Here is a 72,089-nt window from a genome sequence, read left to right as displayed (position 1 = left end):
TATATACACACACACACACACACACACACACACACACATATATATGAGATCTTTCCAGAAAAAGTCCTACAGTTAAAATAACAAGAATGGTTTGGGCAACATCAATGTGACCTGACAGCCAAGAAGAGTGGACTGGAATGCACATGCGTGAACAATGACAACTTTACTGTACTAGTCAGTAGGGGCAGTAGACAATGTTTCATGAGCATGCATACTGTGTGGCCATTGAATTCAATATGACTGAGTAAGTAGAGCAACGAATCTGCATCAACTATCGCATTAAGCTTGAACATTGCTCCGCAGAAACTATTTGATGTTTTAGAAGACTGCAACTGGTAATGGGCAGCTTCATCACGACAATGTGCCTGCTCATACAGAGTTTTTTGGTGAAACATCAAGTCACCCAGTTGACTCAGCCACCCTACAGTCCAGATTTGATGCCCTCGGACTTCTGGCATTTTCCAAAACTAAAATAACCTTTGAAAGGGAAGAGATTTCAAACCTTTGATGAAATTCAGGAAAATACAATGGAGCAGCTGATGGCGACTGGAAGAAGTGTGCAAGGTTGCAACGTGCGTACTTTGAAGGGGATTGAGGCACCACTGTCCTACATACAATGTATCTTGTATCTTCTTGAATAAATGTCTCACCCTGGCTGGTGTGGCGCAGTGAACTGAGTGCCAGCCTGTGAACCAAAGGGTTGCCGGTTCGATCGCCAGGCAGGGCACATGCCTAGGTTGCAGGCCAGGTCCCCAGTTGGGGGCATGTGAGAGACAACCACACATTGATGTTTCTCGCCATCTCTTTCTCACACCCTTCTCCTCTCTCTAAAAACTAACAAATAAAATATTTTTAAAAAATAATAAATGTCTCTATTTTTCTTATTACATGGATGTATACTTTCTGGACAAATCACGTCATATATGCATTTACAGAGGAATCACTATTTTTAGAACTCTGGGTAAAAATAGTATACCCAGGCAAGAATGTTTTTCATTTCATGTTTTCAAATGTACAGAAAAGATAAAAAGACATAAAAGTATATATATCCTATGAAATTTCATGACAAAAATTTGAAAAGCTGTATAAAACCAACATTTTCATATGTAACATACTCCCATGAACACAGCTTACGTTATTGCAATTCTGGTAAATTAAACTTATATCTCAACTCAACAAAGCAAATTTAAATTCAAGGGAGAGAGAATCTTGTTATTATAAGGATAACACTGAATCTAATCTACTACTTTTTTAAAAATAAATCTTTCACAGACATTTGGAACTTATGTTCTTGCTGGTGTAATGATTATTTTACTTGTAGTGTAATCAGTATACCCTTTTCCTAAATGGATCACAAGATCACTAGTTAGCCATTGGCTTCCTCTGATGTCTTTTGCAGCTGAAGGAGAAAGGAAGAAACTTTTGGGGGGGAGAGGAGGAATGAGGGACAGGGAGAGGTTTGCTACTTACTCTTTCCTCACAATATCTGCCTTGCTCTGTGGGTCTCCAGTGCTGATGAAGTGAAGAGTGGAGTTAGAAAATGAAATAGTCAATGGCCAGGTTTATAAACAGAGTTGGAGAAAGATCCACTGCCCCACCTTCCCAGCATGCCAGACCACAGAGAGCCTGAGAAGTACAGGGACCAGCATGAAATCAGGAGGGCCCATTGCTCCTGAAATTATCCTCCAGGGAAGTAGTTTGTTCTAAAGAAACATACATGTAAACCACTGCCCAGAGTATGAAGAGGTGCCCTGGTTCATTAAACATCACAATACATCTATTCATGCTAATGTGGCCAAATGTGGACTTAGAGCTTGAGGAGGTCTGGTACATAGGAATGTGAAAAGTTACTCATGACTCATAAATGTGTTTCACAGCACCAACACCACATGTGGGGAGAAAAGCCAGCATGTCTAGCAGGTCATCCATTAGGGGGAATGGGAAACACCTGAAGAATGAAAGGTCTGAGTATGGCTGCAAACTATTCAATCAGTGTGAGTGCCCCTGTGACAGCCACATACCATTGAAACATGAGCTCCAGGGGCAAAGCCTTTCTTCTGTGCAGTTTGACCCTCACTGCTTAGAACAGTGCCTGGCATGTGGTCGGCATTTAATCAATATTTGTTGAAGCACTAGGAGGGCTTCACAACCAGCACCACCATGGGATGCTAAATGCAACTAACCATCTATAACTGCTTCCTTTTTCAGCATCTTCCTTTGAAACCAGCACAAACTGATCTCTCAAGATAAATTCCATTGCCAAATCATTTTGAAACCAAAATGTATGAGTTACTAGCACAATATCTTAGACACTTATCCTCCCACCCCATGACCCACATTAGGAATATAAAGGCTATAAAGCTAAAATCCCTGAACACATTGGTGGGCTTAGCTCTTTGTGTATAGAATAAATACATAACAGACAGTGTCCACCCTACATAGTCATCCTATTTTTAAAATTAGGAGTGTCTACCACCAAGGAATCAGTACTTGATACATATTCCACTTTCAAAAACCTCAGGGATCATTATAATATTCTAACAAGAGCTGCCCAGCTTCTTCTAAGTAATAAGCAAACCTAGGAATTTGGAGAAATAAAGAAGCACTATCCTGAAGGTGTCGTGGCTGTGACCTGTGGCTGGAAAGCTAGGTGAAAAGAAGGTGAGAGTTTTTGTGGGAAGTTATAAGTGAGGCCAGGATTTGGAGACAGACATAATGAATTCATTGAGCAGAAAGCATAGTGGTGAGAAGAGAGCTGCCTATTAGCTCCAGCTATTAAAATTTCCCTCCCTTCTTCCCCTCTGGCCACTAACTTTGGCATGTGCCCAGGGCCAAAGCACTGTACTTCCCTACAGAACAAAATTATTGATAAGATCTTTACTCTGGCCACTCCTATTAAATAGTATCTATTGTTATCATCTTTGGATAATGCTGTCTAATAATTATAAAGTCCATCAATTTAATAATTAGACCACTATATCCTGGGGAATTGGATGCAAGAAAATAAAATAAAATAAAGACATCTTAAAAGTCTTCTAGGAAGATAAGCTGTACTTTCTATCATGAGTTTGCTTAAAGGATAGGGCAGTCTTTAGAAAACTGGTCATATAAAGAAATGGGACTTATTGAGGAATGAAAGCACCCAAATTTACTAATTCCTCTTTGTCTGTTAAAGTTAGAAGGTTCACTTTGTCTTGTAACAATCTGGTAATTCAATTTTCTACCCCCTGACTCAGGTGCTGTTTTACTAACTTTGCAACTATAAGCTGCCATCTGTCTCCTAAGGCAGCATCCATTGATTAGATGTGAGATAGGAGCATTTCAGAAGCTAGATCTGCTTTTGTGCTGAGGGGTAAGCATTTGCTATTCAAGGCCTACTGGAAGGGAACAAATTCCCTAAGCCCATTCCAGAACAAAGGGATGGTAGCAACCAACCCAACAAAAGTTACAAAGAGGAGTTTAGCAGCACTATTTTCTGAAATACGGTCCTCTAGGGGATTCTTCAGCTAGAGCTAAAATATTAATTTGAAGCCAAGTAGTTTTGAAACATAACATGTTTTCCTGTCTATCTGAAAGCATCAATAAAAAATGCATACATTATAGAACTAGGGAACAATAAATTCATAGGAATTAAATGGAAAGAAGACTTGGTACTAAAGTGAGGTTCACATGAAATACAAGAGCATGTGCCTCTTTGAAGAAAGTCAATACATCCTAAAACAGAGTGGAAAAATAATATTTAAAAAAATACATTAAAAAAAGAAAAAGAAAGGAAAGAAAGAGAAAGCAAAGTAAGAAAAGGAAGAAGAAGAAAAAAGAAAAAAAAGTTCACTCCTGAACCCTGAATTTTCAATGCCATGTGTTTTAGGGGTGTTGAAATTAAATTGGTATATAAAAAGTAGATGGGAAAAACCTACAGAAGAGACATAGAAATAAAAAAATTAAAGAAAGTTATTCAAAAATCATATAAGAAATAGAAATATTTTTCTGTAGAAATGCTGACCTTTTCAAAGAAACAGATTAAATGGAAAATAGGTTCATTTGAATGCCCAGTCTGATAAACAACATCGCTTGTTAATAAATTGCCCACTGTGCAGAGCAAATAGATAGACCAGTCTAAATCATGGGGATGACATCAGTATTTTTCCTGTTCACTCTTCTGTCTATGTGAAACAAGCATCTCAACAGCTTTCATATAAAAACTTAACTTGCTATGAATTTAAATCTATGACAGTCCATGTTTCTGGGTGATTAAACTAAGTTGTTTATAGTATCTGTGGTATGAATTCAACTCAAGAACAATTAAACTATGTATCCCTAGTACAGGGGCTCACTAGCCTGAGAATCTGGCCATTTATCACTTGCCATGCACCTTTTCATTATCATCTCTGCAGCTTCTTGATATGCAGATATTGGCTCCTGCTCTGGAGTGGGATCATTTGTCACTACCATCAGGTGGCATACAGTGAGTGTCAGTTAATTCAAGGTTTTGAACATGCAACCTGTGCTGTAACAATTCATAATAAAAGTCCACACTAAGAATGGCAATGATTTTCTCCACCACCCCCAACTTTTTCCTTTCTACATCTATTTTTCCTAAGCACAGTGTGAGCAAACTATAACCCTCTGAAAAGCAAAATCATAACCCCAGTTTCATTTATGCACTCATTCAAGAACCCTTTCCTAAGCAACATTATAAAACTTGGCACACTGGGTTGTCAAAAATTCAAAGATGAAGCAACCATAGTCTCAAGACTAAAGGGTCTTAGGGTTTTGTTAAGTGAGCCTGGAGATACCCAGAGATGACATCCTGTGATAAGTAGTAGAACAGGGATGTACAAGTGGCAGTTCCCATGGCCCAGTCTGAGGCTGGGTGTTGTGGTGCTTTCCAGATCCACCATATTTATTGGCCTGAGAAATTCACCAGCATCAATGTTTTGCATAGTAATAATAAATATTACTGTATCTTTATTATTAAAATACTACTATTTTGTGTGAGTTTTCCTAGGCTCTCTTACAATGTTGCATACCATAGAAGCTGAGTTAGACATTTCTCTCTCTCACATCTTTATTCCTAACTATTTATATGTTGAACCATTTCTGGCAAAATGATTCAAGGTTGCATATGAAAACTTAAATTGCTGAGCTATAATAGGTATTTTATTTCATTTTTTAAAAAGATGTTATATTATGCTGTTACAGTTGTCCCAATTTCTTTTTCCTTTGTTCCCCTCCACCCAGTGGCATCCCTCCCTCCAGTTGTCCCCCACCCTTAGTTCATGCCCATTGGTTGTGCATATAGTTCTTCTGAACATCTTCATATCTACTCCACTCCCTCCTACTATGCTTAATTCCTGTACCATCTCCCTCTCTTTCCCCTGTTCCTCCTCCCTTCTGACCTCCCTGCATAATTTCCCCGAAACCTATAATTATCTTCCCACTCTCGTTGCCTACTTAGTTTGCCTTTGTTTCAATTCCCTCGATTCTGTTGTTGGTTATTGTGATACAGTTTTCATTTGAATGTTCATAGTTTTGATCCTCCTTCTCTTAAACAAGTCCCTTTAACATTTCATATAACAGTGGTTTGGATCTGATGAACTCCTTCAGTTTTACTTTGTCCCGGAGGCATTTTCTCTGCCCTTCTATTATCACAGCTTTGCTGGATAGAGTAATCGTGGTTGTAGGTTTTTGCTTTTCATGACTTTGAATATTTCTTGCCAGTCCCTTCTTGCCTTCAGAGTTTCTTTTGAGAAATCAGCTGACAGTCTTATTGGAACCCCTTTGCATGTAATTCTCTTCTTCTCTCTTGCTGCTTTTAAGATTCTCTTTTTATCCTTAACTTTTGACATTTTGATTAAAACGTGTCTTGGTGTGGTTCTCCCTGGGTCCAGTTGCTTCGGAACTCTCTGTGCTTCCTGGACCTATAAGTCTATTTCCTTTCTCGAGTTAGGGAAGTTCTGCTTCATTATTTTTTCACACAATTTTTCCATTACTAGTTCTTCTTCTTCACTTTCTGGCAACCCTATGATTTGGATCTTGGCCTGCTTATAGCTGTCCGATATGTTTCTGAGCCTCTCTTCATTTTCCTCACTTCCTGTTCCCTGTTTCTGTACTGGTTGACTGTTTGTTTCTTTCCTATGTTCCGATTTGTTGATTTGATCCCTGGTTTTCTTTCTCTAACCACTAGTTTCATATGTGTTTTTGTTCATTTCAACAGGACTAGCATTTATTCCTTCCCTGTCTTGTTTAAGATCTGCCATTAGGTCTGTAAGTGCTCTTATCACCAAAGATCTGAACTGTGCCTCAGAAAGATTTTCTATCTGTTGCTTCGTTAGATTAGAAATTTGCTGTCTGGTCAACTGCGTCACTGGGATCTCTATCATGATCTGTGCCATCCTGACAGTTTTGTGTTTACCTTTGCTTCCTGGGCAGGACTGTTACACCTCCTATGCTATAGAGGGCAGAGCCTCATGCACTCATCACAACCAGGTGACCCGTCTCACCACGCTGTGGCATTTTCTATGGGGGTGAGGGTCCAAGATGGATTCCTGTCGATCACTCTCCACTGAGAGACTGGGAGCCTCCTCCTCTATCCCCAGCCCCCCTGGGCCTCACAGTCCAAGGCAATGGAGGTCTGCCTTCTCAGATTTTGGAATCACAAGCTGATGGGTCTGGTCTGCAGCCGGGGGTGCTCCCCAGGCGCTTCTTGCCTCCCCCTAAATACAGGTGTCTGTGCTTATCTCTGTCCTGCTGCCATTGCTGCTGCTGCCACAGACAGCTCAGGTTGATGTCTCCTCCCCAGCTTCGCCCCTCCTACCTGTCTGGATGAGCACCACTTCTTTATAACTTCATATGTTGGACTTCTATTTATTTTCTGAAACTTCTGTTTATTGCTGGTTTGTGGTAGTTGTATTCAGTCTTAGTTGTGGAGGGAGATGGAGCTTGTCAGTCTAGGCCTCCATCTTGGCCAGAAGTCTCCTGTGTTTGTTTGCTTCCATGTCCCAGGCAGAGATGTCACTCTTGTTACATTGTAAGGGGTGGGGCCATAGGGATTCTTCAGTAACAGGCGACCTGTTTCACCATGTTGTGGCATTATATGCGGGGGAGGGGTCTGAGGAGGAACAATGCTGCTTGCCCAGCAGTTGCCCCTTTTCCAGGCACTTCTCCCCCTTCCGCACTGGACTTGTGCCCCTCTAGCTGCTGCCCTAGCTGTCATCCCCAGAGTGAGTGGGTCTTCAGACATTCTAGGTCTGTGGGGGCCCTTTAAACAACTGGACTCTGCTGAGAGACTGGCAGTTTCTGCCTCCGTCTCAACCCGCACTGGTTTGCACAGTCAAAAGCAATGAGGCTTGATTTTCCCTGGAGTTGGGACAGTGAGCTGCTCTGGTGAGGAGCTAGGAACGCTCCCCAGGTGTCCCTCCTGACATTTTAAAATGTGTGACTGCACTTTCCACAGGCCTGCTGCTGTTGTCACTGCTGCCACCACCACACCGTGTCCTCTCCGCCGGGGCTCTGCCCCTCCTACCTGTCTGGATGAGTATTTCTTCTTTATATCCATGTTTGCTGGACTTAAATGCACTTTGATTTTCTGGAACTTCTGGTTGTTTCTAGTTTTGAGGTAGTTGTATTCCTTCTTAGTTGTGGAGGGAGATGCAGCATGCCTGTCTATGCCTCCATCTTGGCCAGAAGTTCTATAACAGGTATTTTCTAATGAAAGCTTGACTTTATGTTTTTCCAGAAAGCGTCACGTTAGTATGATTATTAATTTTCTCAAAAAGTAATGTAGCCTGATTTCTGACTGCTTGATTTTGTTTGCACAGAGATATGAGAATTCAGAAATATGATGTCCTATTGATGGCATTACAGAACAACTTCACCTAGATGACGAGTTTATTCCAGAAGGACAAAATTCAGGATCAGCCAGATTGAAAGATGCATAGCGTGCATCATTCTCTCTGAACCTTCAAATGTTCATCAACCCAGAAGCCTCCTAACTTTGCCCTTTGGGTTTTTTGGAGGCTTTATTACATAGGCATGTTGATTAAATCATTGGGTCTTGGTATTGAACTCAGTCAGTCTCAAGCCCCTCTCCCCACTAACTGTTTTTTCTATTTACAGATATTCCCATCATTTATATAGGTTTATTCATATAAAAGATAGATGAATAGATAGATAGATAATTGACAGAATGAAACGGAGATGAAGAACAGAAGGAAGGAAAGAAAAGAGGGAGGGAAAGGAAGAAAGGAAAGGGAGGGAAGGAGAGAATGAAAGAGGAAGAAAGAAAAAAATTAGTTTGAGTTGAGATGCATGACTGATTTTTCTGAAGGCTAAACATTCATAGATCAGCAATTTATTATTTTTGAAGCCAAAAGTACAGATATAAATTTAAATAGTTTACCAGCTGAAAAATCAACCTAAAGTGACTTAGTCCCACTCCAGAACTAAGCACACAAAGAACCCAACCTTTGCCATTGAAATTCTACTTTCTGCCTTTCTCTTCCCTAAGGAGTATTTCCTAAATCTTACTGGTGAGCTTTTTTTCACTAGACTGAGCTCTCATGATTATGGAGTATGTTACGTGCCATAAGCTGTGCTGGAGAGGTTTGATTCCCACAGAGCAAGGTACACTAATGAACATTTGGAAAACCAGGAGCTTGAGAATATGATGGAGTAAGAGAACAATTAAAAGTAACATAGCTAATAAACATGAGAACTGGAGCCTGAGCCCAAAGACTAAGCTTTCTCACTCTATAAGTGGTTTCATACCTGGGAAGCAGCAAACTCACCTGGGAAATAGGTTGCAAATGCAGATACCTGAATCCTGCCCTTGGAATCAGGAAGTTTGTGGAGATGTTGGTAGGAAACCATCCCAAGGGCCAAGGCACAGCTGCCCACAGATTGTCATTTGAGAACCACCATGTTCCCTCATTCCTAATGGTAAAGCTAAATACCTCTGCCACTAATGAGCATTAACTTATTCAATGATCACAATGACCTTATGAAGCACATGTTTGTGTTTTCTCCATTTTATAAATGAGGATTTGGAGGCTAGAATCATTAAGCAATTTGAAAGAGGTTGCACAGCTGGTGAGTAGCCAGCTGAGATTCACGCCCAGGCAGGTTGGCTTGTAACCTCTGCATTACTCAGCTTTTCAGTTCTGCTATCCCAAACCCTACACAGCATAAAGACCCCAGGGGACCCACACCTAGTGGTCTGTGCCAGTGACAAGGGAATGGCTTTTCTAAACATGAATCCACAGCTTTCACTGGCTCCCAATCACATACACTCCAGCAGGTGAATTGGTGGCTTACAGACCAGCTACATGCTCTATTAAAAAATAATTTTAATGTTACAAAATTTAAATTTTCTTACAAAAATGCAGTCACATATATTCACTCCTGGGGGGAAAATATTTATGACAACGCTAGGTCAGTTTTGTTAAACTGGGCACACATTCCCCAGCTCACCACAGACTTCACAGCCCCTGCCTCCAACATTCATGTTTCCACTCGTCCAATAGTACCGTTTCAGTTCCAGAGCCATACAAATGCAAGCTTAGAATACAGCACTGGGGTTAAAGGAGAAAATATGCCCACCCTGCTTGTTACCAAAAGACTTCATTTAAAATATGGGACTAAGCCAACCAACTATATCTGACCTCTGGAACAGCCCTTTCAACTGTCGAACCTATCTGAAATTTCCACTAAATAACATGAAAATAAATGTAAAAGTAATACAGGGAAAAAAGAAATCAAATGTCCTATGTCCAACAGATCAACGCTGCCACAGTGCACTATCTCTGTTTTCTACCTTCCTTTGATTCTCACATCTGGTCACATCAGGGAGAATACCTCCTGCCCCACCCATATGCTCTGGACAGAAATGGAATTTAGAGTTTCATTTAGGACTCAGTCCCAAGACCTACTCAAATGCCCCAACTTTCCTTCTTGCATACTGCATGTCAAGTTCAGTAATGGTAACAAGTATCCCTGTAGTCCGTTCCCCTTCACCCCCACATCTCTCTCCACTCTCACCAACCATTGCAGCACAATTTTACACCAGAATTCTTCTGTTGCTTTTGCCTGGCTAACATATCCCGCCTGGAATTCCACATCTTCTCTAATACTTCCTTAATTATAGCAGGGATTCTTGTTGTCCTAGGAACTTCTTATCAATGTTTTTCCTAAGGCCAAATCCTGTTTTATCTCCTCCACACCATTCAGCAATTATAATATCCCCATCTGGATCTGACTGGGTCCATATTCCACCTCAGATGGAAACTAGCTCAGAAACCTACGCTATGAGCTATAGCATTGGTGCACAGTGCCTAACACCAGGTGCCAACACATGCAAAAGCATGGCTTCTCCTTCCCCTATCCAGAACTCAGCAAGAACACCAGGAAGTTCCTCTAAGTTTTCCAGTTCAAAAAAGCACCAATCTGAATCATAATTCTTTTCATAGTTTACTACCTCAGAAAATTCCATGTAAGAGTCATCTAACACATAAAACAAAATAAAAAATAAGATCTATGTAATCAGGCTATAATTATGAGACAAAACTAGTTATTTTTAGTGTTTTTGTTCCTAAGTCCAAAGGTTTCCCCATCAAGCAGACATCACTGTACTCTGGGTGGCCAAAGGCACAGGATAAATTGTCATTGGAGGGTTGTAAAAGCTACAACTTCCTTTCATTTAACTATCCATGCCTCATGCAAAGGCACACTTAGAGTATTCCCTTCTACTACAGGATAAATGATTGCTTTACTGGGAGCCTTATTGGGAACAGAGGATATGCAGAATGAGTGAGTACAAAATCTGCATTATTACCGTTTCATCTAAAGGTTGATGAAAGACCTACCAAAAGAAGGCTTTGCATAGTTTCCAAAGTGGAAGCTACCAGATCCCTACAATCACTGTTTAAAGCACAAGGTCTGTGGTTAGATGACTGTAGAACTTTAAGAATGGTATTTCTGGTCATCTACCAAAGCACTTCTTCAAGCTTTGCACAAACCAGCAGAGGAAGTTTATCTTTTAATATTTGACAGAGAATACTGATGGGTGTAATGAAGAAACACTTGGGATAAAGTCTTCAAGGCAGTGATTTTTCAAAGGACTAGATTACATTACATTGTCAAAGGTAGCACCCAGAAAGAACTGTCACTTGACATCCTGAGCCAAAGGGAACCCAACTGTTTAAAGGATTTGTATTTCTTGCCCTACTTAATATCATTCTATAAAGCCCAGTGTTTATATGCACAGCACCACCTTCATTAACATTTAGAAAATAAAGATCCTTTTCTTAGATTTTTCCTCTGAATACATAAGAGGAAGAGAAGCTCTGTGAAGCCTTTCCCCATCTCTTTCCCTTCCCCTTATTTTGTTTTAAATTAAGTACTTACTCAGCTGGTAATCAGCATTTTCCCCACCTTCCCTCTCCCAGCTTCCACGATAGGCCTGGAACTTCTCCTTTCAAGTTATTTCAACCCCATTGATCTCTCATTTACTTTAAGAAGTAGATTCAATTGCCAAGTATTTGTTCACTATATTTTAAGAACTCTTCCAGGGAAATGCCATTATTTTTTCAGTAAGCCGAGGATAGATGTGATTTTATAGTCTCTAAGGTTAACTAATTTCGATTGATCTATTTAAGCAATAAAACATGTTGCCAAGGTTAATTATAATTCATCAATCACACCAACACATGGTATGCACTGATGGAGACAATCCTGTGCATTTGTTTGAGGTATGCAAATAATATTGTGAGAGATCAGTTTTAATAATCTTTTACTCTATGTTCATTGTCAGGAAAATGTGATGCAGAGAATATCATTTACCCATCTCCAAATGTACTAATGCAAAACAAGTTTACTTTTCTAGTCTTTATAAAGAAAATCAACACAGCCAAAAGAAATCAGTTGACAAGTATAAAAGATTTTCAGTCAGTTTAATATCCATGAAGTGTTTATTGATGTGTGAAGCAAAAACATTATTTAGATAACTGCCTTTTTGCCTATATGGATTTTGGGAAAAGAATCCGATGGGTTTTTTTATGGTTTCTTTCTAGTAAACTTTTAAAAAAGGATTGCAAACAAATCAGAAGTAGTTTCAGTTGATTTTTTTTTCCAGCAGGTGCTGACACTGATGAAAAACTTGGAGATGAGACCAAAACGAGAGTCATTGTCCAAATCCAGCAGATATTTCCCTTAGCACTATTGAAGTCAAATGACCAGCATGTGCACTGCTGCCTGGAAGCTTTATCTGCTAATGACCCATCCAGAAAAAAATTTATTCATTCATTCATTTCTTGTAAAATGACTATTTATGGGATCTTCTATGCTGGGCATTAAGGTAGGTTGAGGTCAGCAATAAATAAACCAGGTATGACTTCTATTTCTAGACAGGTGACATTCTCATGAGGAAAACAAATCTTTAAATAAATGAATATAATAAAGTATGCTATAAATCACAGTACAAGAATAACAGGGTATAATGTGAAGAGGTTGAAGTAGACACCCACCTTGTCCAAGGGGTAAGCAAGATGTCCTGCTAGAAGTGCTTTATGTACATAGCTAAAGATAATTAATAATTTGCCAGGTAATAAATAAAAGATGATAGTGCCAAGGAGAGATAATCAGGGCTTCTTATGTATTTTTAGTCATAAGATACTATCAGCCAAAGTGTCAGACCATGTGTGGAATAAAAAGCAATGAATACAGCCACTACCGACATGGGGCTCAGCCAGAAAAGAATATAAAAACAAAGAACTAAGCACCATTTGCTTTCAGTCATTTAAGAACCTGTTTCCTAGTCATACAAGTTTAGCATTTGTTCTCAAATTAATTTTAAACAAAATAACATAAAATTTCTCATTACTTCTGCTTATATCAATTCTGCTTTCATGGGCCTCTATGTGAGAAAGCTTTGTAACACCAGTGATAAAAATGGTTCTGCTAGAGGGCATTTTAAATGAAAGAGAGAAAACAGGAAAGAAATATTCCAGATACTCACTGTGGCCAGAATCCAGCTAAAGCACAAAAACTACATATTTAAGGATTAAACTTCTAGACAGAAATACTGAGAACATCCTGTAAGGTCACTGCAACATTAATGCTATAATATAACCAGACCAGCATGGAGCAAGTGGATTTAACTTCCTTTAGTAGGGATTTCAGGCCTAGATCTGGGATGATGCGAAAGGAATAGGGGCATGAATAAAAGCAAGGAAGAAAGGTTACTCTAGCAATTACAAGTTCTTGAATTTTACCATATTTTATAGTGAGAGAAAAATGATTATTTTCTAACCCCAAAGTAGGCAATATTCATGATCAATTGCTATATATGTATGTCCAGAAAAATTTCAACCATTGTTAATATAATGAGAACAGTTTGCACAATATCCATGTAACCTGGAAGTCAAGGAGAGGGAATGGGAATATGTATGCATGAATAATGACAACTTCACTGTTCTAGCCAGTGGGGGGCAGTAGACACTGTTGTGTGAGCATATGTATTGTGTGGCTGTCATATTCAAAATGACTGAGCAGAGTAACTTATGTGCATCAAATTTGCATTAAGCTTGAACATTCCTCCACAGAAACTATTTGGATGATTCAAAAGCCCACACCTATGGGCAATTGGTGACTGGCAACTTTCATCACAACAAAGCATCCATTCCCGCATATAGCCCAGATTTGGCACTGTGAGACTTCTGGCTTTTCCCAAAACTAAAATCACCTTTGAAAGGGAAGAGATTTCAGACCATTGATGAGATTCAGGAAAATACAATGGGACAGCTGATAGCAATTGGGAGAACTGTGTGAGGTCCCAAGGTGCCTAATTTAAAGGGGACTGAAGTGTCATTATCCTATGTATGATGTTTCTTGTATTCGCCTCAGTAAATGTCTCTATTTTTTTATAACACATGGCTGGACATTTCTTGGAGTATGTATAAATATATATTCTCTATCTCTATCTCTATATCTATAAATTATAAGTAAACTAAGCATGACTCAAACCACGATGTAGCTTTTTTAAAAATATATATATATAAATATAAAAAAACAGATAAATCACAAGTTATTATTTCTTTTATCAACATACTTTAAACTGCCAAATTCATGATATGGTTAGATCTACAAGCATTTAATGTTCACATGCAACTACAAAATAAAATATTTTTCTTACTACCATTTTTATAATACTCTATTGACTTCTTATTGCCTCAAATAAATTCCAAATTCCCTACCCCACCTACAACACCTTCCATGACAGCCCTGCGAACCTCATCAGCATCTGCTTCTAATACTCTTCCAAGCACTTGGCACCCACCGCTGGACCCTTCTTTCTGTCCTCATCTGAGTTGAATCAATTTTTTTCTCTCTGTTTAGAGAACCTGGAACCCATATTTTTGTGTGGCTTATTCTTTATTATCATTCAAGTGTCAGTTCAAATGTGGCCAAAAATTGCCCCACAATCCAAAAAGCGACATCCAAAATTATAGCATTGTTGTTTGCTTTATTGCTCACATGTGGACATAACTTCCATCTCCAGAAGATAATTTCCACAAGAATGATGGGTTTACCTCTTTTGTACACTATTGTGGCTCTAGTATCTAGAATAGACCTTGATCTCAGGAAACACCAAAAATATTTATTGAATAAATAAATGACTGCATTTTTAAATGACACATATATCAAGGCATTTAATAACATTGTCAGGAAAGGAATAAAATGATTGAAAATACCTTAAGTATAAACTACATTAATCTAGGTGAATAAATGTCCTGAGAATGGTACAAAGTCTTAAATAACATCCACAGGACTCCTCTTTTAAATGTGATGCAGTAAATATAATAGAGCACCAAGACTCTATCTTCATAGCATCAGTTTCTGCTAGTTGGTGGGGAACAACTGTAAGTCAGCAGCACCACTTATATGGCTCCAATCAATTAGAGTTATTTCATTAGTGGTCATGGTGTTACGTAACAAGTAGTTCAGAGGTCATTTTACCATCTTATATGCTTATAAGTAACAGTGAGGATAGAGGTAAGAGATGAGGCAAAGGGACTTTAATAGCTTTAAAAGAATTTCCTTGATTGCTTTTCCATATAAGATTTATAAGAACAGCTACTATTTATTGAGCCAAATACTATACAAAGTTTTCTATATAAATGATTTTTTCTTTAATTTCTACAATAGTCCTCAGAAGTAACATTGTGATACTCATTGAAAAAAAAAAAGTTGAAGCTGTCCAAATTACACAGCTAGTAGGTGGCAGACCTGGAGATTAAGCATCACTTACCTATCTTGCATGTATTAAACCATGTTCTTCTTGTTGAAGGTCTTCTATGAATAGATTACTTCAGGAACCCATGTTTCCCGTAGTTGTGTGAGAGAATTCCCCTTCATCATTTCCTCTGGCCTCTTGTGCCTCAAAATTGAAGAACATACCCACAAGCTTGTAGCCCCTGAATACAAACCAGCAGAGTTCCCCCAATTCAGACATTACTTTCTCAAATCAACTTGGGGAAGGCATTTTTTCACTCCTGTTTTGACTTCCTGTGTGGAAATATAATCCTCCTAGGTATACTTTGGCTTTCAGTTGGAATGAAGAAGTGAAAATTGCCTATCATAATCTGAATAAAACTAAATTGATAATTCAGGGTATGACTATCTATTTGTGAATTTGACAAAATGTACTGAATATTACAGTCTGAAATATACTGCATGGCTGGGAACATAAGACATGATACAGATGCTTCCATGACCTTAAACCTGGAACCATGGTAGAAATAGCTCACTAATCATGACAGCATTTCCTACTGAACTCAGGTCTACCTTGGTCTCCCTAAGAAGTACCATCAGTCAGCATTGTCATAAGTAATGAAACCAATTGGATAGAGAAATAAAAGTTAACCATCTTTGAAGAATGAATTGAATTTGATTCTGTAGTAATGAAAGAAAGGATATATAAAAATGAGTAAATATTCTAGAAGAAAGCAGAAAATTGGAAAAGTAAAGAGGTGTTTTTAGAAAAACAGACTTTGTATCATAACTGCCATGTGTAAAGTAGTGAGTGGAAAGGATGGACAGTAGAAGTGCCAGGGAAGGTCCCCACTGTCCTGTTGATATACTCAAAATACTCTTTCTGAATGAGAAAGGAACCTATTTATAATGATGGTTTTAAAGAGAGTAAGGTAGAACCTGCCAAGACGATAGAGTTTAGAGAGGCAGAGATGGAGAAACAGAGACAGCCCCAGTTATATAAGTGCTGATGATTAGTCATGAGAATGATAATGCAATTATTCACTTGATCCCAGCCATGGCACTATTGAAAAGACAATAAATGTGTTCCAAAACCAAGATATTTAGGTCATGGAAAGAGATAAGTCATAGAGAGTAAGGAGACGGAAAGAAGAATAAAAGTTGTGCAATTTTAACTAACAGTTTTTAAGAGTCTGCACCCTGGCAAGTGTGGCTCAGTGGACTGAGTGCTGGCCTGAGAACTGAAAGGTTGCCAGTTGGATTTCCAGTCAGGGCACATGCCTGGGTTGCAGGCCAAGTACCCTTTTGGGGGCATGTGAAAGGCAACTGATTGATGTATCTCTTGCACATTGATGTTTCTCTCCCTTTTTTTCCCTCCTGTCCCCTCTTTCAAAATAAATAAACAAACAAAATAAATATATAAATTATTTTTAAAAGAGTCTGCCAAAAACTGGTGTAGACATAATATTATACTTTCATTATCTCTGCTTTACTGAGTAGGAATCTGAAGCAGGGAGACGTCAGTTAAATTACCCAGGATTCATGCATTAAGTATGTGATTGAGAGAAGTCTGAAGTCTAACTCAATCTGGCTACAGTCTCATACGCTAACCCAGTTCCTTGGGCAAGCAGCATCAGCATAACCTGGAATCTTATTAGAAATTAAAATTTTCAGGCCCCACCACGCACCTTCAGAAGCACAAACTACAAGAGTGGGGCCCATGAAATGCATGTTTTCACATATCTGGTTTGGATCTCACTTAAGTTTGAGAAGTACTGCACTAAACCACTACACATATTTTCTTCTTTTTTTGTTTTTATATTTTTTTCATATTTATTGAGATATAATTAACATGCAGCATTGTTTAAGTTTAAGATGTACAACATGTTCATTTGTTACATCTATGAATTGCAAAATGATTACCACCATAGACCACTGTACACATTTTACAGCTGATTTAATCTGAGATACAATGCCTGCATGACAAAGAGGCTGCACAGACTTAAAATAGAGAGTCGAATGTAGAAACTGTTTTGAGCACAGGTAATAAGCTTGCTATATCCCCTGTTCAGCTGAAGATGATCATCGAGGAGTGAGTGTGGAAGGCCAGGCCTTGAGAGAGAATGAGGCTAGAAATAAAGATAAGCTGTGTATCCACAAAGAGTATTAGCTGAAATCTCAAAAGTGTATAATATCTCCAAAGCCTTTTCCAGAAAAGGCCCAAGGGCAGAACATTGTATTCACTTATGGGAATAGAAAAAAGGAACACCCAGAACTGAATGCGGAGTCATTAAGAAGAATCAGCTGTCACAATGCGAGCTTAGACTCTGCAGGCCCTGCATCTCCTTTTTCATTCTAAAGCGAAACTGAAAACTAAATGGAAAAAATAATTTCTAGAAAGAAATGATAAGACAGTGACTAGCAGCAAAGTAAAACTAAGAATTATTGAACTTGTACATTTAGTCATTGAATTTCTTAGAGAAAATACTATCAAAAATGTAGAGGGAAAGAATTTTTTTAAAGGATTGTCATGAAAGTGCACTAAAGGAAGTATTAATATCAAATATAGACAATGCTTATGTGAAGCTCAGCAGTGAAGGCTAAGAATAAATGGGAATGGTGACAGTAGGGCAAATAAAGGTGTGCAAATCTGCAAAGGGCTGCCATTTGTACCACTAAGGTGGTGTTATTCACAAGAAATGCCATGCAGTGTCACCCCTTAAAATGACATTGGCCATCTTCCTCTGAGAATGTCTTAAGTAAAAAAATTGTCATTTATCAATTTTCATCCCATTGCTCAAAAGAAACCCTCAAATCAGTCTTTGGTTCCAGTAGTCTAGCTTTGCTAGATGGGAAAGAAAAGAAAACATAATTAAGCATCTCCACTGTCTAGAATCCTCAGGTCAATAATTCTACAATGAGGGAAAGGGGGATGTATAGTATGAGATTAAAATTGACACAGTCTTGCAATATAATTTTACATTTGCTCAATAAGTCCAGGACCTATTGTTTTAATAATACAACCAGAATCCAGGAAAGGAAGCTTGATAAAATCTACAAAATGGAAAGACAATATATATTTTCTTAAAGATGTGATTTTCAAATAGTGGTACTTTGTAGGGAACATGAGTATTTCAGAATGGAGGGATGTAGAGAGAGGATGGTTTTGAGATTTAAGGGACATAGGTTTTACCAGGGTGAGAAAAACTGTTCTGGATGTAGTGTAAGAAGGAAACAGGGAAGTTTCTAACCAGCCACTTCGGGTTCTGAGTCCATGTGTGCTATGTTACATAAACAATGATGTGAGCAAGATATTTCACAACTTAAAGCCTTAGGTTCCTTGAAGCCTCAGTTTCCTTACCTAAAAAATGAGAATAATAATAGTACCATTGTAAAATAATAGTGTCTCATAAGTATTAGTACAAAGATTAAATGTCAGCTTACTCCAGGAGGGAAATAGGTTTTATTTCATTTCCAATTTTCATTTTCTATTCCATGAGCTCAGGAAAAAAGCAGTGAGTAGAGGGAAGAAGGTATTCAAAATTGGTTCCATGCAGAAGAGTCATTAACAAACAAAACACATAGAACTGACGTACATTCATGTCACTGTTTTGGCTATCATAATACATGTTTGCTCCAAATACTGCATTTTATAAGTACAACACGTGTTACACTTTTCTTTGAGCATACAAAGTCTGTCCAGAAAAAGTCCAGCCATTGTTAACATAATGAGAATAGTTTGTGTGGCATCAATGTAAGCTGGCAGCCAAGGAGAGTGGGTTGGAATGCACATGCATGAACAATGACAACTTCACTGTACTAGTCACTGGAGGCAGTAGATGCTGCCAAGTGAGCATGTGCACTGCATAGCCATTACATTCAAAATGACTGAGCAAGTAGAGGCACAAGTCCGCATCAAATTTTGTGTTAAGATTGAACATTACTCCACAGAATCTATTCAGTTGATTCAGAAGGCTTTTGGGGATGATGCAATGACTGCGGCACAAATAAAAGTGTGACACAAATGCTTCAAAGATGGTCAAGAATCTGTTGAAAGTGATCTACATCCTGGAAGGCCTGCAAGAAACAGAGCACCTAAGGATGTTGAATGTGTACAGGCTGAAATCAACAAAGATTGGCCACTGACAGCGCAAGAACTAGAAATTGATCTGGAAATTCCAAAAACTACTATGTCTGAGTTTTTGACACAGTATCTTGGCATGAAGCATGTTGTGGAAAAATTCATTCTGTGGCTTGTGCTACCAGAGCAGAAGAAACATCAAGCAGCAGTTGCTAATGACTTGATTCAAACTGCTACCAATGAACCAGATTTCCTCAAGAAGGTCATAACCAGAGATGAATCGCAGATCTATGGCTATAATCAGGAAACAAAGGTCCAGTCATCCTAATGGAAGTTGCCTGGTTCTCCATGTCCAAAGAAGGTATGGTAAAGTCACAGCAAGATCAAGACCATGTTAACTGTGTTTTTTGATTGGGAAGGTGTTGTCCATTATGAGTACATGATTCCAGGTGAAATAATTAATAAGAAGTACTACCTCAATGTTCTTCATCAATTGAGAGATGCAATACAATGAAAATAGCTGCAGTTATGGGCAACTAGTGATTGGCAGCTTCATCATGACAATGTGCCAACACATACATCACATCTCCTGCAGAGTTTTTTGGCAAAACATCACACCACCCAGGTGACTCACCCACCTACAGCCCAGATTTGGTGCCCTGTGACTTCTGGCTTTTCCCAAAACGAAGTACCTTTGAAAGGGAAGAGATTTCAGATCATGGATTAGATTCACAAAAATATGACAAGAAATTGAGGGTGATTCCAACAAATGATTTTGCAAAGTGTTTTGAACAGTGGGAGAGATGCTGGGAGAATTGTGTGAGGTTCCAAGGTATCTACTGTGAAGGGGACTGAGGCATCATCATCCTCTGTACAATGTTTCTTGTATTTTGTATCCTCTTCAATAAATGTCTCTATTTTTCAAAGTATGTGGCTGGATACTTTATGCACATAACCTCCTAGGCCAATATTCTATTAAAATTTTAAAATAATTCTTAAGAGATAGGTGTCCCTTCAGTTAGTGTTATCTCTAATGACTTTCCACAGAAGGATCTGCTGCTCACCCTGACAGTAGCAAAAAGGTCTCATCTTCTCCAGAGAGAACGCAGGTCATCTTCTATACCACCCCTTACTGTACAGAGGTGAGTTAATAGTTTTCCATTATAATGCAATGCAGCACAGAACTAATTCAATTAAACTAACACATTAGTGATAAAGATTGCAATGCTGGGAAAATCATGGTTTATTTCTGAATTGACAAGCACCAGTAATAGTTATTCCATCTGTAGGTTTTCTCAGTAATGAAGAATATGTCTTCAGAGACCATAAACAGCAGCCAGAGCTGAAGAAACAACAAGAAAGCTGCCTGCCTGTGATGTCTGCCTTGCATGGAGACCCAGTCATCATACCTCAAGGGTCTGTTCCAACTATCTCCCAGGTATCTCAAACTTCTTTTGCTGAAGTTCTACCCCTGGATTTTGTCTCTCCAAGTAACAAACTTTTTATTTTTAAAGTATTTTTATTGAATTTATTGGGGTTACATAGGTTAATAAAATTATATGTTTCAAGTGTACTATTGTTAATTAATCATTTGTATATTGTATTGTGTATTCCTCTCAAAATCTAATCTCCTACCCTTTACCCTCTTTTATTTGCCCACATCTCTGTTTCCCTCTAGTAATCACTATACTGATATCTCTCTGAATTATTTTTTTTCTTTTTTGCTTATTTCCTTTACCTATTTCACTCAGACCCCACCTCATGACAACTGTCAATCTGTTCTCTGTATCTATGAGTCTGTTTCTACTTTCTTCGTTTGTTTACTTTGTTCACTAGAATACATATATAAGTGAAATCATATGGTATTTGTCTTTTTCAGACTGGCTTATTTCACTTAGCATCATACCCTCTAGTTCCACCCATGGCGTCAAAAAAGGTAAGATCTCCTTTTGTAAGACTGAGTGTATTCCAGTCAGTAAATTTACCACAGCTTTTTTATCCATGCATCTACTAATGGACACTTGGGCTGTTTCCAAATCTTGGCTATTGTAAATAATGTTGCAATGAATATAGGGGTATATATATATATATATATATATTCTTTCAAATCAGTGTCTCAGGTTTCTTTGGATATATTCCCAGAAGTGTAATTACTGGCCATTAAGGTAGTTCCATTTTTATTTTTTTGAGGAAATGGCATACTGTTTTCCACAGTGCCTACACAAATCTGCATTCCCACCAAAAGTGCATGAGGGTTCCCTTTTCTCCACATCCTCATCAGCACTTGTTGTTTGTTGATTTATTGGTTACACCCATCTGACAGGTGTGAGGTGACATCTCATTGTGGTTTTAATTTGCATTTCTCTGATGATTAGTTACATTGAGCATCTTTTCATATAACTATGGGCCATCTGTATGTCCTTTTCAGAGAAGTGTATATTCAGGTCTTTTGCCCATTTTTAATGGGATTATTTGTGTGTGTGTGTTGTATGTTTTTTATAAATTTTGGATATTCATTTCTTATCGGATGTGTCATTGGCAAATATGTTCTCCCATTCAGTGGGTTGTCTTTTCATTTTGTTGATGGTTTCCTTTGCTGTGCAAAACCTTTTTAGTTTGATATAGTTCCATTTGTTAATTTTTTTCCTTGTTTCCCTTGTTTGAGGAGGAGTATCAGAAAAAAAAATATTGCTACAAGAAATGCTGAGATTTTACTGCCTATGTTTTCTTCTAGGAATTTTATGATTATTTAATCCATTTTGAGTTTATTCTTGTGTATATTTTAAGAAGTTTACTAGTTTCACTTTCTGCATGCATCTTTTCAGTTTTCCCAGCACCATTTATTGAACAGACTACCTTTATCTCACTGAATATTTTTGCCTCCTTTGTCAATTATTAATTGAATATTAAAGCATGCATTTATTTCTGGGCTCTCTATTCTGTTCCACTGATCTGTATGTCTGTTTTATGTCAGTACCATGCTGTTTTGATTACTGTGGCCTTGTAGCATAGTTTGATATCAGGTAGTAAGATACCCCCAGCTTGTTCTTCTTTCTCAAGGCTGAGGTTGTTTGGGGTCTTTGGTGGTTCCATATAATTTTTTTTGAATATTTGTTCAACTGTGAAATATACCATTGGTATTTCAATAGGAATTGCTTTGGATCTATATATTGTTTTGTACAAGGGAAGAATACAGTTGCATATCTGTGTGTGTACATGTGTACAAACGTATGTCTTTTTGATGGTCAGTCTGAAGAAACTCCCTGTCATTAAAAAAATAACAATTCTAGAAAGGAGTTAAATATCAGAGGGATGCACCAGCAGACAACTTCTTTGTTAAACCAAAACATGTGGACGGAGCAGAGCAGAGTGAGAATATAGCTCTTACCCAGAGTTATTACATAAGAATTATGTGGTAAACTTGAAAATCACTGATGTCATGTCCCCAGAGATTCTGATTTAATTGTTCTGGGATCAAATCTGAATACTTATTTTTTACACTCCAGGTGATTCTATTCTGTAACTAGCTTTGAGAAGCATTCTTCTAGACTCTAGAACAGAGGCATCATGAATACTAATTTCCTAAGATAAAGTCAAGGTCCAAGACTAAGGAGAAATATAAGGTTTCCATCCCTGTACCCTGCTATCTATTTATTTGGTGCATCTGCCTTTATGGCTGCTGGGAAATGAGACTCCCACCTTCCCCATGCTTTCTTCTTTCTCTCTTTGTGGGGACACTGCATCACTTGAGCTTGCATCAGTGTGCTCACTACCTGCAAAGCCAAAGATATGGTGTTACCAGGTTCTTGGAAGAATTCCTTCTCCTGCACTGAAGGCTTGGACCCTCTGCCCTGCCACAGTTAGGGAAAATTGCACCGAATCCTCAATTATCCCAAGGGATCCAATTTGCAATAAGGTATTTGACATACTAGAACAGTCTTATGAAAGAAGGAAGTGCCATTGAAAAGAGAGCAATAGCTCTGAGCTAATTAGAGATTGGAATCTCAGTCCTGACCCTGACTATTTATTTAGGCTGATCCTCCACAGTGTTCAACACTGCTCCAATGAGTCAACTGTAGATCAAATGGAGGTCAAATGCAGATCCACTGAAGAAAAACTCTAAATGTTCTAGCCCTTGTGGAAGTCAATGAACACCATGTGTCCATATGCTTATGTTAAAATAAATTACTGCCCACCCCATCCTTAAACAACCTCTTCATTATCTTTAACAAATGATCATTGCCCTAATAGGGTTATAAATGGAACATACAATCCCCTTCCTATATTTGTACCACCACAAATAAGAGACCAATAGGCCCAATCCCATTAGACCCTCTGTTTTCCTCAATCCTGGTAGGGAGCCCAAGTGCCCAAGGTCAACTGCATTCATCAGGACTAACAAACACACACTGTTCTGAGTATCTCCTAAGAGGATCCAAACTCCTATATATTCTAGATTTCTCAAACCCTCTGACCCTCTGGCTCTATGAATATACCCTTCCCTTCATGAAACAAAGTTAACTAACACCTGGGAACTTTTCTCTGAAGCCCTAGAAAATGACATTTTCTACTCTAGTCCTCTTATATATCATGTACCACTCATCATGGAGATCATATAGGGATATGTCACACTCCTTATTGACAATCCCAGAGTACTTTCCTTCCCACATGCCCTAAAACTAAGAACTTTACCACCAATGAGTCCTTCTTACTTCTAGTGAGTCTTCTGATAGCCTCCTTTCATTTACCAATTATTAATTTATAAAATAAGGCTATTACCATCATTGTTGGCATTATCAGTATGCATGGAGATCATCCAAACACAATAATTGCTTCTCAGTTTATTAACCAACTCCTCCCTAATTTCCATTTCCTATATTTACCTTAAATATTTATACCTCAGACTTTATCATTACCAATTACTCTATCACTTCCAAAATTACATTACAGTCTAATTACTATCAAGATCTCTTACTCTAGTATCTTCCAAGATCTCTTACTCCAGTATCTTCCTTGCTATCTTACTTATTCTTTGGCCTCTGACCATATCACATTTGTTGCCTACAATCTTCCTATGCTCTCACTCTGTCTTAGCTGACTTGCATTTCATTGCCCAGTATTTTTATACTCTAAATGAATCCACTTCAATATCCTAGCCCCACCTCCTTCTATTGTCAAAATACCAAACTGGTTTTAAACAAATCTCTGTCACTTCCATACATATATTTTAAGATTGAACATGATGTACATAAAAACGAACAACTTTATTTATAACCATAGCCCTTAGGTAAGTTTTCAGAACTGGCAGCCACAGCATTTTGCTGGGTAATTTACTTTTTCACTTTCTAGGATTACTGCTTCATACCTTTTTCCTGTCTTCTCACATCCCCAACATACCTCATTCTCAGTTAATTGCTGAACAACTTTGCTTAACCTCTCACCACTGACCCAACTAACTTTATCAGTAAAGAAGACTCTACCTTCCTTCCTGATCCAGTGAAAGGCTGACGCAAAATCATTTTCAACAGTTGTCTGTATACCCTGGCTCACTTCCCTATATTCTCCCTCATACCTAGTCCAATCAAGCTTTTATTTATGGATGTCATTCTTGTCAGGTGTCCAATGGACAATTCTCAGTTCTCATTTTACCTGATTGCTCAGAAGCCTATGTCATGATTGATCACTCCTTTGCCCTTGAATCATTTCCTTCCTTGGCAATTTTTCTCAAGGCTCACTGACTAGAGCCTCCATTGTCTCCATTGCTGGGTCCTCTTCTTCGCAAGGTTTCCAAATGGCATACCTCAAAGTTCTGTCCTCCTTCCTTTGCTCTTCTCCATGTGTACACACTCTCTTGGTGAGCACATTCTACCCCTGGCTTTAAAAAACAAATGTCTATACTGAAGCTCTTAATTTATTATTTCCAGTCCCTACTCTTCCCTGAGTTCTGGACTTATGTATCCAATGCCTGTGTGACATCCCATTTTAGCTGGCCAGCAAGCACCCAAAGACACGACATCTGGGATAATGATTCACCTAGTCACCCAGGAAAAAAAGTCTAAGTTAACTTTGACACTTTTATTCTCTTACTTCTTATATGTGAATCATCAGCAATCCAATCAACTTTAATCTCAAACTAGGTTTTCAATACAACCACCACTTTGAAAACAACAAGCTACTATAGGTGGGTCAACTATATTGAGCAGACTATTTGGTGTTACATATTATTTGGTGTGTGGATAATATTGATCTTTAAATACCTTATTGGAATACATGGGCCACATCATTTCTTTTGGGGGAAGGAAGGTAAAACTATACACCTTGGTGCTTATGGAAAGAATTCTACAATTTTAGGTGAAGAGGTAAAGCATGGGAAACAGGTATAAGATATATGTGTCTGCATGAGTGTGTCTATGTAGTATTAGAAGGAAAGATTATAGGTTATATCTGAGTGGTCAGACTAAAATGCTATGCCAAATGTTATTCTGAACATTTTCACTATATCAGTTCAGGGAAATTAATGCTTATAAATGCTGAAAGCATAACTGAGAGAGAAAACTATTAGCTAAAGGCTATAATCATATCACATTGGAAGAAAATGATATGGAGGATAGAAATGTTCCGCACAGAACTGTAGATAAAGGTTTTTAAATGCCCAAATCTCATTCAGAGTACACATTTTGTAAATTCAGAGACAAAATCCCAAATTGGTGTCATTTCTCCTGCCCATCTCTTAAGCAATTCAAGCCTCAATGTCATTTAGTGATCATATCTAACTTGTAGGCCCACTTTTTCTTTCTAATTTATCTTCTCTTAGACATCCCTATCTTTCTCTTTCCAACACCTCCCACTTTTTACACCCACCTCCTGTTACTGCTATTGCAAAAGTTTTTCAGTTGACAAATCTTCAGACTTATCTTTCCAGAAACAATCTTATGCACTTCAGCAAGACAAATCTTGCTCTATTATCACTTTTATCAAAATACTCCTAACCCATGACTCATGACTACATATTTCTTAAAAAATATATAACTACTTCTACTTGAATTTTATATAAAACTATGCAATGTTTGTCCATTACCATGGTTCACAATAATGCCTATTTTGTAACTAATAAAAAAAAAAAACGGTGATATTTAAATTGCCATCAGGATCTTGAATTTAGGGTTACTCTGCACAGGTGGGCATCAGGTGCTTCTGGGTCTTCTTAGAAAAAGAAATCATAAAATTAGAGTAAATGAGAAATTCTTCCTGTTAATTACCCTGCCCCAAACTGAATGATTTGTTCTAACACTTGACAAGTACTTTAGTTGCACAAAATAGTGTATAACTCCAAGAGTTTTTAAGATGAATTGATTTTCAGTTTTATATGAAAAGTAAAATTAAGTGACAAAGAGACCAATTGTCCTGTGACTCAAACATTGGGACTTTTGTTCAACAGCAAAAGATTCTTTTGTCTGAAATTAACTCATGCCAACAAGAGGCTTCCTTTCATCCTGGACAACATTAATTCCATAAGAACACAGAACAGGTCTGAGCTCTGGAATGATCCCTGGGAGACCGCAGTGCCAGCACCCAGCTTTCATCTTCGATTATATAATTAGTTTCCTGGGGATATAATTTTCAGGCACCTTTTCACAATTATCATTTTCTAATTCACAGCTGCTTTTCTTTCTAATTTCCCAAGGTTCAAGTTAAAGTAAGTATGTATTGTCCTCAGGATAGAAGATTGATGTTGTCAGTGGTGTGAATAGTCCCAGCTGTAAATCCTGGATCTATCACAAAGGAGTTATGTGCCCTGGAGAATGACATTTCACTCCTCCAAGCTACAATTTCCTTATGAAAATCATGAAGATCAGACCACTCTTCTCTAAGTTTGTTGCAACTGTTAGATAAGACAACATATAAATGTATGCCTAACACACAGCCTGGGTGAAAGCAGGCACTTAATACATCATTTTCCTGTAATGTTACAGGAAGAAAATTTCACATCATTCAGCAAGGCACTTAGTTAATATGAAACAAGTTACTTTACCATGTACATGCTATGCTGGCCTTTCTTGTGATGATTTTTATTTAGTCTGTATAATGAAAGTCCATTTGATAGATACAATAAGGATGCCGACTTAATTTGTGAATTCACAGTTCTGGTTCCTCAAATACATATTAGCATATCACATGCACAGGTTCAATTTTTATGTCATATCTTTCTCCAGCTCTCACAGTGAAATAATGGACTCTAACATGAAAAGTTAAATTATCAAATTTAGAAATGTTGAATCATAATTATGAGTCACATAATAAGCAGAGGACACTTTAAAATAATAAGTCATAATTGAACATACTTATTATCATTGTTCCCTCAGAGTGTTCTACTTTCCATCCATGACCACTATAATCAAGATTGTAAATAAATGACATTTTAAACAGCTGTGTTTTCTCCTGGTACTGCACATAGAGTGCTGCCACACCTGGACAACTATTAAATAACAGAGCTCTTAAGAAAAGAACTGGTACTAAAGTTTGCTGTGTAAGACACAGCCTGGGAAAGGGGACTATCTGATCATTACTGAGAACAGGTCTGTTTTTAGCCAAAAATGTATGCAAACTATGGAAATCAAGGTAGAGTGAGTTAACCATGTATGTAAGATAATGTAGTTACCAGGCAATATGGCTGGGGTTTTAACTTGGATTTACCTAACTCCAAAATATTCATTCCATGTGAATATCCTGCTTTCCATGATGAGGTACAGAATAAAAAGTGATTTCGTCTTCTTAGCTAGAATAATAAGAAAAATTAGAATTTTAATTGAATTTATTGGGACACCATTAGTTAATAAAAATATATAGGTTTCTGTTATACAATTCTACAATACATCATTTATATATTGTATTGTATGTTCACCACCCCAAGTCAACTCTCCTTCCATCACCATTTATTCCTCCTTTACCCTCTTCTGCCTCCCCAACCCCCCTTTCCCTCTGACAATCACCATGCTGTTACCTGTGATTTGACTTTTCTCCTCAAATTTATAAATACTTGCTGACCATTCCTTAAAAAGTCATTAAAATTGCTTAAAATATACCTCTTTATTCACTCAATTAACAAAAATTGAAGGTCTTTTATGAAAGGTATAATAATAACCCATTGGGACATTAATGCAGCCTGGACTGATAACAGTTGGATTCTTGAAAGCAAGAAATCCATTTTTATTTACTGTCCCCTCTCCCACTCCCTTTCCCTTCCATCTTACTACAGTCCTGATCTGCCAGAAAGGTAGGTGATTGCCTTTTAACTGAATTGGTCTCCTAACAGTACTTTTTGGCATTCAGAATGTCTTAGAAATTAGCAAATTTCATATACAATTGAGAGCCCTGGCTACTTTTTAGAATTTAAGACTATCTTGCAATTGCACCCACTGTTGGAGCTAAATTCGATGTTGCAGAATAAGAGAAGGTAGCATGAGAAGTAGTACCAGTTATAAACTATGTAAGCTACATACTGTCAGCCTCGGATTTCTCTGGCTATCATTTGCAGAGTCATTTCCTATAGAGTGGAAAAAGCTGCGTCACACTGGAGACAGAGACATAATGTTCCCTGCTTCTCTTTCACCATAAGAATTCAGTTATTGATCCTGCTGGGGTTTTGGCCCTACCTCTTCCATTTCTAAATGGGTTCCAAACACAGTCCCTACCTTGATCTTCACAATTCTGTGTGAATCCATAGAATATACATATTTTGCAAAGTTAGAAAACAGAAATAGCTGAAGTTGATATTCCCTGGTTCTCAATGTTACACAGAGCATTAGAAAAAGAAATGAGAATTTTCTCTCATACTCGTCCCACAAGGAGAGACAGAGAAGGGCAGGAGCTGGGGTGAGAGTGAAAATAGAGAGACAGAAAGAGGAAGAGCAAAAACGTGCCTCCCTCAGGGCTTATATGAAAATGAAAGCCAAAGAAGAGTCATAGATGCTTCAAAACACCCAGCATGATATCTTAGGGAAAAGGGAAATCATATGTGAAGACTTTCCTAAACCTGTGGAGCATTTTTCAGTATCTAAAACATTTAAAATAAAACCTTCACAAAATTTGGTATGATGGAAAAGTGAGATCAGAGATCATCGATAACTGCTAAATGCTGAGACACAAATTCCACTCACCACACACAATACATTAGATGAGGATTTTAGAAACTTCAGAAGTTCTAGCAATTAAAAATAAAAACCATAATGATTTTGGGGAAAGAAAGTAGATGTTATCGAAGTACTCTTAATACTACAGCAAATGATGGGAAGATAATAATGGTGAAGATGATGATGATGATGACAACATAGTACTTTTTACAACAGACTTTATTTTTTTAAGTTTTATATTTACAGAAAAATTGAGATGATATTACAGAATTCCCTTATGGTCTATTTCCAGTTCCCTCTATTATTTTCTCTATCACATAGAATGCAATGCTATTACATCTTATATTATAATGGTATATTAGCCACAATTAATATACCATATTGATACATTATTATTAGCTAGAGTCTTTATTCAGACATCCTTGGTTTGATCCAACACCCTTCTTATGTTCCAGTATCCCATCCAGAACACTATATTAGTTGTCATTTCTCCTCAGGTTCCCTTTGGCTGTGACAGCTTCTCAGATTTTTCTTAACTTTGATGACTGACAACTTTAAGGCACACTGGTCAGGTATTTCCTAGGATGTCCTACTAATGGAATTTGTCTGACATTTTTCTCATGATTGGACTGGGCTTATGGGCTTTGGTAAGGAAAACCACAGAGGTACAGGAGCCATTTTCATCCCATCCTATCGAGGGTACATAATATCAACATGATTTATGAATGTTGATGTTTACCTTTATCACCTTGTTGAAAGAGTGTTTGTCAGGTTTTTCTACTTTAAGTTTATTATTATACCCCATTTCCATATGCATGTGGAAGTCACTATGTGCAGCTCACATCTAAGGAGTGAGGAGTTACACTCCCCCTCCTTGAAGGTAAAATAGCTACATAAATTTTATGAAATTCTTCTGCAAGATTTGCCTCTTTCTCCTTACATACACTGTTCATTTATTCAATAATTTATTTGTATCACATAGATGTTTATTTTGTACTTTGAGTTATAATCCAATAGTATTTCTTTTATTGTACAAATTTTTCCACTTTGGCAATTAAAGTTTTGTTTTATTTTATTGGTAGACTCTTGCTTTCTGGAACTACCTGATACGTCAGGCTCAGTTTGATATTTCCTACCTCAGCTCTAGAATCTACCATTTATCCTAGGAGCTCTGGTTCCTTTTATTAGAGAATGGTATGAGAAACAGACCTGGGAGCTTGTGGCCACTGCATCAGCAGCTATGTTGTTCACACAGAATTTTATAATTGCCAAATGTTTTCTACCCATAATCATATTCAAATCTCGTGCCAGTCCTGTGCCCCTACTGTGTCACTCAGGAATATAAGTCTCTGAGAGGTTGAAACACCAAGTCTAAGGCCTCAAATCTAGTTTATGGTAGAATACAGTATTTATTAAATATGCTCCATGTTTCAGGCATTGCACAAATCTTGAATTACAGTAGTGAGTGAGCAGATCTTGAACCTTCCTTTCTGAATCTTACAATTGCAGGGGTAAAATTTAAATATGTAAGTACATAAATAAATATTTATTCTAATAACAATTGATCCTTGAAAGGAAAAGTAAATGATACTGCTACTGTGAAACTAAATGACAGGAGACTTAGCCATAATGAAGAGGAAAGAAGGAAGTTTCATGGTGCATTGAGAATGTAATATTTAAGGTGAAATCTTGAAAGAGTGATAGTTAGGTAATGAGTGGGGGATAGTTTCCAAAGAGGAAAAAGAAAAAGAAAACATGCAAAATGTTCTCAGTTGGAAAGAGATTTGGCATGTTCACAAGGGTAAAATAAAATCCTAAAGGTAGGGTGTAATAAGTGTGAATCCCTATACATAAGAATGGAGAGGTTTACACACAGCAAAAATTAAACAAGATCCATAGGCTACATCAGATAAAAAATTTTTATTATATTTTATGAACGATGGAAGATCAAAAATTGTTTTAAAGCAGGGGAATAAAATTATAAAATATATGTTCTAAACATATGACTTTGATTTCTGTGTGAAGAATGAACTTGAAAGAGGACAAGACTAAATTCAGGGAAACCAAATAGGAAAACATTTCAGCATTCAAGTAAGGTGTTGGTAGCTCAGTCTAGAATGCTTGAAGTGAGAATGAAAAAAATGCTAGAATTACTGAGCTACTTATGTGGTAGGGTCAAAAAAAAATCTGGATAGAAAAATATAGTGAGAGTGACAGGCAGGGCTGTGAGTTCAGTAAAAGATGATAATCTATACAGACATAGACAATATAGATATATAGTATATAACACAATACAACCTAGCTCCTCAATCATGTGATTATCTCCAACATTTTCATTGGCAACATGGGGATAATTGATAGAGATTCATGGGTTCATCTAGAATTGAGTGGGCATGTTGTGGAAAGAGAGTCGTTGACAATAGAATCATGGAGTCCAAGCAAGAGAGAGAGAGACAAGTGATATTTCTAGGAAGCTAAGTAATGAGGGAAATGGAGAGCTGGGTGGGGTAAAAGAATATCAGAGGTATTTGAAGTAGCCAGCTCACAAGAGAGAGCATTTAATACATGAATGGAGCACTTTAATTCAGAATGTTAGATGTGATATAGTTATTATAGGTTATCACAAGTTCCAAGATATGGTGATGAATAATAAAATGAGTCACTCAGGTGAACGGGAGATGAGATGAAGTGTTTAGGAGATCGGGATGTTGGGTGAAGTGGCTCCATGGGTGCTGACATCAATTATGCTAATAACAATAATTACAATAGAGAAGAAGGCTTTTGGCCAAGCTCCAGTGTCTTTAGTGGATAGGAGGAGTATCCAGGGGTTGGTTGTTCAGAAAAATCAGGAGAAGAAAGTGGCATAGACAGTTATGCATCTCAATAAGGCAAGGTGGAGCCAGAGGCATTATTCTGGACTCATTATATTAAGATCACTGTTAGTGTTGAGTATTTATTCCTTCCATTCCAGAAACCTTGAATAGAGGGGCCATAGACCAATCTTGAGGAGTAATTTGAAATCTCTTACTCTGGGAAGTCAGCTATCCTAATTTTCTGAATCTCAGTATCCTCATTCATTATATGGTACTAAAAACACCTGTTGCACTGATTTTTTTTTAATGAGAATCACATGAAAGTGTGCATCAAAATTACCTAGCACAGAACAGAACCATTCAACTGTTCTGTTTTCTCACTTAAAAATGGGGTTAATAATAGTATCCACTTCCTAGAAACTGTGCAAAGATTGACTGAGTCAATACAAGTTCTAAGAACAGTATCCAACACACAATAGAAGAGACACAAAAGTTGGTTATTTTTTTTTATTGCAAAAATAAAACGAAAAACCACAAGGTAAGAACCTGATCCCCAAGTGACCAATGTTTGTGTTGACATAATTTGTATTCATTCGTTGATTTATATAACTTTTCAGGGAGAAGGAGTCAGTTATATTTTAAAAAATACATTTGTTATATGGTTGAGGAAACAGGGCCTTGAGATTCTGACTCTCCATTTACCCCCACAGCCAGTTGAGGGCCCATCCACTGGAGAGCCCAGGGTCTCAGTCCTGCTTCCCTGTCCACAGTACCATGCTAGGCAGGCTGTGGGGAAGCCTTGCCCTGCCAGGGGTCAGCTGGCAGCTAGTTAGGGTAGCATGGGGGGCTGACGACAGGACCTACTTCCCACTGACCCATGACTCAGGGGTCAGTTTTGGGAGCCAGTTCTCCTTTCACCTTTCCTCTGCCAAAGGAATGTCAGCGAGGAAACAATCCCTCAATGGGAGGCTTTTGTTCCAGAAAGCAGGCAGGCCACAGTGATTAGAGATAATTGGCCTTTATTTAGTGTAATGGCTGCTCTTATATGCCTCCTTAACCCTAATGACTATGTGATGCTTTTTCATGAAGATCCTAACTTGCCCAATTCTCAACTTAAACAAAGTTTAAGTTGAAAACCTCGAAATCTCACACTGATCAATTTCTACTTAGGAAAAATCAAAGTCTTCTCTGATGGGTAGTTAGAAACAGCACCAGGATCTGCCCTTCTTGCTTCTCAGGCTAAGGCAGCTGGCAAAACTGGGGTCCAGAATGAGAATAGCACAGAACAAGCCAGGGTGTGGAGTCAAAGCCCCACCGGTCTGTAAGCAAACCCCAAACATGACCATTTCCATGTGGGGCCAGCATTCTGTGAAAGGGCCCTTCTGAGTCTGCTGGGACCCTGCCTGTTGTTCTGCAGGATGGTGACTTGTAAGAACAGCCTTCCCAGGAAACAGGATCCAAATCCCTTTTCCACTTAGGGAGAGTAGCAGGAGTAGGGAGAGGAGATGCTTAGGATCACCCCCTTTCAGAGATAAACACAAAGGGAAGTAGCAGCTCATTGGAGATAATTTGGATGCTTGCAGGCCAGCTGGGTCATGCAGAGGTGGGAGCTGGCCAGCTTTAAATGGAAGGATTTGGGTAGACCAGAGAATCCTTTCACCATGGGCAGATGTTACATTTTGTCTCCAGGTTTTTGTAGCAACACAGGCCTAGTATTGTCAGATCTTGAAATATTTTGTTTGTGTGTAAAACCTCTCAGTTTATATAGGTTGGTAACTAATGTTCTATTGTTCTTAAAAACTTTTTCAATCAAATATACAAGACTGAGGGTCAAATACAGCCTGTAGCTGTCCAATGCAGTTTCTGAGACACAGTATCAAACACGGAGTAATGAACAGCCATGCTTGAGATTCATTCCTTTTAATACAGCATCCAGTAAATATGAGCACTAAAGCCCCTGCTCTGCGCAGACACTGGGCAAGCTGCAGGAGAGAGATGATTTGCCTTCAAGTGTCTTGTAATGTAAAAGGGGAATATGGGCAATGAAATAAGCAATCACTGTTGTGTAATGTGCCCAATGACAGACATGAAAATACAGGATCCTATGGGACTATATTAAATTCAGTCATGGACAATCAGGCAAGGCTTCCTGAAACCAGTGGCCAAGACACATGTGGTCTTGGTATCTCAGCAAGAACTATACTCATCATTTTTACACTGTCTTCTGATTGGGATGTAAACATTTGCTTAACGTTTACATGATGCACAGAGACTGCCTCACTTCCTGGGCTCATTCCATCTTACTCAGTAGGACTGTATGTACTCTTAGATTAACACACTAAACATTGAAAATCATAATGACATTTCCCCCATATTCTTAAATATACCCAAAGAAAATTCAAGCTTCCATCACTGTAGCTCCAGGGGTTGCTCAGGAGATGAGAACACACTCTAGGGCCTCTGGAGAACAGAGACCAGCTCTGGAAGGTCACCTGGGAGCATCTTCCATGCTCATCTCTGTGGAGCTTCCACACCAGCTCACATTTATATGAGGCTTGTATGCCTTTACTCCTGCAGCAACATTTTTGGAGTACAATTGCATTGCTCATATGGTTACCTCACTGACAAAAAATGAATAACAGGGTAAATTTATTTGAATTTTAACCTAAGCCAAATGAAAAACAGAAACAGAGTTGATTTGAAAAAGACCAAAGAATGTATTGCAAAAACTGTATTCTGATAGTATCATCCATTGTACTTAGTAAATATAAGCATGCTTCGCAACTTAAGGCTCAATCTATGTTTTCTATACCATACAGAAATAAATGTGGCTGTGTGTTTTTCTGCTATAAAATGTCTCCCTACATTTTTTCCCCAGTTTTGTTAATCATGTGGGACAGGATGTGGGTCACTCATTATTTACTTTTTTTCTCTTGCATTCATCCAATGTTTGTTATTCAGTTTCACTTTTCATTCAACAAATATTTACTACCATGAGCCAAGAACTGTACTTCTCAGTTTACTAACAAGTTCTAAAACCCCAAAAATGAGAAAGAGACAATCTCCTCAAATACCCTCCATTCATCAAAGCCAACAGGGCCAGTGGTCCACTCAAATGGGTCTTCTCAGCAAATAGCAAGATGGGAGGTGACTAGCTACTCCATTGTCATGTTGAAATCAACATGAATTTGATAACTCTTTATTGAACATCTTCCTACTGGGTGTACTGTCCTGTGCTGGAAGCTGGAAGGCCATACACAGGCAAAAGCTCTTCCCCAAAGAGCTCATAAACTGGGAGAGAAAATAAGAACATGTTCATGAATAACTACAATATCAGATAGAGAGACATACGGCCTACTATAAAGAGCTCTGCTTAGTGGCTTCAGAGAGGATAGACTTAATCTTGATCTACTGGATTACAAAAGGCATCAAGGGACTGCTATCCTTTGTTCTGAATCTTATGAATGGCAGGTAGGATTTGAGAAAGAGGGAGACAGAAGAAAACCATGATTCAGGAAAACAAGAAAAGCACAGAGGGAAAGGGAGACACCAGTATTGAATTTCATACTGAGAGTTGTAGAAGATAAGACTTGAAATACCAACCAATACCACTGGGAAGGCCTTGAAAAATAGACTAAAGCTGATTAAAATTGTTAGGCAATATAGAAGATAAATATAAATTAAAAACAACTTAATAGCATTAACTAAGCTTTGTTTTAGGATAATTTGGCTGATCTGTACACAATGAATTGGAAGCAAGGGATCCAATGACAAGAAAACCATTTAAAATGGTGAGCGGTAACTAATATTAGTACAATAACAATATAATTGCAACTTACGGTTTATCGTGGGCCACAATTATTTTAAGCATTTTTTTCATGTAGCAACACACTGATCCTTCTCCAATACCCTATAAAATCAACATTTTACAGAAATACCTCAGAGATATTGCCGGTTTGGTTCTAGTCTATTGAAATCAAGAGTCAAAATCTTTTGTTGGTGCAGGATCTAATGCAACATTGCTGAAGCACAATAAAGTGAATTGGAATAAAATGAGGTATGAGGTATGCCTGTATTATCCCTACTTTACTAATGAGAAAGCTAAAATTTATTTTATGTGCACATGGTCACCCAGCTTGAAAGGACAGAGAGAGAGAGAGAGAGAGAGAGATTTGGAAACAGGAAGGCAGGTACCATAATCCCTTTTAGTCTCTACAGTCTGCTCCCTCATAGAGAAGCCAGCTCAACATCTTCTTGGGAAATGATGAGAGGCAGAATACTGAGAAGCTGCAGAGGGAATGGAGGGGGAGAATTTACACACAGAGCAGAAATAGATAGAGGAGACTACAAAGCATCTCTCAAAAAGTAAGTAGAACTTAGATACCAAAGCAGACAGGAGTTTCCAAAAAGAGAAACTGTTTCAGATAGACAAAGAGTACAGAGCAATGCAGAATTCTGAAAGTTAGTGAATTTGGTTAAAATGGGGTTACTGGTGCCTTTTGAATCAGCGCTTTTAAGGCAGAGGTTGAAGAGGAGATTTCAGGGCATTATGACTGAATAATATTATTATGAATAATAAAGAAGAAGAACTATTAGACAGAGATGGTGCAGCTAACATTTTTATGATAAAAGTAGAACACTGACAGAGCTAAGTAAATGATAGTTTTGCTACTAACACTGTAATTATTATTATTACTATTGTTTCTATTATTATTCAAGGTGAAGAATCTTTGTAAAGAATGTTGACACAAAGAAAATAAGCAGTGATTAGTGATGGGAGAAAAAACACATTTAGATTATCGGAATTCGGTTCAATTATCTGGATACACATGGGTGGATAGTTGTTTTTTTTTTTTTTTTTTTTTTTTTATTTTGGTTTTTCAATTACAGTTGTCTCCTTTTCCCCTAATTTCTCTCCCCCACCCAACCCACCCACGTGGATAGTTTTGAATCTAATAATTATAAATCATTGTAAATATCCAAAAATTAAACTACGTGGAAACCAGCATTTAGCTTCTGGCCTAAAGGCCTCAGGATTCAACTGACAGTTTGTTTCAGGTATAATAAGTTTCTATATGTCCCTTCTTAGAACGAGATAGATCCCTGGATTCTAATGTTTCTCTAGATGTAGTTGAATAGAATAACAGATTTTGGAAGCGTGGAGATTATGAAGCAATTTGGTCCCTAAATTACATTAGGAGAGTACTTTGTTGGGTGTGATATGCAAGACAGATGTTATAAAATTACACTGAACTGAGCAGATGTGGAGTGCAGATTTTCTGAGGGGAGCAATGTCATCAAGCATGTTTCCCTTTCCTTCTGAGGGCAACATCAGATCTTCCATGGCGCCCTCTTAACTTAACCTCAGCAGATGGCACTGCAGCTAAATGGAAGACAGCACTACTGACATTCTGACATTGCCTCCACCATAATAATTTACAACAGGCCTTTCCGGGTATATTTTTAGTATACTGTACATCTGTCCTCTGCGACTCCCAAGTAGGGGTGTGCTCCTACTACACTAGAAATGAGTAGAACGAGGCTGAGAGATGTAGTATCTTACTCAAGGTCACACAGGGAGAAGGTAGGGTTGGCACTAACACCCAGATCCTCTGACTCCGTACACTTTGCTCTTCTAAAAGGTTTGTAAATACTAACTCCTCTTTTCATTATAGGCAAAACACGCCATTGCATGTTTCTGTATAAATTAATTTCCATTCTTTTTTTTTTTTTTGATATAAGTTTTTTTAACCTCTTGAAAATATTTAATCCCTCATTTGGTTAGTCATTTGTATTGAGATTTACATGCAATTTTTCATGCCAAAGCATATTTCAGCTTTCATTGGTAACCAGAGAACAATAATTCTATTGCTTTTCCAAAAGAGTATGTGCCCTTGATATCTATCTCCAGAAAAAAACATTTGTTTAGACTTTTCATTTGTGTTTTCTCTTTAATAAATATTCAGCTAAGTTATTCATCACAGAGTGCTCCCTGAAGAAAATAATATTTAAAAAATCCCGTAACACCCTCAAGAGTTCTATGTAAAAGCCTGAATGATTACTAGGGCACATCAGACCCTGTATGGCTATGACAGTAAAATAGGCTGGTCTGGGAGCTCGTCAATATCACTGTTTTAAGTAAAGAAGGATGGCCACTGGGTCAAGTACTTTTCTTTTAAAATAAACCAATTTAGCACAGCAACTAGCCTTTCACATTACAACTGCAGACTCTATAGTATAAGTTGTTATAGGTGAAAATTGCAAGCATATAAGGCTATACTAACCTAAAAACGTCACTACCACATGGGCTATCCTATAGTTCTCATTTATATGTCATGCTTTCCTGAGGAATAAATACCTAAGTGTTTCATAATATTTGTTGAGCCAAAAGAAAAAAAGGACATCTGGAAAAATCAGGCTGATATGATCACTGGTATTCACATAAATTCTTCAAAATATGAATCAGAATAGATAAATATATTCTAACTTTCCATGAGAACAAGGCAAACCAACGAATGTTGAGATAGTTAATAAAAAGAGAATTTTATTAATGATTTTCAGTATTGTTTAGATTTTCCTAATTTATCTTCTCAAAATGAGATGCCCTGTGCTGTTAAATTCATGCTCTTAAATTAGTAAGCATCAAACAAATAACAGTTTCCATTAATTAAGTGTTTTTGTTATGCCAGACACTTTACATATATTACTAGTAATTTTAAAAATTACTGAACACTAAGTACCATGTTCACTTTTTTATAGTTGTGGAAGCCAAATCTAAAAAAAGAAAAGAGAAAAAAGGAAAAAAATCCAGGGCAGACCATACAGCTCCTAAGAAGCATATTCCCTATGTGTCTCCTCTTTTCACCATCCTATAAAACTATACATAATAACAGAGCCCTACCAAAGCAAAATACATGGGAATTCAGAGTATGGGAGAAGACTCACAGAACCAAAGAAATTTAGATTGAGTAGGCACATTAAAAAAATATCTACTCCAGTGACTTTATTTTTCCAATTAGGTGATGGCACTCAAAAGAGACAGATGTAATGAGAGTTCTACAACCCAGGTCTCCAGACATGTAATCCTGTGCTCACCTTACTATTGTCCCATCTTTCTACACTCTAGATCTATCACAGTCTGTACAATTGATGCTATAGCTCTCCTAAATGCACTGAAGAATTTAACAGATAGATTAAGGTAACAGTCTTCTTAAAGAGTTTTGAGATTATCTGAACCTCAGATAAAAAGGCATAATTAAGTTCGCTGCCAATTTAACAGCATGAATGTTATTGTTGATGTCAAAACTGTGAAAAAGTATTATAAGACAGAGGAAAAAAATTCACAGTGGGGGCTTTCTTACTCTTAGGTAAAAAGCCTGAAGTTGATGAAAAGACCAAGGGATTTTGTTTGACTCATCAAACCTTATTAGACCAGTACATGCACACATTTGTTCTTATCTATTAATCTCATTCAGGAAATTCAGAAAAAAAACATTATGGTTGACATTTTTATAAAGATAAGCAAACTACTATGAATTTTCAGGCAGACCTTTACTTAAAGTTAATCTTTTCCTATTAAATTTTATCTTTAAAAATATCATTCAACTCTTATAGCAATTTCTCTCTTTGTCTAAATAACAAAACAGCTACTGTATACACAATAAAATAACTAAATGATAATGAAAAAATAAAATAAAGATTAAATTTTTAAAATATGTATAAATTTTATTCATAATTATAGCTCACTTTTCCAAAGTCAAAAACTTATGTAGCAGCCTGAACCAAAACCTAAACTTTAAAAGTAAAATACAGGAAAATTAGAGTAGCTCATCTACTTTAACTCTGGTGTAATAGTGACAATTCAGACTGAAAGACAACTATTATCCTTCATAATTTGAATACAACCCTCATGCATATTTGTTGGGATTGTAAATTGGTACAGCTGCTATAGAAAACAGTATGGAGGTTCCTTAGAAAATTAAAACTGGAATAACATATGGCCCAGCAATTCCACTTCACAGTATTTATGCAAGAAATCCAAAAAACTAATTTAAAAAGTTATATGCACTCCTATGTTCATTTCAACATTATTTACAACAGCCAAAATATAAGAGCAACCTAAGTGTCCATCAATAGATGAATGGATAAAGAAGACATGGTACATATGTACCATACAATGGACTATTACTCAGCCACAAAATAATGAAATATTGCCATTTGTAACAATGTAGATATACCAGAGGGTACTATGCTAAGTGAAATAATCCAGACAGTGAAAGACAAATACCATATGACCACTTTCATGTGGAATCTAAAAAAAAAAATTAAATAAAGAGGCAAACAAGACAGAAGCTCTGTGCTACAGAGAACAAATTGATGACTGCAAGATGGAAGGGGTCTTGGTTGGGTAAAAAAAGTGAAGATGTTAAGAAGCATAAATTATCAGTTATAAAATAGTCATGGGTATGTAAAGTACAGCCACAGGGAATAGAGTCAATAATATTGTAATAACTATGTATGGTATCATATGAGTACTAGATTTATCAGGGTGATCACTTCATAAGTTATATGACTGTCTGACCCCTATGTTGTTTACCTGAAACTAATATATCAACTGTAATTTTAAAAAGCTTAAATTAAAATAAATACATTTAAAAAATTTAAATTCATTGCTACTATTTCTTTAATATCCAGGATCACTGTTGAAAAGTCTACCATCATTCTGAGTGCTAATCATTAGGATGTGATTTCATTTTCTTTCTAGAGGGTTTTAAGGCTTTCCCTTGAATTTTAGAATTATGAATTGTCCTAATAATGTATCTTGGGCATGCCTGTTTTTATCATTGTGCTGGAGCACTTAGTTGTAGATTTAGAGAAAAATGTCCTTTATTATTTCTTTGATTATGTCTTTTTCCATTTACTCATTCTTATGTTGTTTTAGAGAAATTTCTAGAGTTATCATGATTAATACCTGTGACCAATATTTTTATTGTACTAGCAGGCTGTTTTATTTTTTACATATTATAGTTTTACTTCTGGCCTTATTCCATATTCAGCCAACATATCACTTTAACTTTAAAGAGGATCTCTCTAGTGTGAGGCAAAAGCTTAACAAAAAAAGGTGTAATGCTCAGTAAAAGCCCTCTCTTATGGTGAGTGAAGAAATTTTGTAGAAATAGGCTTCCAGTCAAGATAGTGGAATAGATAAATGCAGTACTTGCATCATCTCACAACCACATCCAAATTACCACTAAACTACTGATTAACCATCATTCAGAACTGCCTGAAATCTAGCTGAATTGAAGTCCTACAACTAAGGATATAAAGAAGCAGCCACATGAGACTTGTAGGAGGGGCAGAAACACAGAAAGGGCTGATCCCATACCCACTTGTGACAGATAAATATTGGGAGGCATATCTCTGCTACAGAGATTCCCCTGAGGAGCAAGTGGGTCCTAGTCCCACACTAGGCCCCCCAGCTCAGGGTTCTAGTACCATAAAGAGAAATCCTTGTAACTTCTGGCTGAAGAAAAACAGCAGTGATTGCGGCTGAGTGACACAGAGGGCTTCCGGAGTCTTAGATGTTCCTCTTAAAGGGCTTGCATGTGGACTTACTCAGATTCACTCCCTCTGAGTTCCCATGCTGGGGCAGCAGCTCAACCAGGAAATTGCTGTGCAGGAACAAGGGGCAGTGACTCACTCATCCTATGCTAAGACATGTTTGTTGTGGGGACAGTGTACCAACTGCAAAGAATAGCATTTTATGGACAAGCTAAATGGACATTCAAGAGCAAGGCTCTTGGTTTCAAGTTCAAGATAGTAGAATAGGAAGATCTGAGCTCACCTGTCATTGACACCAAAGCTATAACTACATATAGAACATTTATTTCTGAGAACAATCTGAAGACTAGCAAAACAAATTTTCTACAACTATGGGTATAAAGCAAAAGCTATACTGAAATAAGTAGGAGGGTTAGAGACTAAGTCTAGTCAAAACCTACCCTAAGTCACAAGTAGGAGGGATATTACAACCATGGAGGTCATCTTCAAAGAGTGAGAAAGCAGCGAGCCCTAGCCTGGGGGACCTGCACCAGGAAGAGGAGCCACCATAACATCTGGCTTTGAAAACCAGTGGGGTCTACATCAGGGAAAGCCAGAGGGCTGTTAGCACTTGGCCATGAAAAAGAATGAAATTTTACCTTTTGCAACAACATGGGTAGACCTAGAGGGTATTATACTAAGTGAAATAAGTCAGAGAAAGACAAAAATGCTGTATCACTTTACTTATATGTAGAATCTTAAAAAAAAAAAACTAATAAAATGAACAAACATAACAAACAGGTGCACAGATATAGAAAAACATATAGTTGCCAGAGGGTTGGGTAGTTGGGGTATGGGCAAAAAGGTAAAGGGGTTTAACAGGTACAAACTTATAGTTATAATACAAATAAATCATGGGGATGTAAAGTACAACATAGGGAATACAGTCAATAATATCACAATAACTTTGTATGGTAACAGACAGTTGACTTTTTATGGTGATCACTTTGTAAGGTATATAAATATAAAATCTCACTATGTTGTACACCTGAAACTTATAATGTTGCATGTCAATTATACTTCAATTAAAAAGAACTTTACATTCCAGAATAAAAATTATATGATACTCCCCCAAAAAGTAAGGTAAACTAAAATAAAGACACCAAGGATATACAGGGAGGAACTGAATTATCTGGCATCAGGGCAAGAGCTGAAGAGGCAACTCTCTCTCAGAAAGAAAGGCTGGAAAAAGCCATTGTTCTTTTCTGAGCCCTTCCCTCACAGAGTTGGCAAGGAGGTGCCATACCTGAGACTCTGTCATCCTGGCTAACACTGTTTGCCCCACCTTCATAATTCTCTGAGACCTCACTCAACCCAACTTGTGGGCCCACTCAAACTACTTCCAGTGGCTTTTCCATGTGAATGGCATGTCTTAGTGCATGCTTTAGACTTTCCTAAAATCTCTTAAACAAGCAGTGCCTGGCCTCAGCATGCTCCGGACCACTTGCTAAGTGACCCCAGACTTGGCGCTAGCAGCAGCCAGCCTTAGTTTTCAGCTTGGCCTCTCCTGGGCACCTTTAAGCCCAGCATAAGTAGAAGCCATCTGCTGATCACATTGTAGCTCAAGCTGGGGAGCCCTGGGCACAACATAGGTTGTGGTTTACTTTGGCCAGCACTGCCCCAGAGGCCCTAGACCAGCACACCCAGTAGACAGCTTCAGACCATGTTGAAGCACCATCCAACCACCTCCACCAGAATGCACACAAGGGGAAAACTCAGTGGGCACTAGGGCTTTGTTAAAGTAAGTCCTGCTCTGTGGGGTTGACCCTTGGGTAGCTGATCCTCCACGGTGGTTGAAGCCAGTCTTTGCAGCAGATCAGTACAGAAGTAAATAGCTGCCATTTACATACAAATAGCAATCAAGGTTCATCTATACCTGGAGGGTGTATGAAGTCCACATGGGGTGGAGTGTCCAGCTCTGGTGAATGGGGAGGCTGTGTCACTGGAACCTACAAGATACCAAACCAGGGAGGTACAGAAGGTCTACCTAATTCATAGAAACACAGGGAGGCTGCCTAAATGAGGAGGCTAAGATACATGTCCCATATGAAAGAACAAGAGAAAACTCCAGAAAAAGAACTAAACAAAATGGAGACAAGCAATCTACTAGATGCACAGTTCAAAAACACTGGTTATAAGGAAGCTCAATGAGCTTAAGGGTATAGTATATGAACTTAGTGAGAACTTCAACAGCAAAAGGACACAGATAACATGAAAAAAAAAGAATATAACAGAAATAAAGAACAATTTACAGGGAATCAACATTAGAATAGATGAAGCAAAGAATCAAATCAACAGTTTGTAGTATAAGGAAGCAAAAGACACCCAATCAGAATAGCAAAGAGAAAAAAGAATTTTAAAAAATGAGGTTAGTGTAAGTAGTCTCTAGGATAACTTCAAGTGTACCAATATTTCCATCATTAGCGTGCCAAAGGGGAACAGAGAGCAAAAATTTGAAAAACTACTTGAAAAAAAATAATGACAGAAAACTTCTCTAATTTGATGAAGTAAATAGACACATAAGTCCAGGAAGTGCAGAGTCCCATACAAGGTGAATCCAAAGAGACCCACACCAAGACAAATCATAATTAAGATGGCAAAGGTTAAAGACAAAGAGAAAATCTTAAAAGTAGTAAAAGAAACAGTTACTTACCTATAAGGGAACTCCCATTAAACTGTCAGCTGATTTCTCAACAGAAACTTTGCAGGCCAAAAGGGATTGCCAAGAAATATGTAAAGTGATAAAAAGCAAGGATCTACAACCAAGATTACTCTACCCAGCAAAGCTATTAATTAGAATTGAAGTATATATAAAGAGCTCCACAGACAAAAAAAAAGCTGAAGGAGTTTATCACCACTGAAACCATATTACATGAAATGTCAAAGGATCAAGAAGAAGAAGGAGGAGGAAGGAGAAGGAGAGAAGGAGAAGAAGAAGAAGAAAGGAGAAGGAGGAGGAGGAGGAGAAGAATGTGAAAAATAAAATGCCAATGAATACATATCTATCAACAAATGAATCTAAAAAATATGAACAAGCATAACAGAAACAGACCCATAGATACAGAGAACATTTTGAAGCTTACCAGAAGAGAGGGGGTTTGAGAAATGGGTGGAAAAGGTGAAGGGGTTAATAAGTACAAACATGTAGTTACAAAATAGTCATGGGGATGGAAAGTACAGCATAGAGAATATAGTCAATAATATTGTAATAACTATGTATGATATCAGATGGGTACATGATTTATCAGGATGATCACTTAGTAAGTTATATAATGTCTAATCACTGTGGTGTACACCTGAAACTAATATAATATCACATGTCAACTATAACTGAAAATAAAAATAAATTTTGTAGAACTAAGAAAGTTCTCAAATGTCTTCTGTTGTGAGTTTTGTTTTGGTGTTAGATTTCTGGAGGATCAGATTCAGTGCTAATGACGAGTCTGTAACATTTGCTGCTCAAAAGAGTTGACACAGATAACAGCTAAAGGATAAAATGTTAGTGATGAAGATGCTTTGCATTTGGCAGTAGAGTCTCTTTTCCAGTAAATCAGAAATTGTAAATGTGGCAGAAGCAGCTAGATGGGTGGGCAAGTGTTTTTCCTAGATGATGTGTAAAAACTCAATGACTAGAGAACACGTTTACTTCACTTTATTGTTCCCACTCTCACTTTTGCTCTAACATTACCACCCTCTCTTTCTACCTAAGATCTACAGGAACTCAAAGGTCATCTTCTGTTATGTAAAAAATTTATTACTTCCAGATCTGTTCCCAAATTTGAATATACAAACCTGTTCAGAGTCTCAGAAGAAAAAGACCTTCAGGATCTATACCTTTTAGGTAAAAGTTGTACATATAAATAACGTTTTTTTAATTTTATAAATAAATCATTTTATATTTACATTATTTGACTTAACACTTAGAAGTTGCTCAGAAGAAAAGCCCCACATAGGGGCAAATATACTTTTCTGTTCTTTTCATGGAAATCTTAACACCTAATAGTTTCTCGTCCATGGTGGGTCCTCCACAAATATTTCTGGAATCTAGAGTTTTCTTACTTCCCTCTGTCTTTCCTAAAGTGCCACATGTATTGAGTGTGTTCATACTTTTCCTATCCCACTGTTAGTAAGTACTTGAAACAATTATTTCAGAAGACATCATTCATCATATACATTTTATACAATTTTTTCCAGATAAAACTATTTTCATAATTGAAAAAAAAAACATTATTTTTCTTTGAAGAAAAATTTTAATATAAAGTTTATCTGCCATGCCTTTATTGTGAATTTATATTAAGTAAACTTCAATTAGGTGATCTGCTAATCCACTCTGCAAAATGCCAGAAGGGCTTTTTTTTTTTCCCCAGATGGTAGTTCACAAATTAGGTAGTATATATCATGAGGACTTTATGATGTATCTCCAAAATAACAATCATTCTGTAATGATTAAAAATATTCCCTTTTTCTATTTTAAAATCACTAGGGGAATTTAACTTCCATTACTTAAAATAATTAGTTTGACATTAATATAATTAACAATCAGTACAATAGAACCAAGATTACAAGATCAATGTAAATAAAGGCAAATTATCTCATTTTTCTGAAGAAACATGGGCTTTTCCCTCTGCCATTAGTCAATGGCAGACAATTAAAAACATATTAAGAGTAAACCAGCTAAAATAAGCAATGGTTCTTTTTTATGGTTAAAGTTCAATCTGATTGTTGTTACTATAAGGATTAGAAATGGGAGTGAGGGAGAGAAAGAAAGGACAACTGAGGCCCCAACCTAATAAGCCAGGTGCAAAGGATCCCCTGGCTTACTATCAGATATAGATATTTTACCAATAAGGCACACCTTATAGTTGTAACTTGACTAAAGTCTCAAAGTAGGAAATGTCAGAGCTGGAATTTGATCTGCTCTGTATGAAACTCTACTACACGTTACTGCTCCCACTATATATCAATTATGACAAATAATTTATATGTTCAAGGAATATTTTTAATGTTTTTATAATTTGGATTTATTCTATAATTACAAAAACAATTTTTTCTTGTTAGAAGTTTTTGCCTCCACCTCCTAGAGTACATTACTTCTGACATTTCTATGGTTTTTATTAAAAGTGTTAATTATTCTATCTCAGAAAATTAGATCTTTACTTTTTTAGCTAAAAATCAAGGACTTTCATCTCCAAAAATGTGTACAATTTTAACAAAACATTTCCTCTTGCAATTTATGTCTCCAGCACTTGTTTAAGAAAGTTATAAGAATGAAACACTATTACAGAGTTCTTGAAAAACCTCAGAGGATTTAATTATGAAATTGAATAAATACACTTGCCCATGTTATAATGTCAAAAATCAGTTGATCTTTAAAAAAATGGAATGTTGAGCAAATGAGAAGAAAACTCAACCAATAGAAATAAAATGAGCAATAACTGATAGAAGCCCTCTCTGAACACACTTGTGTCAACTTTAATAAAGGAAGATCTAATTCCATTCCATTTGACTGAAATTCAAATTTATTGAACTTTCAGACAAAGTAAATAGCCTATTTATTCTTGAAGGAACTACATAATCAGCTAAATGCCTCACTAGCACCCATCTTTCTTTACTAGATTATCCCGTGAAATAGTGTCAAAGATATTTGCTGACACCTGAATGACTGAAAAGCCTTTTCCAACTCTTTATCTTCCATTCAGTTCTAGTTCATGCTTCAAAAATTCCAGTGGAAGCAATCATCATTTAGAGAAAAAGAAATTTATTAAAATTATGTAATGCTTTATAAACTTTTATTTCATACTAATATTAAATCTACATTCTCATCTGTGTTTGAAGATGAAATAATGATCTATGAATGATTACTACTTGTTTTGAATACATATAATTTACCATTTTCAAATAACTTACTTTTAATCAATGAGAATTTCTTTTTAATTTTTATTTTCCATTTAAACTGGCATAATCATGTAAAATTATATTGATATTGGCATGTTAACTTCATAAAACAAAGAAGAGATTTTTTAAATGCTCGACTTAACATCCCATATCAGTTCCACTGAGAACTCGAGGCTAATGCAGGAAGAACAAACGAAGATGTGCCTTTACAGACACATACACCAAAGCATTTTTAATTAGATCCAAAATAGCCATAAAATTTAATTTGAAATCATAAAATGTTTACTGAATTTCTTTTGTGGAAAAGGCATTTTGATGTTAAATAGTTATTTTTCTTTCTCCAGGGGTAAAAATGTGTTCTTGTGCTGAATTAATTTGAAAACATACTTAATACATGATATTATAAATACTGGTTTATGCTATGGCAAAATATTAAGTTAGAACTAAGCTAACACCATGTGCAAAGGTGAATTAGAAGTCAAAATATAAGATTTAAAACTATAAAACTACAGTTGGATATCATAGTGACTTGCTAGAAGCAAAAGACTTCTAAAGCAAAAGCACCAAAATATAAAATATAAAATCTGAAAATACTGTTTGATGAAAAAATAAGAGAACATATTTAAGACTGATGAACAAAAAACTAATTTATACAAATCAACATAAAAGGAGGAGAACCAAAACAGAAAAATAGACAACAATAAGAAATTTACTAAAAAGTAAACAAAAAGATGGTTAAATTTATTAGTAATCAGATAAGTTTAAACAATAATGAAGTATTATTGCACACCAATTAAATAATCAAAAATTGGTGTAAGATATAGGAAAACTATTAGACAGCATAAAGTGACCTAGGACTAATGAGCCAAATAAAAGGTATATGCCTTATGACAGTGGAAATTTATTCATAGATACACACATATACCCCAAAAAACTTACTGTATAACTATATGAACATGTCTATGTTATGTTAGCTGCAGTGTCATTTTTGATGGCAGGGAGTAGGAAGAAAACTAGCTTTCCATTACTGGGAAGAAGAAGTAAAATATGGAGGATGCACTCCAGGGATTTATCATGCAACAGATTAGATGCTCACATAACAACATGGAGGAATCTTTAAAAATAGAGTGCTTACTCCATGGGTTCATCTTTCCCAATTCATTAGTTCTGACTTGTGAGAGATTAGACTCTTAGGACATAATCCTATTGTTTAAGCATCATCATTTTGAAAATAAATACTCTTCTATCCTGTTACAGATAAAAAATAGCAAGAAATTTCATCAAGTAAATAGAATATGCATGCAGACTAAATAATACACATTCTGCAAGTATACCCACAAATGAAAATATTTACATCATATAAATTAGACTGGCCCACTCAAAAAGGCAGGGGAAAGGGAATGAGAAATGGGGACAAAAGGGGTAAAATAAATAGCAGGGGGTGGGGAGGGAAGAAAAAGGACTAAATGATGCATAAAGTCCAAAGGCAGTCAGCAATGAAAATTATATTGTTTTGAAGTGTAGGAACTTGAGTTCAAATGTCCAAATGCTAACAGCCACTTTCTATCTATCAGTGGGACTTTGAACAAGATACTTTCTGTAAAACACTTCCTCACTGGCAAAATTGTGATTACAGATGTCCCTTCATGTATAATACTTAATATGTTACCTACTCGATAAGAAATCTTTTCTCTTTTTAAGCTTTATTTAAAATACATTCATATATACCTATTTTATAGAGATGTTATATTCTTCAGTGATACTTACAATTAAGTCTGAATTCATGTTTCTTTGCTCAGCTCTAAAATATTCATAAATTGTGGAAAAAATATAAGCCTTGTAAACATTAGATAATTCCAATTAAAATCAAAACCTTTGCTTATTATTAAATCATTCTGAGATAGGTAAAGTAGAATCTTGGCTTTAAGATTATTTTCAATATTATAAATTTGGTATCTCCATATTTAAGGTTATAGAGAATGCATTATGAGATTGCTGAAAGATAAGTTAAAATGTTTCATACCAATTGAAACCTAGACCTGTCGTTACATTTTATTACACTTTGCTGTGTACTTAGCCTCAAACAGAATTTTCCAAGTTCTTGCTTCTGAGAAGCAAAGCAACAAAATTTATTTATTTTGTCTCATTCCAAGATTTGAAAAAAGCATCATCTTGAAAGAGTAAAAGTCATGTAAGAATTTACATTCATTTTTCAAATCACTTGGCACATTCACAACCTTCTTAGTAAAGATACATGTCTACATACAGGTGAGAACTTCGGCCAGCCATTTATACTCAGAGGGAAATATTCCTGGGGAGAGCTAAATATGCCTAAAGTTGTTGTTTATTCATTCATTCATTCAACCATTTAAAAGTACTTTATTAAGGAGTGCTAGATAGCAAAATAATGCACTATGGGTCTGGGTATATATTAATAACCAACACAGACATGGTATGGGCCTCATGGGAATAATAAAGGAGTGAGATCATCAAACAAACCAGGAGTAAATACTCATTATATGCAGAATTAAAAATTGTGGTAAGAATAAAGAGGGAGAAGAAAAGAGTCTACAAAAAGTAACAGGAAACACAGGGTACTCATAGGGTCTCTGATAGTGAAATCTTAACTGACACCTGATAGATACAAAGAGTGGCTTACACGAAGAGAAGCAGAAAGGTATTGAGGCATAATCATGAAGGTTCTGTGGACCATAGCAGGGAGACTTCATGTCATGGCAGTCATCATAAGAAATCATTGGGAATTTTTGAAAAGACATCTGTCTTGTGTCTTGAAAAGATCATCCATCTGGCTTTCACTCTGGAGCAGGTAGAAAGAGACCCATAAGAAGGTTTTATACAAAACCACAAAAATAAAAATAATGGTTTGGTCTAAACAAATGATTGAGAAGTGAGAAATGGACAGATTCAAGATATATTTAGGAAGGTTCGTTCATGAACTAGATGGAGGAAATAGCCATAATGACTGAGTTTTGGCTTCAGCAATGTGGCAGCTTGTAATGAAATATAGTATATAATGGAGACCAAAGGAGATGATCAGGAACCACAAGGAGTAAGATATTTACCTGCAGATATGAACTCTGCTTTCACACCCCATAATACATATCAGTGGGGGCCCCTGCTGGGAAGCAAGACTTCCCTTGGTGATTACATATGGCAGTCACAGGCCCTTGGGAACACACGTAACCTCTACTGACCACTTAGGGTGAGCTAGGGGCTGTGCTGGCGCCTTCCAAAGCAAACCTCGTTTGCTTTATACTGCAACTCTGAGATGGCTGTCATTAACTGCATTTGCAAAATGATGAAATCAAACATCACACTTGTACCTTGTTCAAAGTTGCCTGGTAAATGATAGAGCTGGGATTCAAACCTATGATGATAAAGGTACAATACCCAAAATCTATCTTCAAGTTTTTATTAGAAATAGTGGCACTGTAGTGCAAGTGAAAATGCAGTTTGTGTGTGTATCTGGGGGAGGAGTATGCTCCATAATGCTTGTTTTTGATCCAGTTCTATAATCAACAACAGAAAGCAAGTCCTTGTTAATACAGAAGTGCAATTAAGGTTTATTCATGCATTATAAATGTCTGCCACATGTCAGGCACTGGGAAAGTTTCTGGAGTAGCAAAAGAGGCAAGGTGCCTACTATTATGCAGCTCAGAGCCTAGCAATCTGTCATACTCAAATACCATTTTCTTTATACAAGACCACACTAGCAGGTCAGATTAGCCAAGCACATACATGATTCACATACAAGGTCAAATCATTGAGTGCTACAGGAGATAAAGCACCAGGTGGGCTGTAGCACTCTGGGAGATAAAGTTCTATGTGAGGCAAACACCATGCATGGGTATTGTGAGCAGCAGGAGATTACTTGGGATGGAAAGGTCACAAAAAGCTTTATTTATTGATTAAGTAAATGCCTGGAACTTAATAGGGTCTAAACTAAGTGACATTGGAAGACACCAGTTTCCCCACTGTCTGAAAGTAGAGCGTTCCTATAAAAACTTTTGTAAGCAGAAATGACATAAAGCGAAGAAACAAGTACCATTGATTTATATGGAGAATGTTTTGAGCATTCCCAGACCCAGAAAATAATATACCAAATCACATCAAATAGCACAGAAAACTGAAAATAACAGTAACAGTAAAAACAGTGCTGCTCTCTCTCTATAATAGCTGCTGCAAAAGAATACTATTTTCACTTTTATTCTTTTTTTCCCTAATAAATGTGAAAATCTTGTCTGGATTTCTTTTGGTTAATGAAAACAGCTCTTAATGTAGGTCCTTCGTAAAAACAAAGTGATATAACATGAACATTTGAAACATGGAGGATGCCTATAAAAACAAAATCTGATTTCCCCTTAAATTGATTATTAATATAAATGGAGACATCAAGTGGTTAAACTATCCTAAAACTATATTTAAGGCTCAGAATAGAGAAGATTATGCCCTAGTCCAGAGATTAGCAATATTTTCCTGTGAAGGTACAGATAGTAAACATTTTTAGCTTTGCAGACCATGCAGTCTCAGGAGCATCTGCTCATTGTTGCTGATATAGCTGGGAAGCAACCACAGACAATACATAAGTGAGTGGACAGGGCTGTGTTCTAATAACACTTTATTTACAGAAACAAGTGATGAGCTAGATTTGCCCTGCAGACCATTGTTTGCTAACACCTGCCCTATGCTCATATTGTTCCCCAAAGTTAACAGAATTATTGTTACTCGAGTTGCTGAGAATGTAAGGAAGAAATTGGGCCTAATTAGGAAATATCAGACAAAAACATCTTGGAAGTAATCAATGTAAAGTGAGACTGAAGTGAAGTCCATTCTCTTGAGGGGTTTTTCCAGTAGAGAAAATATAAACAAATTCCAATGACAGAGCAACACGGACAGAAGAAAAAAGTTGTGTGCAGAGACCCACTGCATGGCATGGTGACAACTATTATGGGAGAGGTCGCCAGGGGTATGGTATTGACTACCTTGTCAACATCAGTCTTCTCAGCTCTTTCTTGTCTCTTTTGACTCGCCTCAAGAGAACCTGGTGACTTCTTTCAATGATATATGATACCTTGAATCAGTTATGTTCTATCGGTCTTCTATGTTCATTAATGATTTGCATGTATTGAATTGTTTTCTGCAATTAATGTCTTTGAAATGTATGTACATTTTTCATTATGAAATGTTATGCTATATCATTTGGTACATAAGCATTTATTCCTATGTATTTATAGTTTAAATAAAAAGCTTTATCATTAAAATGTCATGTTATCAGTATGATAGCTTGTTCAGATTTAGTTATAATCAGTTTGTCAGTCTTCATGATGGTACTACTCTTTCTTCCTTCGAATTCCTTCTTCTTATCTATATTCTAGGAATGTGTCTGCTCGTTACTATTAATAAATTGAAAGTTTTGTGTTTTGCTATTACTTTTATTACTACAGCGTGATATAATATTTGTAATCCTATAATTCTTCATCAAGTATTTACTGACCTTTCTTTCACTGTAACACTGAAAAAAGGTGTATTATTCTTCTTCCTTCCCAATCACTTCCCTTCTTAGAGTGCCCAATTTTAGTTATTTAAAGTACACTACTGGTTCTAACATATTCTTTTATACTTTTGAACATCGCCGCATATATTATTTTATATATCACCTTTAAATACCCTTTTCCTTGTGCTCAGCTATAAAAGGGGAACTCACCATACTTACCCTACTTTTCACTTCTCTTCCACCTTCCTTTCCAAATTGTCAGATAAACCATTTCCATGCTATTATCATTTGTAGCATTTCCATTCTGCTCTGTAAACACAATTCTCAATAGTATTTTCCTTAAGTAATATTTTATAAAATATTGTTTTACATCACCAGTCATTTTGCCATAGTTCCTTCATGCATTTTTATTGGCAGCATATTTTCAAATAAATGTAGAAACTAGATTCCCAGAATTATTATGCATTAGAAAATGTTTGTCAGTTACCTTTACTTTGAACAATATGTTGGCTAAATTTAGGAAGATGTGCCACACCTCCTTTCTCTAAAAACCCTGGAGGTACTGATCTGTTCATTCCTAATGTGGAATAGTGCTAAGGAGAATTGTGAGGTCACTCCTTATATGGGACTTAATCTTGTTTCATGCTTCCCAAAAGATTCCTTTTTATTTTACAATTCAGGCCAATTGGAATATTAATACTGATCAGTTTCTTCCATTTTTTTCCAGAGTGTTGGCTTTCAAGCCACAGAGACAAATGAAAGGTTTATTCTCAAAATTTCTTCATATCTGAAATATAGCTTAAAATTTTTTTCTTTATGTTAATTTTTCCTTTTCAGGAATACCGTTTAGGTATACTGAAAGGGTTTTTTTCTCTTATTTTTCTTTTCCTTTAGTGTGTGTTTGTGTGTGTGTGGGAGGGGGTGATGGCAGGGGGACTAGTTCTTTTTAAGTTGTAAATGATATCCAGGGTTTGATAGTATATGGTGGCAACTATAAATACTGCCAAATATACTGGGAACTGCTCCTGGGAAGTAAACTAGAAAATCAATGTATAGTCAATCAGAAAAATACAATGTTACCTTAAAAGGTTTCTAGGCCAAGATTTGTATTATAATCTGATTGATATGTGGTGAATGTGGGCATAAGCTCTGGAAACAAATGCTCTGGGTACCAATCCTAGCTTCTGCACAAACATGGGACAGTTCTGGTTCTCTGTTCTTTAGTTTCCCCACAAGGAAGGTGTTATGAAAATTACATGAGTTAATATGTGTAAAACCCTTAGAATACCTGGCATAAAAATGTTTCATAAATACAGTCTCTTATTTACTAAAATTATTATAACTAACACATTTTTTCTTAAGTTAATAACTATATTCATGTAGGAAATATTTCTGAAAATATAAAAATGTGTTGAGATAGCCATTCAAATGTTCATCAGAACACTGCCCAAGGCACACAGTGCCCAATTCAGGTACACGGGTCAGAATAGCAGGTGTGTCCTTTCTGTAACTTCAGGAGATGACATCAATGACATCAACCCCTTGACTTCTCTTGATCCCCTGGATGTGTGATAAGTTTGATCTGAATGTAAATTATCCAAAAAGGCACGATGACTTATGTTAAGGGGGAAACCCAAGTCTGCTTGACACATTGTAACCATACGTTATTATTCTGTGTTTTCTACGTCTATCATCTTTCAGTTTACTTAATATTGCTCAATGACCTGTAATTCCATGATATCTGGGTATTTTATTAAATTAAGTTCTGGGTCATAAAACAATCTCACCATTGTGTTCCAATCATAGTTCATTATTGCAGCAATGGGTCCCTGAGTTCACCTCTTGGTGTTACTCCTGCTGAGGCAGAAACTGCTACACAAGGTATGGTCTGAAATGAAGTTTTTAGAGAATCATTATCTCTTGTTTCATTTCTGCTATGCTATGTTCCCTTTCAATGTGCAAACACTTGCGAGAATTAAACCATGAGTATGACTGGTGACCTAGGGCTAGTTGACAGGTGAAATGGGGCATCCTAGGTCCATGGACAGAGAACTAAAGAGTGGATCCTTAATGGAAGGCAGTGGGGGTGGTCACATGCATGGATGGCTTCCTTCTGTACATCGTTTCCTTTGTCACACTCTGGGCACCATCTGCTGTGCCAGGTACCGAGCTGTTCTCTAAGAACTATCTGTGGACTGATCATAGTGAGTTTGTGTAATGTGCAAGACAAAGGCCCCCTCAAGCAGTCTCCATGTGCTTCTGTAAATCCTTGGTTATAAGACATATCTTCAGCTAGTCTTCAGTTGGGTTATTCAGGTTGATTGTTCTATAATTTTGCTGTAATCCCAGTTTGGTCCTGGGAGGAAGAATGCACCTTCCACATACTCCATCACAATCTTTGAAACATTTTAAAAATTTTATCCTCCAAGTAAATTACTTTTTACTAATTTTATAACCATTTTTAACTCATTGCTCATTTTAATTTTTTTGTGTCACTTCTGTCAATCTTCAAGTCCTTTATGATATTTGAGCAGTTTCTATTCTCCCTTGAGTTATTTTCAATGTAATTTTCTTTTTTAAAAAAGTTTTTATTGTTCTATTAGAGTTGTCCCATTTTACCCCCTTTGCTCTCCCCTGCTCCGCCCACCTCCCCACTCTCCCACAGTCAATTCCCATTTAGTTGTCCATGTCCGTGGGTCATTTATATTAGTTCTTTGACTAGACCCTTCCCCTTCTTTCCCCACTTTCACCCTCCCCCTTCCCCTCTGATCACCATTAATCTGTTTCTTGTTTACATGCATCTGGTTCTATTTTGCTCATTTGGTTGTTTTGTTCATTAGTTTCCTGTATTAAGTGAGATCATATAATATTTGTCTTTTGGTTTATTTCACTTATTCTCAAGTGTAATTTTCATTTGTTAGTTTTAACATTCTTTTCTGCTATTTTCTTTGATTTTTCTGCTCATGCGTCACCTCCTTCTGTTTTACTTTTATACTTCCCCTGAAAATCTGTGCTTTGAGACTATATTTTTAAAAGTTTTCTGCTTTATTAACACATTTTTAAAATTAAGACAATATATTTGGCCATTAGTTTTCTTTTCTCTGTGGTAAAATTTTCCTGCTAAATATTTTTCACATGTTTCTATTCTATATTATTTTGTATTTTTCTTGTAATGACTCCTTTATTTACCACCTTTAAATAGGATGAGTCTTCCTAGATTATGCAGGCAGTTTTTCTTTGAATATAATGAGTAATTTAAATTCATATCAGGAGAGGCCAGAGTGAGATCTAATACAAAAGCAATTGTCCTTGGTTGATCATGAAATGCACGACAATGGATTATTTTACTTCTCCCCAGCTAAGAAAGGGAAACAACTCAGGACTGCTTCCCAACTTGTTTCTCCTCCAACCTGGTCCACCACCTTCTTGTGAAACAGGGAGGTCTTCAGTGTATCCCAACAGCCTCAGGTCTTCCAGTTGCTTCATAATGTTCAATACATTCCAGGAATGCTCCCACTTGCTCTTATAGTTCCCAATAAGAAACTTTGCTCAAAAGGGCATTTCATCTGTTTTTGAAACTACACTCTAGGATCTGGTGTTCTTCCTCATGTATTTGACTGAGGGATAGTTTTATAAAGGTTGAGTTTCTTTCTGGTTATTTTAAGTTAATTTTCATGAGGGCAAGGGGCTGTATGTCCTATCTTTACTATTTTAAACTCTAAAGTATTCTACATTTCAAAAATGTTTATATCAATATACTTACTTGCACTTAAAGATTATCCAGTAATATGTAATTTGGTAACTAATACTACACACAGCAGAAAAAAAAATGAGGTAAATAAAGTTTAGTAAGTTATGTGATTTATCTATGGCTACACAACAAATTAATATTGTGTTTGAATAAAAATTCGTGTGATCTTCCTTTTAGGTTAAATTTTCTTTCCATTAATCTATCTAGTTATTTGCCCCCTGGAAACTGACAGTGTTGGGCCAAGGGTACACCACAATGGCCACTTAATTGTAACTCACATTCACAAAACCTCCAAATTTGCACTGTGTTCAATTATACAATATACATTAAATTTATATAATTATAAATAATTTTACTATCTTGTGAACAATTTAGTTATATTGTATTTTATTTTATATTAAAACATTAATTTTTTAAATTATTATATTAATCTCATAAATTAGAAATGTTTCAGTTCTCTTTGTAATGCTACATGGATCTGCTCATGTTTTAGCATTCTGTGGTGGAAGTCCTATTGGTAGTCTGACTGGCATACCCACCTGGGGACCTCGGAGACATCAAGGACAATATCCTATTAGATAGGTGGTTTCTGGCCCAAAATCATAAATTATGAGTATAATTTTAGAGCTGAAAGACAAAATAATAATTTCCTTACTTGCAAGTCCCTTGAATTTAAATGGAAAATGAAGGTTGCCCCTAATACCAGGGATCAAGGATAGGAATTAATAAAGAAACAGAGTGAGATGTCCCAGAATGACAAAAACTAAAGAGAAGTGGAAAAAGTGAAAGGTTCAATAGTCTATCTTGTAGTAACTTTTCTCAGAAGGTCATTTGCCAAAACCATGTTCTTTATATTCAAGAAGAGTAGTTAAGAACCTTTAATTGAATCTTCTCCAATCCAACATTCCCTTTCATTACAAAAATCATTCTCAGAGTCCATCAGCATCATTTATTGAGTACTTCTAATCAAAACAATTAAATATTATTCAGAAGAAAACACTAGTGTACTATCTCAAACACAATTTCATGTCTCTTTTTTGTCATGGTATAAAATTGGGTATAACATGAAAGAATAGTGAAAATGAGAAAGGAAAAACCTTTTAGGTTTTTTTCCTTAACCAAATCCAATAACGAAGCATTCCTTAGAAGCTTTCTAAGAACTTCAGCTACTGCTCACTGCACTCTCAATTACTACTGCCATTTATGATTGGTTTCAAGATTTCATCGACATAATAATTTTAACATTTATTCCTATACTGGTGTAGGCACAGACCACCCAGAAAAATGGCAGAATATATAGCACTTGGATCACCAATTTCTGATTAGTTCTAGCAGCTGAAAATAGAATTATGAGAAACAAAGAATTAACTAGATTCAACAAGCAAGCATCAAGTTCAAAATAGATAAGTGATGCAATAAAAGTGTAATGACCCCATCACCAAGTACAAGGGTAAGTCAGTTGGCAGGTGCTTAGAAAGTATTCCTAAAGTGTGTCTCCATAAAAACAGAAAACAGCCATAACAGAATGGATAGTTCCAAATTTAAACTCATTAACTGAAGATCCAGTATTTGGATAAAAAGGAAGAACAGCAGTGATGATGGATGGAGACACTCTTGTACTTGCTGAGAAATAAAGTCCAGATGAATAGTGTAGAGATCAGAATTTGTGAAGTGGAACAAGGAAAGATCACATTCTCATTTCTGAACCATGAGACACGTGACAAAGGAGACAGATAAGAAAGAATATGTACCTCCAACATCTGGCTCTTAGTGGGTTAATATTTACAGAAAATAAAAGAAAAATACCCTATCCAGGAAAGAGACTCAGTTTCATGTTTGTCACCTGAGAATTTCTGGAAAATGGTTCAAAGTTTTTCTATAACAGTAATAAACACAATTAACAATTAATTACAGCTACTAATGACAGCTAACAATTATTGATCACAGAATAGTGTGTGAGCTCCATCCTGGAAATACAGAGACTAACGGTATAATAGATTAGGGTTTTCTTTTGTTTTACTGAATTTATTGGAGTGACACTGTTCACAAAACCGTACAGGTTGCAAGTGTACAATTCAACAAAACATCATCTGCATACTACATTGTGTGTCCATCGCCCAAAGTAATTTCCCATCCCCATTTATCCCTCTTTTGACCACCTCCACCTACCCCACCCCTTTTTCTCACTGGTTATTACCACACTGTTGTCTCTGTTTGTGTATCTATGTTTTTTGCTTAACCTTTCACATTCTTCAACCAGCCCTCCAACACCCATCCTTTCTGACAGCTGTTCCATGTATTCATGCCCATTTCGATTTTTAGATGAGGGTTTGAATCTGTATCAACTGACTGTGGGATTTTGTGCCAATTATGTGAGCATTTTACACCTCTGTTTTCTACCTATAAATGGAGATAAACTAATAACTACTCCATACAATGTTTAACACTAAATAAAAAGACTGATTCAAACATATAGCACTCAAAATGTAGCAAGTGTGTCAAGAGCTCAGTGAAAGTTTGCTGTGATTATAACTTGCTAATTATCCTTATGAGAGTTTTAGGAGATAGTCACTAAGATTATTTCTTTTTAAATTAATTTATTTCCCTTTTTATAAAAAATTAAAACCTGGGTTCACAGAGATTTAGTATCTTGCTAATTGTCATATAGTTTGTAAGTAGGGAAGTAGGATTTAAATTAAAAATCCCCACAGAACCCTAAAAGCAGTTGCAGGATGTGTCTCTGGACAAGACTTTTCTGTAATTTTGTACTTTTGACAGGTGGTATTAGCTCTGCCTGCTTTTCTGGGATGCAGTTTGGAATAACAAGAAGCCCTACATATGAACAAATGTCCCCAGTTTCAAGAAGTGGTAATAAATCTAGCAACTCCTTGCCATATGAATGAATAATCAGTCCCTGGGGAGGAAGACTTGGTTCAGAGAGGAGATTCAGGATCTCAGTTAGAATCCTGGAAATAACTGTTTCTCTTCCAGGGAAAACTGGACATGGGGGAAGTGTGTTTATGTCCTTGATCCTGCTGAAGTGTGAACATTTTCCCTTTTAAAAATTATTTGGTTATAAATAGATAGATTATTGTGGTAAAAATATAAGATTAGAAATATTGTACCTGGAGATGCTAACAAGATGCTAACAAAAGGTGCCAATTTGGATGAACAAACAAAGTATTACCAATCTGGACAAGATAGTTAATAAAGTGGGAATAGCAGTGTTATGGAGAGAGTTCTCTAAATAAAGTATGACAGGACATGCCACATACTGTTAACATACTACAACAAAAGAAAAATAAATACTGAAATAGAATAGAAGGTAAACAAATCTAAAGAAATATATGCAATCTCTCAAATAATTCACACTAAACATTATATAATGACTGTATAAGTGGAAATGTGGGGAAGAAATTTCAATTCTAAGGAATATCCTGTGATCTTATGAGCCATTTGCGATGCTTTGAACACAGTTAATATTATATATATGTAATCATATATATAATATGGCCGCAGGAGTTGCCGGTGTTGACTACAACGTCAAACCGCCTTAGGGACTCCAGCTCCGGATTTTCTGTCGGGGTTTACTCCCTTAGCCTTTCCCCTGAAGAGGTATGCCGCAAGGCAGCGGAGGTTTTTTGGAGTCAGAGTTTTCCTTCTCTGATGTGCCCTGACTGGAAGATCGAACCAGCGACACTTAGCTCGCAGGCTGACGCTCAATCCACTAAGCCAAACCAGCCAGGGTGAAGCCAAGCTGTATTGACTCCGTCTTTCCCTTGGATCCTTCAGCTGCGAAGAGAGGGGGGGTCTGCTGCATGGGCAACAGCAGACCCTCCATATCACCCTGCCCAGGCTCTGTAGCTTCAGCTTCACTGGAGAGGACACTCCAGCGTCATCGCAAGATGTCGATTCAACACGGGAGGAGACAGATACCGTGTCACTCCCGAGTCGGACTGCACAACCATTCTCGGCAGTGCAGACAGACTCTTAAGAAGCTACACCATCGTCTCTCGAGACGGACGGCTGCCGACGATAATATGGCACATAAAGATTGACATATAAAAATATTGATTTACACTTTTTTTCTGTCATTTTCAGGTATTGCAATCAAGATATAGTTTCCTTGGACAAAAACTGATTTCTGCCACTACCCAACCCCCCCCCCCATTTATTTAAAATAAAATGTTTTCTTTAGAGAGTATCTGTTCCTAGACATTGAAGACATTCCCCCAGGAACCACATTCAGGCCAGCTGTTGTCAGAAGGAAAAGTTTTACCAAACTCTTCCTTTAGAACTAACCACTTTTATTGTCATTTTTGCTATTATATTGTGGAGCATGTTTCATTCCTTTCTTACAACAATCATATTGATGATGACTGTGATTCAATTGTTTGGATAAGAGTTTTTGTGTGATAATATGTTATGCTCATGTGTATGCTCACTTAGTGTTTTACTGCTTTTGTGTGTTTTCTTGACCATGCTCATGTAATGTAAAATGCCCTTAGAAACCAGTGACTTGATTTGGTGTATTGCTCTACCTGCTTGGCCATGCTTTCACCTTGTTTCTTACCAGTAAAAAAAGACACAATATCTACCATTTGAGTTTTGTGTTTAAGAAATAAGTTATGCTTAAAGTCTATCCTATTTTATGTCAGTGTCTAATTAATGCAGCTCCTAGTGGTAATAACAACAATAATAGTATATATTTTTAAATCATTACTTTTCTCTCTTTAAAAATTATAGTAAGAGGAGGTAGAAGATGGCAGCAGAGTAGATAGCAGTGTTGTCTGCTTGCTCCCATCATGAAAGGACTTGGAGTACAAACACGGAGTGGAGTGAGTGAGTGCAGATTTCAGATAGTGAAAACAGGGAAGGGAGTTTGGGAACAGCAATAAAAAGGGCAGAAAGCTCAGCCTGAGCTCTCCAAGCAGAGTCGTTGGGCTTCCCAGCACCCAAAAGGGGCAGCTGCTGACCAACTCATTAGCTGGGATCTTCTTGGAAACTTCCCCTGTCATAGACACCACGACCAGCAAAGTCCCAGAGGGAGTCAGCAAGAAGGTTTGGTTGAAACAGCCAGAGGCGTGGAAAGACAGTGAACAGCCCAGACTGTGAGAAACTACATTAACTGAGTCTAGGTGGAGACTCCCTTGGCTGGCAACCCTAGACTGGCAACCCTGCACCCTGGGCACTCGCACCAAGGCTTCACCAAACAAAAAAGTAGAACTGAGTTGGGGAGAGGGGCCCATACGGAAAAGCTGCAGTGGAACCACAGACTCAGTAGGGACACCAAGCAGGCAAGTGGCACACGCAGGCATACAACAAGGCTCCACCTGGGAGGGACACAGGCTGATGCTGCAGCTTGGAGGCAAACAGAGACTTTTTTAAAGGAAGAGGGGAGACAGGACACAAGGCTGGGCAGGGACTATGGGCATGAGCACTGGGTCGCCAGCAGACAGGCATCGCTAGACAAGCCTGAGGCAGGCTGGAGGGTGCTGCAGGACCAGGGGGGAGGGGACTCAACTAAGTGCAGCTTAAAACAGAACTGCAGCAGGCCCATGAGTGGGAGAATAGCAGCCTCAGAATGCAGCTAGATCTCACAGCCAGACAGCCAGAAAAGATTTGAAACCCATGTGATTTTGACCAGGGTGGACCCAAAAAAAGAAGACAATGCCCAAAGGTTGTACTGGGGAAAAACTCTTTCTTTAATCTGTTTACTACCTTATCTCCCTCCTATTCTCCTTCTTTAATTTTTGCTTGTTTGTCTGTTTTGTTTATCCTCCATCTTACACTGAATATATAGCATATAACTGCTATATAAACCTAATAGTATACACTTCCACTTTCTCACTTCATTGTGCATTCTTCCCTCCCTTTTTCAACATACAATGTAAATATTACTTACTGTTTAACATAACCTTGATCCTACTAGCTGCTATCATTATTTTACAATCTTCACTCTCAAAAATCATCTTTCTTACATTTAAAACAACTCATCTGTTTTTCCTACAGTATGATAGTCTTAACCTCCTTACATTTATATTAATAATGGCTCATTTGCTGCTGATAATGTGATTGTGGGTGGGAGATATTTTGGAGGGTGTGGGTTTCTTGCCTGGGTTGTGTGTTTATGTTTTAACAACATCTCCACAAAAGAACTCAAGACAAGGTGGGCAGAGTGACTCTCAATCAACTACCCAGAGGGAAGGATTCACCAAAGAGTAACTGAAATACAACAAGACAGCTTAAACAAAGGGCATAAAGAACATCTCAAGAGCATCAAGTTCAGAAGATCAAGGAGACTGCACTACTGAATCCCCCAGGTCTCCTATACAGAATCTCATACCATGAAGGCAGGAAATAAAAGAGGACAAATATAAGAAACAAAAACAAATAAGAAGAATCCAACATGGGGAGATACAGAAATAACCTCCCAATGAAAGGAAAAGAGGAATCCACAGAAAGAGAGCTAGATGAAACAGAGGTAAGCAAACTATCAGAAGTGGAATTCAAAAGAATGATTATAAGGAAGCTCAATGAACTTGACAAACTCAGAGAAAAATACAACGAACTCCAGGGGTATTATAAAGAACTCCAGAAAAACTACAAAGAACTCCAGGGAAGCTACAAGGAACTTACAGAGAACTACACCAGCATAAAAAAGAACATAGAAACTATCGATAATAACCAGGAAGGAATGAATAATACAATTTCTGAATTGAAGAACACAGTAGAATCAATCAAAAGCAAGCAAAACGAAGCAGAGGATTGGATCAGTAAGTTAGAGGAAATGTAGAAGAAATTCCTACACAATAAAACAAAATGAAAAAAGACTGAAAAGGAATGAAGAGGGTTTAAGAACACTGCAGGAAAACATGAAATGAAAAAACATTCAAATCATAAGGATACAAAAAAAGGAGAATAAGAGGAGTATGGGATAGAAAACCTGATTGAAAAAGTAATGACAGTAAATATTCCTAACTTGATGAGAGAAAAAGTCATGCAATTTCAGGAAGCACAGAGGGTCTCGATGAAGATGAACCCAAAAAGGCCCACTCCAATGCACATCATAAATAAAATGGCAACATTCAAAGACAAAGAGAGAATCCTAAGAGCAGCAAGAGAAAAACAGCAAATAACATACAAGGGACACCAATAAGGCTATCAACTGATTTCTCAACAGAAACACTACAAGCCAGAAGAGAATGGCAAAAAAAAAAAAAAAAGTTCAAACAATGAAAAACAAAGACCTACAACCAAGACTACTCTACCCAGAAAGACTCTCTTTCAAAATGGAAGGTGAAATAAGGAGTTTCCCAGACAAAGGAAGAGTAAAAGAATGCATCTCCACCAAACCAGCATTGCAAGAGATGCTCAAGGGAATTCTTTAAGAAAAAGAAGGAAAAGAGAGAGGCAGAGGAACATAGGTACAAAGGAAATAAATAAATACCTGTCAGTAATAACCTTAAATGTAAATGGATTAAATGCTCCAATCAAAAGACTTAGGGTAGTGGAATAGATATGAAAACATGACCCACATATATGTTCCCTACAAGAGACACACCTCAAAACAAAAGATCTACACAGACTAAGAGTGAAGGAATGGAAAAAAGTATTCCAAGCAAAAGGACATGAAAAAAAAGCTGGGGTATTGATACTTATATCAGATGAAACAGAATTCACAGCAAAGACCATAAAAAGAGACAAGGGACATTTTATAATACTTAACGGAACAATCCATCAAGAAGATATAACCCTCATAAACATATATGCACCCAACATAGGTGCACCGAAATATATAAGAAAAATATTGAAAGACTACAAAAAATATATCAACAGCAACACACTCATAGTAGGGGATTTTAATACCCAATTGTCAACAATGGACAGATCTTTGAAGCAAAAAAACACCAAGGATATTGAGACATTGAACAACACTCTAGACAAAATGGACTTAATTGATATATATACAACTTTTTACCCCAAAGAAGCACACGGGGCATTTTGAAAGATAGACCACATAGTAGGACACAAAAAGGCCTCAACATATTCAAGAATACTGAATTTATATCAAGCATCTTCTCAGATCACAATGCCCCGAAACTAGAAATCAACCTCAAGGAAAAAACTCAAAAACATTCAAACTCATGGAGAATGAATAACATGCTATTAAATAATGAATGGGTTAACAATGACATCAAGGAAGAAATCAAAAAGTTTCTGGAAACAAATGATAATGTGCACACAACAGCCCAAAACCTATGGGACACAGCAAAAGCAGTCCTGAGAAAACAGTTCATAGCAATACAGGCCTACCTAAAAAGGTAGAAGAATCCCAAATAAAAAATCTAACCCTACAGCTACAAGAACTAGAACAACAATAAACAAAGCCCAGAGTGAGTAGAAGGAAGGAAATCATCAAGATCAGAGCAGAATTAAATGAAATAGGGACTAAACAAACAATTCAAAAGATCAACAGAAGTAGGAGTTGGTTCTTTGAAAAGATAAACAAAATCAACAAGACTTTGGCTAGGCTCATCAATAAAAAAAGAGAGAACCCAAATAAACAAAATCAGAAATGAAAGAAGAGATATCATGACCGATATCACAAAATACAAAGGACTGTAAGAAATTACTGTCGGCAGCCGTCCATCTCGAGAGACGATGGCGTAGCTTCTTAAGAGTCTATCTGCACCGCCGAGAATGGCTGTGCAGTCCGACTCGGGAGTGACACGGTATCTGTCTCCTCCCGTGTTGAATCGACATCTTGCGATGACGCTGGAGTGTCCTCTCCAGTGAATCTGAAGCTACAGAGCCTGGGCAGGGTGATATGGAGGGTCTGCTGTTTCCCATGCAGCAGACCCCCCCTCTCTTCGCAGCTGAAGGATCCAAGGGAAAGACGGAGTCAATACAGCTTGGCTTCAGGTGCGCCGCAGGAGTTGCCGGTATTGACTACAACGTCAAACCGCCTTAGGGACTCCGGCTCCGGATTTTCTGTTGGGGTTTATTCCCTTAGCCTTTCCCCTGAAGAGGTATACCGCAAGGCAGCGGAGGTTTTATGGAAAGAAACTGGACAACCTAGATGAAATGGACCAATTTCTAGAAACATCTAATCTTCCAAAACTAAATTAAGAAGAAGCAGAAAGCCTGAACAGACTGATAACAAAGAGTGAAATTGAAACAGTAACCAAAAAACTCCTGGAGCACAAAAGTCCTGGACTGGATGGCTTCACGGGTGAATTTTAAAGAACATTTAGGGAAGAACTAACACCTACCATTCTCAGACTATTCAAAAAAAATCCAAGAAGAGGGAAGACTTCCAAACTCCTTCTATGAAACCAGTATTACCCTAATTCCAAAACCAGGTCAAGACACAACAAAGAAAGAAGACTACAGGCCAATATCACTGATGAACATAGATGCTAAAATCCTTAACAGAATATTGGAAAACAGGATCCAGCAACACCTTAAAAAGATCATACACTATGATCAAGTGGGATTCATCCCAGGGATGCAAGTATTGTTTAATTTTTGCAAATCAATGAATGTGATACACCACCTAAACAAAATGAAAGACAAAAACCACATGATCATATCAATAGATGCTGAAAAGGCATTTGAAAAAGTACAACCATTTATGATGAAAACACTCAACAAAATGAGGATAGAGGGAGCATACCTCAACATAATAAAGACAATATACGAGAAACCTGAAGCCAACATCATACTCAATGAACAAAAACTGAAAGCATTCCCCCTTAGGTCAGGAACAAGACAAGGATGTCCACTCTCTCCATTCCTATTCAACACAGTGTTGGAAGTCCTACCCACAGCAATCAGACAAGAAAAAGAAATAAAAGGCATACAAATTGGAAAAGAAGACGTAAAATGGTCACTATTTGCAGATGACATTAGAGTGTACATAGAAAACCCTATAAAAAGAACTTGGGGCAACTGTAATAGCATAAACAATAAAGCATATTAAAAATATAACAAATAAATAAATAAAAGAAAACCCTATAGACTCCATGAAAAAACTATTCAACCTAATAAGTGAATTTGGCAAAATAGCAGGATACAAAGTCAATATTCAGAAATCAAAGGCATTTCTATACACCAAAAATAAAATATCAGAGATACAATCTAGAAAAAAATACCAGTTACTATAGCAACAAGAAAAATAAAGTACCTAGGAACAAACTTAACCAAGGAGGTAAAAGACCTGTACTTGGAAAACTACATAACACTGAAGAAAGAAATTAAGGAAGATAAAAATGGAAGTATATGACATGTTCATGAATAGGAAGAATCAACATTACTAAAATGTCCATATTACCCAAAGCAATTTATAGATTCAAGGCAATCCCTATTAAAATATCAGCAACATATTTCACAAACCTAGAATAAATACTTCAAAAATTTATATGGAACCAAAAAAAGATCTTGAATAGCCACAGCAATCTTGACACAAAAGAACACAATAGGAGGACTCACAATACCTGACATAAAACTATACTACAAGGCCACTGTAATCAAAACAGCCTGGTTCTGGCATAAGAACAGACATATAGATCAATGCAACAGAATAGAGAGCCCAGAAATAAACCCAGGCCTCTATGGTCAACCAATATTCGACAAAGGGGGAAGAAACATAAAATGGAATGAGAAGAGCCTCTTCAACAAATGGTGCTGGGAGAAATGGACAGGGACGTCCAAAAAAATGGAACTAGACCACCAACTTATGCCACACACCAGAATAAACTCAAGATGGATCAAAGACTTAAATGTAAGATGTGACACCATAAATGTCCTAGAGGAAAACATAGGCAGGAAAATTTCAGATATCTCACGTAACAATATTTTCACTGATACATCTCCTAAGGCAAGGGAAATAAAGAAAAAAATAAACAAATAGGACTACATCAAACCAAAGAGCTTCTGCTCAACAAAAGAAAACATCAGCAAGATGAAAAGGAAACCAACCATATGGGAAAACATATTTGCCAATGATACATCAGGTAATGGATTTATCTCCAAAATACTTAAAGAACTTACACATCTCAACACAAAGAAGACAGACAGCCCAATTAAAAAAATGGACAAAGGAACTGAACAAACATTTCTCCAGGGAGGATATACAGAGGGTCCATAGGCATCTGAAAGAATGCTCGACATCACTAACCATCAGAGAGATGCAAATAAAAAACACAATGAGATACCACTTTACACAAGTCAGAATGTCCATCATCAACAAATAACAAGTGCTGGCGAGGATGTGGAGAAACGGAAACCCTAGTGCACTGTTGGTGGGAATGCAGACTGGTGCACCCAATATGGAAAACAATATGGAATTTCCTCAAAAAACTAAAAATGCAACTGCCTTTTGAACCAGCGATTCCACTGCTAGAATTATACCCGAAGAATTCTGAATCCCCAATTCAAAAGAAATTATGCACCCCTATGTTCATAGCAGCAGTGTTTACAATAGCCAAGTGCTGGAAACAGCCTAAGTGCCCATCTGTAGATGAGTGGATCAAAAAACTGTGGTACATTTACACAATGGAATACTATGTAGCAGAAAGAAAGAAGGAACTCCTGCCATTTGCAACAACATGGATGGAACTAGAGAGAATTATGCTTAGCAAAATAAGCCAGGCAATGAAAGACAAATACCACATGCTATCGCCCAATACAGGAGACTAATGAACAACACAAACAAATGAACAAAATTGAACAAGCAACAGAGTAACAGTTATGGGGGGGGGGAGAAGGAGTGGGTAAGTAGGGGAAGGGTTTAGCAAAGGAACTAATATAAATAACCCATCAACATGGACAATGGGGTCGGGATGGACTGTGGGAGAAGGGGTGGGCTGGATGAGGTGTAACAATGAGGGAAAAAGAGGAACAATTTTAACAGAAAAACAATTAAAAATTTAAAAAATAAATAAAAATAGAATAAAATAGTTTTCTGTGCATATAAATCAATATTCAGGTAAGTTGAAATTATATTAAAATAAAATTAATTCCTATTGTTATAATTGTATTAAGATAAAATTAAGTCCTGTTGTTACGTCAGTGCCTGGATTTTCGTAGTTCATGAAAAATTTTTGAATTTTAATTGATCATTAATTTATTGCACTATAATAAAAAATCTCTAGTATTCTAATCATTCAGATTATTAAATTTTATATTTTTCTTTTCCTTGGTAGCTAGAAAAATGAAACGACATAAAAATTTGTGATTATTATGCTGTTATTAATCATATTATATATATTATATTCAAATTTTATTGGAAACAAAACATTAATAGTACATATTTTTTATCTACTTTAAAATATGGTTAACATGTATTGTTATTTTCCCTGTCTCTCTCTTTTTTTTTAAGGGGCCCAATATTTTCTTCTGTGCCTGGGGCCTCAACCAACCTTAATCCGCCTCTGTGTCTGGATGAGTATTTCTTCTTTATTTCTTATTTGGACTTCTCCTCAGTTTGATTTTCTGGAACTTTTGATTGATTTTTATAGTTTTTGAGGTAGATGTATCCCTTTTTAAATGTGAAGGGAGATGCAGCCTGCCTACCTACACCTCCATCTTTGCTGGAAGTCTCTCCTATTTTTCCCTATTATCATTTAGTGTATTCATTTTTCTTTTTTCTCTTTTTTTAGGATTCACAGTTACAATCCAAAACAATTGCATATTTTTCTTTCAAGTATACATTTAATTTCTCACTAGTTTGTCCTTAATATCATAAGAGCCTAAAATCTTTGGCATAATAAAGATTTTGAGATCTAATGATTATATTCTAAAAATTATTTTTATTATTTAATAACAAGTAATTTTAGCAGCAATCGTAAGGTGAGGTATGTCTGTATTATTCCTATTTATTTTAGAAAATTTCTTGTATTTCTACATTAAAAGTAATGTTTGTTGAAACATACTTTTGCTTTATAAGAAAAGAAAAACTCTCTTTCCTATTATTTTTGGTACATTTATGACAAATAGCTGTTGAAATCAAATCAGATACTTTCTTGGCAACTGGGAAAATTACATAGATGTTAACAATGTTTGCTTTTGATGTCCTGTTCATAATTTTCCTGTTGTGATATCTGCTCAACACTTTAGGGTGACATTCCATAGGTTCAATAAAGAAGGTTGTTCATATCTTACCTCCTATTTACTAATATTATTGAGGATGTTGTCTTTCATTTGTTTATTCAACAAAATAATTAAGCAAGCTCTTCTTGGAAAAGGATCGTCTTTGGTTCAAAGATGTATAAAAGAGTAATAATTGTTCAGGCAACTAAATTTACTGGAGGAACAGACATGAACACACCATAATACTAGATATTCTGCTTTATGGGTACAAATAGTTTTCTTTTATTCATGGATAAATACTTATTGAACATCTCTGTTTGAGACACTGTACTTGTAACAGAAGATAACCTGACAAAAACAAAACAAAACAGCACAGCACTGCCTTCAGTGAACTCCTAGTCTAGACAAAGAGAACCAATAATCATATAACCACACTAAGCAAATATTTGACCAAACATTTACTAATTTCCCCCTGGAATGGGGATTCTGCTCTAAGTGTTGAGGATATGACAATAAGAAGAAGAGCCTAAGTGCTGCTATTTTGGTGCTCACACTCTTGTGCCATGTAAAAAAATGTATCCTTACCCCTACATTGAGGCCAACATAGCACATAATTAGTAATTTAAGTGATATTAAGTTTTACTAGGCCAAAATAGGGTCAAATGAAACAGTATCAGAAAAGAGGAGAGCTGATAAATCAGTGTCCAGAGAGCAAGAGAGCAGAGGTGACTATGCAGAAAATACAACTTTGAATTGTAGAGGTGCAAAGACTATACAAACTGAGAATTTTAATTTCATCCTAAGGCAAAGGGAACCATGGAAGTTTTTTCTAAAGGTGTAAGGTGACATGATTATAGGTAGCTGTAAATAGCATTTTCTTTAATTCACTAATTTCTCCTTCAAATGTACTTTTCATATCTAGACCCTAATTGATTTACTTAAGAATTCTCTTTTCTTGTATCAGTCCTGCATGCTTTTTCCCCCCCATAGTTTCTAGCTAGTTTTTTTTTGTTTTTGTTTTTTCATGGCATATATCTTCAGTCATCTTTTTGATTATCCCAGGCACACTTAGCTCAAATTATTACAAGTTTATATGCAATTTTCCATCCAGAGATATTTTATTTACTGAACATCTTATCATCATATTCCTTCATGCAAATTAAAATATCCATATAGAGGTTCATTCTACAAGGGGGAGACCCCCCAAAATGGAAATTATTTATAAAAAGTTGTGTATTTATTACATGTTTAAACTTCAGTCACCTTCAAAGTACTATTCATTTGATGCAATACACCTAACAATAAGTCTTTTCCACTGCTCAAAACAGTTTTTGAACTTGTTGATTTTGATCTCTTTTAGTGTTTCTGCCATTTTTTGTTTTACCTTTTCTACATCAGCAAAACATTTCCATTTGAGGACTTTTTTCATCCAGGAAAACAAACAAAAAAGTCACTCAGGAAGAGATCTGGTAAATAGGGAGGGTGGGGCACAGAACTCATGCCATTTTGGGTCAAAAACTGCTGAACACTCAGTGCAGTATGAGCAGGTGCACTTGTAGATCACCCATTATGAAATGAGGAAATGCGTTAAAAGTCTTCAAAAAAATTTCACTGAAGCCAAATGCAGTCTCTCACAACAACACCTGCTAGTACACTGATACAGATGGTTTTCTAGAACACTTACCTGGTGAGGAAAGCCTATACTACATGGAGCCTGCCCTCGAGAAGATAATTCCAGGGTTTTTTTTGGATGCCCCCCTCCTATGTTTGCATTTTTTTGTGGGTGTGGGCTTGAGTGATTCTCCATCTCATGTGTATGCCATTTTTAGTTGTTTCCACCCAGTTTGCTGGGTACCCAATAGTGAACCCAACAGCTTTGGAGTCTCCTTTGCATCATGATATCAGGACTATCACACATTTAGTTATAGAGTCAGTAGTCAGA

This window comes from Furipterus horrens, unplaced genomic scaffold (genome assembly GCF_987537825.1).
Source record: "Furipterus horrens unplaced genomic scaffold, mFurHor1.1.pri manual_scaffold_5, whole genome shotgun sequence".
NCBI lineage: Eukaryota > Metazoa > Chordata > Mammalia > Chiroptera > Furipteridae > Furipterus > Furipterus horrens.
This window is presented reverse-complemented; position numbering follows the sequence as displayed.